The 63,773-nt window shown below is 57.9% G+C and overlaps 3 protein-coding genes across 3 annotated transcripts; 1 reads left to right on the top strand and 2 right to left on the bottom strand.

Annotated features, from left to right (window-relative positions):
* Positions 1-31: 31 nt before the first annotated feature.
* TRIM62 (tripartite motif containing 62) lies at positions 32-2,913 on the bottom strand (the record flags this gene model as incomplete). Its single annotated transcript, XM_065664533.1, is given in 13 exon segments — positions 32-89; positions 92-130; positions 132-156; positions 238-386; positions 389-454; positions 457-504; positions 1,161-1,211; positions 1,214-1,261; positions 2,471-2,572; positions 2,574-2,635; positions 2,638-2,698; positions 2,700-2,858; positions 2,860-2,913. Coding segments are annotated over 13 exon segments (901 nt in total), but the record flags the coding sequence as incomplete, so codon positions are not given.
* A 7,128-nt stretch (positions 2,914-10,041) lies between these two features.
* LOC136006499 (zinc finger protein 362-like) lies at positions 10,042-24,137 on the top strand. Its single transcript, XM_065664532.1, is given in 11 exon segments — positions 10,042-10,087; positions 17,105-17,168; positions 17,283-17,421; positions 17,424-17,528; positions 17,657-17,978; positions 18,089-18,313; positions 20,196-20,233; positions 20,236-20,273; positions 20,498-20,641; positions 20,643-20,657; positions 22,767-24,137. Coding segments are annotated over 10 exon segments (1,206 nt in total). The 5' UTR covers positions 10,042-10,087; position 17,105; the 3' UTR covers positions 22,884-24,137.
* Positions 24,138-26,155: 2,018 nt separating this feature from the next.
* PHC2 (polyhomeotic homolog 2) lies at positions 26,156-37,949 on the bottom strand. The gene is given in 19 exon segments (XM_065664531.1): positions 26,156-26,316; positions 26,318-26,406; positions 28,018-28,231; positions 28,233-28,325; positions 28,412-28,438; positions 28,440-28,554; positions 28,656-28,746; positions 28,749-28,769; positions 28,898-29,027; positions 29,152-29,360; positions 30,463-30,571; positions 31,537-31,856; positions 32,465-32,663; positions 32,737-32,841; positions 33,292-33,447; positions 34,358-34,435; positions 34,511-34,669; positions 34,739-34,926; positions 37,805-37,949. Coding segments are annotated over 18 exon segments (2,325 nt in total). The 5' UTR covers positions 34,883-34,926; positions 37,805-37,949; the 3' UTR covers positions 26,156-26,250.
* Positions 37,950-63,773: the final 25,824 nt, after the last annotated feature.

Raw genomic sequence — 63,773 nt, forward strand, 5'->3', positions numbered from 1 at the left:
TCCCTCATCCATGCCCTCCCCCTGCCCTCACCGGGATGGATATCCTGGAACAGCGATTTCCAGATGGTGCTGTACTGCAGCAGCGGCCCTCCATGTACTTGGAGGTGGGGAAGTCCTCATAGGTCAGGTTGGGTCTCATGGATCTTCCCTTTCAGCCTGCGAAGGAGCGACGCGATGGAGCGTAAGGATGCAGGGGCAGGGGCGGGGGACCGCAGCATCCCCCGCGGTGTCACCCACCTCTCGGAAAGGGACGCGACTCCCGGCCAGGAAGAGGTGTTTGTCGGCCCTCGGCCAGGCGCTCCCTGCAGGATCTGGCTGCCCCTCCTGCACCACCTGCGCAGCTGCTGGCTGCAGCGCTGCATCTTCTGCTCGATGTCGGTGATGGTCCCGCGCCGGTGTCGGCCTCCAGCTCCTCCAGCATCGCCTTCTGCCGCTCCCGCAGCAGCCGGTGCAGCCCGCTCGAAACGCCTCCCCGATGGTCACCCGCAGGCTCTTGGCTGAAGACTTGGGGGGGTGTGAAGGGGTCAGGACCCCCCCTCCATGAGGCTTTGATCCCCCAAAGAGACCCTTTACAGCACCGTTAACTCAACCCCGGGCGCTCCAAGGGCGGGTATTTCACCCCATAGATAAAGCTAAACCACGGCACCGTGTGGGGATGGAGAAGATCAAAGCTCACCAAAAGGCGAGCAAGGAGATGAAGGGTTCAAACAGGGTCAGAGATAAGGCAGAAGCTCTTCCCTGTGAGGGTTGCTGAGGCGCTGGCACAAGGGTGCCCAGAGAAGCTTGTGGGCTGCCCCATCCCTGGCAGTGCTCAAGGCCAGGCTGGACACAGGGGCTTGGAGCAAGCTGCTCCAATGGAAGGGGTCCCTGCCCGTGGCAGGGGTTGGAGCTGGAGGAGCTTTAAGGTCCCTTCACCCCAACCCATTCCATGTTTCCATGATTCTATGAAATATAAACTAAAAACGAATTAAAAAAGACAACTAAAAGCAGCCCTGAAGGGAACATCTTTTGCTCCCTCTTTGGGATCAGCAGCCTGATGGGCTTCCTCGAACTGCGGTGGGTTCTGGGGCAGCGGCCCCATGGAATGGGGGGGTTTGGAGTCTCTGGGGTGCAGGGAAGGGCTGGGGGGTCGGGATGCAGCCCCTGGGTGTGGCTCCTACCTTGGTCTCGGCCAGCTGCCGCCGCAGGACGTGCAGAGCTTCCGTGTGGCTCGCGCTCGCTCTCTCTCCTGCAGCCCCTGGAGCTGCTCCCGCAGCTCCCGCTGAGAACGGACCCAACAAACAGGGATCAAACCGGGATCAAACGGGGATGTGGGGGGGAGAGCGGGGTCCCAGGAGGCAGCTTCCCTGCCCGAGGGGGCGGTGGGGGTGTGTACGCCTGAGGAACCCGTAGCGCCCCAGTGAGGGCACCCAAAGACCACAGGGATCCCCAGTGCGGATGGAGAAGGGGAATGCCAATGGGAGCAGCTGCGGAAGGGCACCTGGATTGATGGACAGAGAGGAGGAAGCTGTGGGGCTGACCCCCACTGGGTGCAGGGACAGATGGACAAAAGCTCAGAGGGGCAGCTCAGGGCAGGGATGATGCTGCATGGGAGGGGGGGAGGAGGGATGGGATGGAGGGAAGGATGGATGGATAGAGGGAGGGAGGGAGGGAGGGATGGAAGGAAGGATGGATGGATGAAGGGAGGGAGGGAGGGAAGGACTGGTGGATGGCTGGAAGGAAGAATGGAAGGGTGGATGGAAGATAGAAGAATGGATGGATGGAAGGATGGATGGATGGAAGGATGGATGGATGGAAGGAAGCAAGGAAGGATGGAAGGATGGATGGATGGAAGGATGGGTGCATGAATGGAAGGATGGATGGATGGAAGGATGGATGCAAGGAAGGAAGAAAAGAAAGATCAATGGATGGATGGATGGAATGGACAGATGGAGGGAAGCAAGGATGGATGGAAGGAAGGAAGAATGGATAGAAGGAAGAAAGGATGGCTGGCTGGATGGATGGAAGAAGGGACGGAATGAACAGATGGAAAGAAGGATGGAAGGGTGGATGGATGGATGGATGGATGGAAGAAAGGATGGATGGAAGGAAGAAAGGAAAGAAGGATGGATGGATGGAAGTAAGAAAGGATGGATGGAAGGAAGGAAGGGAAGAAGGATGGATGGATGGATGTAAGGATGGATGGATGGATGGAAGGAAGAAAGGATGGATGGAAGGAAGGAAGGAAAGAAGGATGGATGTAAGGATGGATGGATGGAAGGAAGAAAGGATGGATGGAAGGAAGGAAAGAAGGATGGATGGATGGATGTAAGGATGGATGTAAGGATGGATTGATGGATAGAAGGAAGAAAGGATGGATGTAAGGGATGGTTGGATGGATGGATGGATGGATGGATGGATGGGTGGATGGGTGGATGGATGGAAGGAGGGAGGGAAAGAAAGGAAGGCTGGGCGGAACGGACAGACGCACCTGCAGCTCCTCGAACGCATCATCCACGTTGGTGACCTGGTGCTGCTCGTGCATGGCGGGCTGGTCGCAGAAGAAGCAGACGACGGCAAGCGCAGGGTCGGTTCAGGCAGAAGAGCTTGACCTTGTCGTGGTCCTTGCAGGGGGAAGGGGCTGCGCTGGGCGCACCAGCAGCGTGTCCAGCGGGAAGGCGCTGTACCGCTCCACGATGTTGGCCAGCTTGAGGCTGGGGGGCCAGGGTGGGCTCGGTGAAGGTGCGGCGGCACTCGGGGGCAGTCGCGCGGGTGCCCTGCGGCTCCTGGCGCACCCAGTGCTCCGTGATGCACCGGCGGCAGAAGTAGTGCTCGCACCCGAAGCTCACCGGGTCCTGGTAGATGCTCAGGCAGATGGAAACAGAGCAGCTCGTCCTTCAGGCTGCAGGCCATGGCGGGGCTGGGAAAGGTGGGAATGGGGTCCTGGAAAGGGAATGAGGGGAGGTGGGTCTGGGGATGCTAACTATGGGGGGGGGTGGGAGGCAATTGGGGGTTGTAATGGGGGTACTGGGGAGCAGGATGCAATGTGGGGGAGGAGGGATGGAATGGGGGGGAACTGGGGGTCAGTTGGCAATTGGGGGCCTGGAGGGATGCGATAGGGGGAACTGGGGGTCAGGATGCAATGAGGGGAGGTGGAGGGGATTGTAATGGGTGGAATTGGGGGGCAGGAAGCAATGGGGGGAATTGGGGTTGCAATGGTGGGGTTGGGGGGGGTGCAATGGGGGGGAATTGGGTTTGCAGTGGGGGGAACTGGGGGTGCAATGGGGGGAATTGGGGATCAGAATGCAATGGGAGCACTGGGAGGAGGGAAAGACTCCCTGCCCCTCGACCAGGGGGAGGACTTAGGGGTCAGGATGCAAACGGGGAGCTGGGGGCACAACAGAGGGACTGCGAGGGTTGTAAGGGGTGGAATTGGGTTCAGGATGCAACGATGGGTTGGGTGGTGGGGGGGGGAGGAGATGGAGCTGGGGGTCAGGCAGCCGCTGGGGGATGCAGTGGGAGGGAAAGGGGGGATCAGGATGCAAGGGGGGGAACCGCGGCGGGTGCAGTGAGGGGGGGATTGAGGGTGCAGGTGACAGGGGGGGAGCCCGAGAGGGGTTTAACAGGGGGGGCACCAGGGATGAAGATGACAATGGGGGACCCGGGGGACGAGCCTGCAACGGGGGCAGGCGGGGGGGGGGGGGGTCTGCAACGGGGCTTGCAACGTGGGGGCCGGGGATGAGGGCTGCACTGGGAAGGGACCCAGGGGAGCGGAGGCCTGCACCGGGAGGGACCCGGGTTCGAGACCCCCCCTCCCCTCAACCCAGCTCCCGGCAGAGGACCCGGGTTCGAGACCCGCCCCACCCCCCCCCTCCCTCCCTCCCGGTGCCCGGTGCCCGCTGCCCTCAGACCCAGCCGGTGCGCCTGCCGGTTGCCCGGGGATGGGGGGAGGGATGGGGGGCGGGGGTGGGGGTCACGGGTCCCACCACCGCCCTCACGGAGCGGCCCCCGCCGCGACGGGGAACGGGGTGTGGGGGGGAGGGGAGGGGAGGTGAGTGAGAGAGACGCGGAGGGGGCGGGGGCCGCGCCGCACTTCCTGCCCGCCCCCCCCCGCTCCCGCCTCCCCGCCCCCTCCGCCACGCAGCCACAGTGGTGCCGCCCGCCCCGCCCCATTGTCCCCCGCGCGCGGCGCGCGGCCCCACCGGAGCGCACACACCGCCCGCGCCGCGGGTGGGGGGGGCTCTTAAAGGGGCGCCGCGGCCCTCGGGGGCTCCGTGGTGCCACCTCCGCGCCAGCTGTGTCGGGACCCCTCCTCCGGCCGGGCAGCGCTGGGGGGGCCTCGGGGCCGGGGGCGATGCTTGGCACCGGGGGCTGCTGCGGAAACGGCCGAGTTTTAGCCCAAATTGAACCGATTTGGCCAAAAATCACTTAAAGAGAAGTTTGGGGGTGATGGGGTGTCAGCGGGGGATCTCCCCTGTCACGGGGGACACTGGGCCACGGGGCGACCCGTGGGACCTATAGGGACATATGGGGGACCTACAGGGGTCTGTGGAGCCTGTGAGGACCTATGGGGACCTGTAGGGACCTACAGGGACAAGTGGAGACCTATGGGACCTGTGGGGAACATATGGGGGACCTATGGGGGTCCTGTGGAACCTATGGGACAAGTGGGCACCTATGGGGACCTGCAGGCACCTATAAGGACTTGTGACAACAAGTGGCGTCCTACGGGGGACCTATGGAATCCTATAGGACCTATGGGGTCCTATGGAAACCTATGGGACAAGTGGGCATCTATGGGGACCCAAGGGGTACCTACAAGGAACTTGTGGCAACCAGTGGCATCCTATGGGGGACCTATGGAATCCTATAGGACCTATGGGGTCCTATGGAACCTATGGGACAAGTGGGGCATCTATGGGGGACCTACGGGGCACCTATAAGGACTTTGTGGCAACCAGTGGCATCCTACAGGGACCCTATGGGAATCCTATAGGACCTACGGGGGTCCTATGGAACCTCTGGGACAAGTGGGGGAACCTATGGTGACCTACAGGCACCTGTAAGGACTTGTGGCAACCAGTGGGGTCCTATGGGGACCTATGGATGTCCTATATAGGATATATGGAGAGACCTCTTGTGGACATATGGGGACCTGCAGGGGACATATGCAACCTGTGGGGACATACGGAAACCTAAAGGACCTGTAAGGATCTATGGGGACCTATGTGACCTATGGGCACCAATGGGCTTTTGCCAGTGCCGGGCTGCCCCATGGCGAGGCTTTACCCTCCCCAAAGACCCCCTGGGGGGTCCCCATTGATCCCGTATTGAGGCAGCGGACCGGGCAGACGGAGGCACAGGGATGGGGATGCAATTCCCTGGGGTGGAGAATGAAGCTGCATATTTCGGAGGGCGGAACGGGAACGCTGGTCCGGAGCCAAAGGGAACAAACTGCTGAGCTCTCGGCTGCCGGCACCCCCCCTTTTTCCTACCCCAACCCGGGCATCCCCCCTTATCCCATCCCCTCCTTTCAGGGAATAACCACCCACTTTGTTCCTTTTCCCGACAGGCCCAAAAAGCTTGGAAAAAGCCCCCCCCCCCCCCATTAAAATAATAAACCCACATGGCTTTGAGTTGGTGGTTTTTTCCTTGCTTGTTTTTCCTGCATTAGGAATTCAGGTCTGGTCTCCCCCGTGGGGACCCACCGGGGACCGGGAATGGCTGAAATGAAACCATCAGACAACAGGGATGGAGCCAGCTCCGATGGAGATAGACCAAAATCCCCCTTTTTCACCCCAAATCCAGGCTCGGGGCTGGGCGGGGGGGGCCCATTCCAGGTCGTTAATGGGTTTATTCATTGATGTGGTTGGGGAATGGGGGTGATGTGAGAGCGTTGTCCCAATGGACCCCCATCGGGAACGCCGCCGACGCATCCCATGAGGTGATGCAGGGAAACCACGGGGGCAAACAGGGAAGTTAATCCCGGTTCATTAATTTTAATTGGCTCCATTACCTCCCAGTAACCCCAGTGTGAGGCCGGGAGCCCCGCCATGCCTTAATTCTCTGGGATTCTAGAGGGATACGCAAGCCCTTCTCCATGCATCCCTCCACGCATCCCTCCATGCATCCATCCCGGCTCCGGCGTGCCGCAGCAGCATGCCAGGCCAGCGCCGCCGGGCATGGAAAACCAGGGCAAACCCGTCCCGTTGCCACGTGCGCCGCGTGTGCCGGCGCTGCCGGAGGGGATCCATGCTGGAATCTTCCCTTCACCGCGGGCCGGGATGGAGCGGCGCTGCCGGCGGGAATGGGCACGCCGGGACGTGCTCCCCGCGGCGTGCGTGCTTCCATGGAATGCCGGCAGCGGCCTTTGCTGGTGGAGACCTCCCTCTTGGAGGGGTTTCATCCCGGTTGGAGCATTCCCTTTCCTTATGGATTCACCGGGAGCACGAAGGCCAGCGCGGGAAGCCGCCCCACGCCGGCGCCTTTCATCTCCTCGTGTGCTTTGCAAACAGTAACTAATTAATTCTAATTAAGTCATTACCTCATTAGAGCCCTCAGCGCCCGCTTCCAGGAGCCGGGAATCTCGTGAACCTCCTGCTTCTCTTTCCCTGCCACCAAACATCCCAGAACTTCCCACCACCGGATCCGGGGTGAAAACCCCACTTTTTTGGGTTCAGGAACCTGGAAAAGTCAGGAATGAGGATTAACCCCCATCCGGCAGCGGGGAATGCCGCATCAGCCGCGGTGGGGGAACCTCCTCTGGTTCCCCACCAGCTTTATATGGAAAACCGAGGGATTTCTCGGGAAGGAAACGGGATGGAGGAGCTGCAGAGAAGCGTTTCCCAAAGGATTTCCTGCCCGCTGACCCGCAGCCGGGGGATGAAGACTTTGGGGATACCAAGGAAAGCCCGGTGGGCCCACGTTTTTGCCATCGGGGACAACCCCTGGTTGCTCTCCATGGACCCAACCCGATGGGTGGTTCCCAAAGCACCATCCGGATCCGGTGATGCCGATGGGAAGGAGCCGTGGTGCCAGGGGGGATCACGCAGGTGCATCAGCCCCAAAGCCTTACCGGAGCCCCACAGCAGTGATTTACAGCACGGGTTTCCCCCCTTGCTCCTGCCTCCCCCTTCCTCCTTATCGCGGTCGCATCTATGCCGGGGGCAACCCCAGCCTTGGATCCGTGGTTTTCGCGCTATTCCCCTCTGGTTTGCATCCCGGGATGGAGCCGGGCGCGGGTTTATCATCATTCCATGATTTCATCCCTTGATCCCTGCATACCAACCACCTCCCCAGGAAAGGGGCCCCATTCCCACACCCAAGACTTAAATCCACCCAGCGCAGAGCTGGAACAAAACCCTGGAGCGCTGCTTATCCCATCCGGGAGACGTTCACCATCCCTTGGAGGAACCCCCCCCATCCGTGTCCCCCGGTGCGGATTTGGGGTTGGAGAACCCCATCTCCCAACAAACGAGCAATCTCCTAGGATGCTTCCGAGATTCCCGACCTCCGCTTGCATCATCGTGGGCACAAAAAGCCCCGGCAGGAAAAGTGAAAGCGCCAATGGGAATAAACCCAGCCAAGGGGGAATGTTGGTGGCATCAGGGATATCGGGGGAAGATCCGGGATGTTCCCGGCTCTCCCAGTGTCCTGGGTTGGGGGGGCGGGGGGGGGGGGTTGGAGCTGCTGGTGGGGGTATCCATAATGAACGGATCCAGGACCTTCCGAGATGGGAAGAGGTTTGGGCAATGGAGGTGATCCAGGGTGTGGCTGGTGGTGCCTTGGGGACATGGCCAGACCGGGGGGGGGCACACTGCAGATGGAGACCTAACCCTAACCCTAACCCTAACCTCTTGGAAGCTCATCCCAAACCGGGAGGATCCTAGGACACGGAAGGAGGGATGTCCACAGTTTGATGGAGACCACCTTCCTACCCAACTCATCCCATCCTCATCCCCACACCTCCATCCCAATCCCAACCTGTTCCATCCCATCCTCTTCCTCACCACATCCCAATCCCAACCTGTTCCATCCCATCCTCTTTCCCACCACATCCCAATCCCAACCTGTTCCATCCCATCCTCTTCCCCACCCCATCCCAATCCCAACCTGTTCCATCCCATCCTCTTCCCCACCACATCCCAATCCCAACCTGTTCCATCCCATCACCCATCCTCTTCTCCCATCCTAATCCTATTTTATCTCATCCTCATCCTCACCTCATCCCATCCCCAACTAATCCATCCCATCCCAACCCATTGTATTCATCGCCCATCCCATCCTTGTCTTCATCCTCACCCATCCCCCATCCATCTCCTCCCAATACATGCCGTATTATCCCTCATCCTCACCATATCCCAATCCATCCCATTCCAACCCATCCCGTCCTCATCCTCACCCCATCACAATTCATCCCATTCCAACTCATCCCATCCTCATCCTCACCCCCATCCCAACCCAACTCATCCCAACCCATCCCATTCATCCAATCCTAACCCATCCCCATTCCTTGTCCTTCTCTATTCCCCACCAATGTTCTCAGAAGCATCACTTGGTGTTGGGTTTTAGGGCATCCCTCTCCTTCCACCCCCTTTTCCTTTGGGAAAAACTTGAAATAAATCCCATTTCCCCCTTTCTTTTACCTATTTTCACATTATAAATTCAGACGCGCCGTCATTCCCTGGAGCACGGGGGGGGACGGCGGGGAACCGGATGGAATTTGCCCCCCCTTTTCCCTCCCCTATGGGCTGGATCCACATCTGGGGTGAGGCGCTGCGATGGGAACGCAGGGATATAAACCAATGGATAAATCCAGTTAAATCCCAACCAAGGGGGCTCCCCAAAGGAGGAGAATGGGAATGGAGGCCTGGGGGGTGCCGGGGGGGGACCCCGAGGTGGGAGAGGTACCAGAGGGTCTATGGGGACCCCCAAAGGGGTTGGAGGGGCCAAAGATGGGGGGGTGACATCCTGAGGGTGGGCTGAGGGGGACAGGAAGAGATTTGGGGGTGCTGAGAGAAGAACCACGGGGGGCCGAGGAGATTGGGTGGGGGACTGAGGATAACTGGGGGGGGGGGGGGGGGGCTGAAGAGACCTGAGAGGTGCTGAGGAGGAGGTTATGGGGGGGCTGAGAGGAACCAGGGGGAGAACCCTGGGGGGCTGAGGGGATCCAGGAGAGGGCTCAGGTTTGGGGGGGTGGAGGGGGAACTGGAACTGCGGGGGGGGGGGTATTCTGATATGGTTATGGGGGTGCTGTGACAGTTATGGGGGGTGTAGAGACAGTTATAGGGGTCCTGATGTGGTTATGGGGGTCCTGATGTGGTTATGGGGGTGCTGAGACAGTTACAGGGGTCCTGATGCAGTTATGGAGGGCTGCTGGGAACATTTATGGGGGGTCCTGATGCAGCTATGGGGGTCCTGATGTGGTTAATAGGCATGCTGAGACAAGTTATGGGGGTGCTGGGACAGTCATAGGGGGACTGACGCAGTTATGGGGGGTGCTGGGACCATTATAGGGGTGCTGATGCAGTTATGGGGGTGCTGAGATTGTTTATGGAGGTGCTGAGACTGTTATGGGGGTGCTGGGACATTATTAGGGGCCCCTGATGCAGTTATGGGGGGTGCTGGGACATTATAGGGGTGCTGATGCAGTTATAGGGTTGCTGAGACTGTTATGGGGGGCCCTGAGATGCAGTTATGGGGGGTGCTGAGACTGTTATGGGGGTGCTGAGACAGTTTATGGGGGTGCTGGGCACATTCTAGGGGCGCTGACGCGGTTATGCGGGTGCTGACGCCGCTATAGGGGTGCCCCGTACACCCCTATACACCCCCCCCCCCATTTCACCCCCAGCCCCGCGGTCCCTATCGGGCGCTGCTCTGCGGCGCTGGGGCGCTCGGGTGCGTGCGTGCGCCGATCTCCCGCACCCGTGCCCCCGCGGCGGGGGGGGGGGGGGGGGGGAGGAAGGCGGTGCCGTTCCCGTCTACGGGTGCGGGGCCGGGGCCGGGGCCGGGGGCCGGGGCCGGTGCGGGGCTGGGCGGGGGCAGGGGCGCCGGCGCCCCATCTTGCCCGGTGCGGCGGAGCGGCGGAACGGCGGCAGCATGGCTGTTGGTATAGGAAGTGTCTCTTTATCCTCACCCCTCCTTCACCTCGGGGGGGGGGGGGGGTCCCCCTCTCTCTCTGTATGCGCTTTCCCGTCCCCCCCCCCCCCCTTTTTTCATTTCACGTCGCATTTTGGGTCGGTTTCGGGTGTTTTGGAGCGGGTTTTCTTGCCTTTTCGTGTGTGTATGTGTTGTTTCTTCCCCCCCCCCACCCCCCCCCGCGGCTCGCGGCGCTGCAGAACATGGCGGCGGCCCCGGCCCCGCTCCTTTTTCTGCCATTTTTGTTTTCCTTTTTGTCTGCGAATTTTAATAAAACCGTCTGAGAATGTGGGGAGAGGCGGCGGTGGGGGGGAGGGGGGAGAGGGGAAAAAACACCGGGGGGGGGGATGGGGATGGGGATCCAGGCCGGGCCAACCCCCCCCCCCCCCTTCCCTTAACCCCCCTCCATCCCCATCCGTTGATGGCTTTAAAAGCACCGAAATGCGAGGAGAAAACGGCTTAAAAAGCCCCCCCCCCCCCCCCCAGCTCCCCTCCCAGGTTGAGGGTTTCAACTTCGCTCGACGGCAAAGTTCGCCTTTTTTGCACCTCTGCTGCTTGAAAAATCGCTGTTATTTCACCCGAATCCCCTCCTTTTACCCCCCCCCATTCGAGGAGGAAGAAGAAGGAAAAGGAGGAGGGAGGAAGGGGGAGGGGGGGGGGGGGGCAACATCCAGGCAAAATAACCCGGTTTTGCTGGATTTTCTCCGGTTTTCGCTCCCTCTGGATGGTCGAATGGAAAAGTTAATTGCGGCTGAACGTACCTATTCTTGTGGATGTTGCATGGGTTTGGGGGGGGCCGGGTGTTGGTTTTTTATGGCTTTTCCGGGGTTTTTAGGGATTTTTAGGGATTTTTATGGGGTTTTTTATGGGATTTTTCGGGACTCACGGCTTTTTCCTTGCAGGGGGTGGCAGCAGGAGCGCGTGGGAGGGGGGGGGGGGGGGGTCGGTTGTTGTGATTGTTAGCGTTCTCAATCTCGATTTTTATGGTTTTAAGCCCGTTTTTCCTCGCTTTCCGCGTTAACCGGTTTTGTCTCGCTGGCTGGAAGGGTTTAACGGGGGAGAAGGAGAAGGGGAAAAGGGAAGGGGGGGGCTGTGTTTTTACATGGCGTTTTGGCAGGAATGCGGCACAGCCCGAAGCCGAGCACCCAAAGCTCGGTGCCCGCCGAGCTCCCCCCCCCATCATCCCCTTTGGATCTTCCCCCGCATCCCATCCCCATCCATGATCTTCCCCAGGCCACACCAGGGGCCCGGGGGGGGGGGGGGGGGTGTGCGCGTGTGTGAAGGTTTTAACCCAGGAATGGGTTCATTTGCTGGCGTTTCGGGTTTTTTCCTCTCTCCTCCAAGGTCGGAGGATGCTCTTTTGGGGGGGGTTCTCCGTGCCCGTTGGTCAGACCCATTGGGTTTGTAACCCCGAGGCCTATGGAGATTATAAAGTGATTGTTGGGGGGGGGGGGGGGGGAGAAAAAGTTTTGGGGCCCCTCCCAGCGTGCGATTTGCCGAGGGGATGGATTTCGATCCCGATTTTCCAGCCAGCTCCGCATCCCTCATCCTCACGAGAAAAAAAAACCCCACCGAAAACACCGCTTTTCATCATCATCATTATTATTATTATTATTATTATTCCCTATTTTTTGGTGTGTTTTTTCCCCCTTTTTTTCCCCCCCCTATTTCCAGGGAAAACCCCCACACGTCCCCACGGGTCGGGTAGGTCGGAGCCGCTTCGCTTTTGTTCCTCCTCCTTCCTCCTCCTCCTCCTCCTCCTCCTCCTCCTCCTCTTCCTCTTCTTCTTCCTCCGCTGCGGGATCTGGCGCGCCGGGGGCTGGCGGTGGGTTCGGGGGTGTGTGAAGTTCTCCCCCCCTTTGTCCTCCCCCCCCATAGAGAAACGCCCCACGTGCGGCACCCCGGTCTCAGCTAGAGCTGGAGATGGACGCGGATAAGGGGCAAGCAACGCCAGTACTCGCAGAGGTGAGGCATGGGGCTATGGGGAGATGCTGGGTGGGGGGGGGGACGGACACGGGGATGGACATGACCCCCCATAGGCACCCATTTACACCCTGAACGGGCACGGATGTGGCTCCGTGCCCCCCCCCACCCCACGGGGGTTAGGTGTGGGTGTGTTGCTGGAGGAGCGGGGGCCGCCCCAAGGGTGGGTTTTGGGGGGGGGCCCCCTCTGTGGGTTCGCAGTGTGAGCGGTTGCGGTTTCTGTTGTGCGAGACGGGGATTGATGGGCCTAAAATCTCCCTTTTCTCCCTCAAATCCCATTCCCCCCCCCCCCCCCCCCCCTTACTGTTTTTTCCCTTAAAACTGTGGATTTGGGGTCGGCGAGTGTGATGTCACGACAAGTGCATGTTGGATTCGGTGTCTCCTCGGGGTGACCCCCCCCCCACCCCGTGCCTCTGTTTCCCCACCCGCCGGCACCCATGGGTGCTCTCCTGGCTGCTATGGGGGGGGCTGGTTGCCCCCCACCCCCGATCTGTCTGGTTTGTGGGGTGCTGGCTTTGCCTTTGCTGGTGTGTTTTAGGGGCTTGGGGGGGGGGGGGGGGCACGTTACCAGCACCGGTGTGTTTTGATGGGGGGGGGGGGATGCCCTGTGTTCAGCGCGAGCATCACCCCACGGGCACCAGGTTTCCCTATGGGGTGTCCCCGTGTGCCTGTGGGTGACGGGACAGGACGGGCACTGATTGAGCCCCATCCTCCAGGAGCATCTCCATGGTCCCCCCCTCTTTGGTGCTCCCCGGCTTCGGCTTTGCTTGGCTCCTCATCCCTGCGCTCCCCCACCTTCCCCATGCGGGGACCCCCATCCCAGGATGGGGTTTTCCTTGGGGCTGGATTTGGCTGGAAAACCGCAGGAGAGCCACCAGCGAGCGGCCCCTTCGGGGGGGCGGAAGCTGGGGGGGGGGGGTGTGTGTTTAATTGGTTCCATCTTGGGTGAATTCTTCTGGCGCGCGCTCTGTGTGTGTCCCCCCCCCTCCCCGAGCGATGGGGTTGGGGGGGGGGGGGGGGTTCGGGGTCTCGCCCGTTGCGTTCTGCGCCCTCTGCTTTGGGGGGTTCGTCCCTTTGGGATGGGTGGCCGCGGCTCTGGGATGGGGGTTTTTGGTCGAGGGGCATTGGCTTTCCCTTTGGAAACCCGCCCGCTCCATGCAAACCCATTGGTGTAATGGGGGAGGCTGTACGAGCGCGTCCTTATGGGGGGACAGAGGGGCTGTGTCCTTATGGATGGTGGGGGGTGGAAACTGAGGCACGGCGCGGAGCAGACCCAGGCTCTGCCCTTACCCGGTGGCGGTGGGGACGTGGGTCTGTCACCATCCCCGCTCTGCCCCACGGCTCTGAGCGTGTGCTTGGGGGGGCAGGCATCGGGGGGCACGCACCCCCGCTTGGCTCTCACCCGCCGCGCTCGCATCGGCTTTCCTGCGCGCGCGCCGCTTGGCACGGGGAGGGGCGACGGGGACAAGACGCTGCGGGCTGTCCGATCACCCCCAACCCCCGTTTCCAAGCACCCCCCCTTTTACACCCCCGTTTGCCGGTGCTCGCTCGCTGCCCTCGGCGTCGCCGTGCCCCGGGAGCGGCCCCGTTTTCCCTCGGCGGTGCCGTGAGAAAAGAAATCTCTTGTTTCTTTTTATTTCAGCGAAGGCGAGGACAGAGAGGGCTGCCAAGGTAGAGGCGTTCCCTAGAGAACTGTAGCTTGACTTAGCGGCAGTTGGGTAGGAAGTTGCTGTAGTGAGCTCGTGCCCACCCGTGCCATCATCTACTCTCCCATCACTCTGGAGCCTCCTCGACGCGTCTCCCCAGGCAGCTGCGGCCACCTGGCTCCTGAGGCCAGCCTGTGTGAGTACCAAAACACCGGCGGCGTCCCCCATCCCCGTTCCCCCCGTGTCCCCCCCCACTCCAAACCTCAGCATCCCCCCCCCCCCCTCTCGCCCCGGCTTCCGCCGTTATCCCGGTCCTCGGATGGGTGCTGCGGGAATCCGGGGTTCAGCCCCTGGCTTTTGCGGCTCTCTGCATCCTCCCGCTTCCTCTTCGGCATCCCCGCGCGCTCGGCGGCTGCTTTGCCTCCTGCATCCCTCGGGGACACCCCTTCGGCATCTCCCTTGCTCTTGCCCAGGAGAATGCTCGGTGCCAATGGAGAGCTGGTACCAAGGGGGGGGGGTTCCCCCTGCTCAGCCAAAAACTGGGGTGCAGGGAGAGCCCCAACACCCCCCACCAGCCCAGCAGAGCCGCGCTGCAGCATTCCCATCCCTCATCATTTCCATTTTAATGGATTTTCTTCCCTTTTTTCCCTCCCTTTGCTGCATGTCAGCTTCCCATTTTTCATAGTTAGCTGAGAACATAGGAGAAGGGGAGGGTTTACGTAGATAGATTTTCATGTTTATCCTACCTGCTTTCCGCTCCCCCCCCAGCCATCCCGGCCCCGGAGGGGGGCAGCCGCTGCGCTCTCTCCAGTGAAACATTCCAGCATCAAATCGCGACAGGAACAGGGAATTTCGCCTTCTTTTGCCGCTGGTTCTGGCACGCCGACCGTTCCTTCCCCCGTTCTTCCGGGCAGGTCCAAGCTTTTCCAAACCCTCCATCATTCATTGACAAGCCCCCCCCAGGAGGAGGGCAGGAGCAGGGACGCACGTGGGATATTTGTGCTTTCCTCCCCAAAAACGCTCTTCGGGCCTTTGCCACCCGCTTCCGGCTCCTGGAGTTGGTCACAGTGATTCCTGCTGCATCCCCGTGGGCACTTTGCATCCTTCTTGGTGCCACTGGTGGCTCCGTTGGAGCCTGGCGCGCTGTTGGGATAGGGAGAGGGATTGGAGGGATGGAGCGATGGATGGATGGAGGGGTGGATGGATGGATGGATGGAGGAATGGATGGAGCAATGAGATGGAGGGATGGATGGGAGCGATGGATGGAGCAATGGATGGAGGGACGGAATGGAGCGATGGAGGGATGGATGGAGGAATGGGATGGATGGATGGAGGGGTGGATGGATGGAGCGATGGATGGAGGAATGGATGGATGGATGGATGATGGATGGATGGGAAGGGACAAGAGGGAGGTCGCATGGTACCTTCTGTGCTGGGGAGCTGCTCCAAAACTCCCTTTTCTAATCATAGCTCCCTCTTCCTGGTTTCCCACACCGTTGGGTGCCGCCGGAGCGGTGGGGTTCGGACCGGGGTGCCTGGAGCCTGTCCCCAGCATTCCCAATGCTCCGCATCCCGAGTGATCTCATGTTATATATAGGTAGACAGTGGGTGGGCAGCGCATGGGTCCGTATATAACTATAGGATAGCTGGCGATGGGCGCGTGGGGAAGCGCATTCCCTATCCCGGAGCAGGACTCCCAGCTCTGCTTCCGCAGGGAGGCTGGGGGATACAGCGGATGGAGGGCAAACAGGCGGAAAACCAACCTCTATTGTGAGCATCCGGGTCTGGTTTTGCTCCAGACCCCCGAAATTCGGTGCATGGGCAGCCGGGAGGTGCCGGGGAGCGGTTTGAGGTGGGAAAGGGGAGGTTTGGTCCTGGCGTTGGGCTCTGCCATGGAAACGGTTCCCGTTCCTCGGTGCTGCCGACAGCTGCGGTTGCGTTGGTTCGGGGCACCCCAAAACGCGCCTGTTCTTGCGCTGCGCCGGATCACCGGGGTCGTGCCCCGAAACTGAGCCTGGAGAGGGCTTCCTCGGGGAGCAGGGATGCTCGGGGATGCAGCGGCACCGTTCGGAGGAGCCCGGGGGCTCTCCCTACCTCGGTTTCCCCGGCTGCTGGTTCCCTGCCACCAATCCCGACACCCGGAAGGCCCTCGGGATGCGCTGTGCCGGAGGCGCCGGGCTGGTTGGTCCCAGGATCCTGGGGGATGCATTGCGCTGGGGGGGACTTGACCCTCAACCGCAGGGCGCGGTGATGCCCGTTCACAGCAGCGTCATCTCCCCGTCCCCTCCCGGCTGTTTCCTGTTATCCAGAGGTGGATTTTGGGTTAATTCCCAGTTAATTCCCAGTTAATGTCCCCAGAATGTTGAAGGGTCTCGATAAACCCCCTGGGCCCGCTGTGCCGGCTCTGCCGTGGTTCTGCCGTGGTTGTGCTACGGTTCTGCTGTGGTTCTCTGTGGTTCTGCCGTGGTTCTCTGTGGTTGTGTTATGGTTCTGCTGTGGTTCTCTATGGTTCTGCTGTGGTTCTCTGTGGTTGTGTTATGGTTCTCTATGGTTCTGCTGTGGTTGTGTTATGGTTCTGCTGTGGTTCTCTGTGGTTCTGCCATGGTTCTCTGTGGTTGTGTTATGGTTCTCTATGGTTCTGCCATGGTTCTCTGTGGTTGTGTTATGGTTCTCTATGGTTCTGCCATGGTTCTCTGTGGTTGTGTTATGGTTCTCATATGGTTCTGCTATGGTCCTCTATGGTTCTGCCATGGTTCTCTGTGGTTGTGTTATGGTCTCTATGGTTCTGCTATGGTTCTCTATGGTTCTGCTATGGTTCTTGTATGGTGCTGTTATGGTTCTGCCATGGTTCTCTATGGTTGTGTTATGGTTCTGCCATGGTTCCCCTCTGGTTCTGCTGTGCTTCCGCTGTGGTTCCGCTCTGGTTCTCTATGGCTCTGCTGAGCTGCCTGTGGCTCTCGCCGGTCCCTTCACTTGCCCGTGGCCCGTTCCGGGTGCGGGGCTCAGCCGGACGCGCCAGGGTTGCTGTGGGTCCCGTGTGCCGCCGTCCGCTCGCCCTCTGCCCTGGCCGTGTTCCCACCCCCCTGCTCCCCCCCGGAGGAGCAGCGGATCCGGGGTTCTCCTCCCAAATTCCACCCCCTCCCTGCCCCCTCGCCGAGCTGCCTCCTCGCTGGCGTTCCGGGGTCTTCCAGGCAGGAATGCCCTGGATGCTGGGGGGGGGGGGGGGTTCCCTGCTCCCCGAGCCCCAGGGCTGTGTCTTTGGGGCTCGGTGCGGTCCAAGCCCGCAGGGGGGGATGCGGGAGATGGGGTCCCTGCGGTGCCCGGTGCTATTCCATGACCATTCCCATCTCTCCCTGCAGGATGGCGGAGCCTCGCTTCAACAACCCCTACTTCTGGCCGCCCCCCCCTACCATGCCCAGCCAGGTAGGACCCCCCCCCCCCCCCCCAGCTCCAACCCGGGGCTGGGATGGATGCACAGGGAAGGGGATGCAGAGGGGAAAGGCTGGGGGTCCCCTGACCCTGCCCGGTGTCTTCCAGCTGGACAACCTGGTCCTGATCAACAAGATCAAGGAGCAGTTGATGGCGGAGAAGATCCGGCCCCCGCACTTGCCCCCCACGTCGGTGGCGTCGCAGCAGCCGCTGCTGGTGCCGCCGTCGCCCGCCGATGGTGGCCAGGCATCATGTCCCTGCCCAAGCTGCAGCAGGTCCCCGGGCTGCACCCTCAGGCCGTGCCCCAGCCCGACGTGGCCCTGCACGCGCGGCCGGCCACCAGCACCGTCACAGGTAAAGCCCCATGCGGGGCAGCCCCTTCTATTGAGGACCCTGCAGTGAGAGAGGAGCAGGGGGGGACCCCCTCATAATGAAACACCCCCCCCCCCAACGTGTTCTCTTTGCCCCCCCCCCCCCCCCAGGGTTGGGGCTGGCATCCCGTGCGCCCGCGGTCAGCACCTCGGAATCCAGCACGGGGACCGGCACCACCACGCCATCGACCCCCACGTCCACCAGCCAGAGCCGCCTCATCGCCTCCTCGCCCACCCTAATCTCAGGAATCACCAGCCCCCCCCTCCTCGACTCCATAAAGACAATCCAGGGCCACGGCTTGCTGGGGGCACCCAAGGCCGAGCGGGGCCGCAAGAAGATCAAGGCGGAAAATCCCTCGGGACCGCCGGTGCTGGTGGTGCCCTATCCCATCCTGGCCTCGGGGGAGACCGCCAAAGAGGGGAAGACGTACAGGTAGGCACCCCCCAACCCGCTCGGGGTGGGGGGGATTGGGGCCGGTGGGGTGCCCCCCCCCCCCCTCAGCCCAGCCGGTCCCTGCGGGGTTCGCTCGCCCCCCCCTCCAGGTGTAAGGTCTGCCCCTTGACGTTCTTCACCAAGTCGGAGATGCAGATCCACTCCAAGTCGCACACCGAGGCCAAGCCCCACAAGTGCCCCCATTGCTCCAAGTCCTTCGCCAACGCTTCCTACCTGGCCCAGCACCTGCGCATCCACCTGGGCGTCAAACCCTACCACTGCTCCTACTGCGAGAAGTCCTTCCGGCAGCTCTCCCACCTCCAGCAGCACACCCGGTGAGGGCACGGTGGGCCCCGCGCGCCGCGGAGCCCGGCTTCCCTTGGTGGGGGGGGCGGTGGGGGTCCGCGCCCCGCGTCTCTCGTGACGCCCTCGTTGTCCTCACTGCGCTCGTTGTCCCCGGCCGGCACCTTCGCCATCCCCTCCGTGCTCGGCCATCCCCACCGCCGTGGTCATCACCTTCATTGAGCCCACCATGGGCATCGGTTGCCACCATGCCACCCGTCCTCACCGCACTCATCCGTTCCCCCCATGCCTGTTGTCCCCATCGCACTCATAATCCCCATAAGGCTCAACTTCTCCACGACCTTCATTAATCCCACCAGGCCAGTCCATCCCCACCACGCTCATCATCCCCATCTGCATCAATCCCACCGTGCTCATCTGTCCCCCCCCACACCAATCCACCTTCACCATGCTCATCATTCCGGTACCTTCATCATCCCTACCACCTTCGTTGTCCCCACCATGCTTATCATCCCCATCACGGTCATCATCTCCACTGTTCTCATCACCCCCATCACCTTCTTCATTCCTGCCATGCTCATCCATCCCCACCACTCTCATTATCCTTACCATGCTCACGTCTCCACCACCTTCATTGACCCCATCACACCAATCCATCCCCACCATGCTTATCATCATTACCATCTTCGTTGACCCCACTGTGCTCATCCATCTCCATCACACCAATCCATCCTCACCACACTCATCATCTCCTGCATCTTCATCATAGAATCACAGAATGGTTTGGGTTGGAAGGGACCTTAAGATCATCCAGTTCCGACCCCCTGCCATGGGCAGGGACACCTCACGCAGCTTTCATGTCTCTACCACCTTCACTGTCCCCACCATGCTGATCATGCCCCCTGCCTTCATCATCCCCACCATGCTCATCACCTCTTCCAGCGCCTTCATCATCCCACCATGCTCCTCCATCTTCAGGGTGCTCATCATCCCTGCCGCATTCTTCATCCCTGCCATGCTCATCCATCCCCACCACGCTCATCATCCCCATCGTCTTCATCAGTCCACCATGGTCATCTGTCCCCATCACACCAATCCGGCTTCACCACCTTCATCATCCCTACCACCTTCATTGTCCCCACCATCCTTATCATCCCCATCACGGTCATCATCTCCGCTCTGCTCGTTGCCCCCAACACCTTCTTCATCCCTGCCATACTTGGCCGTCCCCACCATGCTCACAGTCCCCACCATGTTCATGGTCTTCACCACCTCTGCTAACCCCACCATGGTTGTCTATCCCCACCACACCAGTCCATCTTCATCATGCTCATCATCCCCACCACACTTGTCTATCCCCACCATGCTTACTGACCTCACTACCTTTGTCCTCCCCACCATGCTCATCATCTCCAGCACCTTCATCATCCCCACCATGCTCATCCATCCCTACCACATTATCATCCCCATTGCCTTCATCATCCCCACCATCTTCATTTGCCCCACCACGGCCGTCTGTCCCATCATGCCACTCCATCCTCGCCACACTCATCATCTCCTGCACCTTCATCATCCCCATCACACCCATCTCTTCCCACCACCTTACTGTCCGCGCTGTCTTCATCGTCCCCACTACGCTCATGATCTCCAGCACCTTCCTCATCCCCACCATGCTCATCCGTCTCCACTGTGCTCATTGCCCCCACCGCCTTCTTCATCCCCATCACACTCATCTCTTCCTTTATTGTCCCCATTGACTTCCTCATCCCCACTGCACTCCCCATCTCCAGCACCTTCATCATCCCCACCATGTTCATCCCCTCCAGCCCCACATCTCCCCCATGCCCCTTTGTGCTCTTTGCCCCCTGGTGCCACAGCGGTGGGGCATGACCTGATGTGTCCCCCCCACTGCAGCATCCACACGGGCGACAGACCCTACAAGTGCCCGCACCCGGCTGCGAGAAGGCCTTCACACAGCTCTCCAACCTCCAGGTCAGTGCTGGGGGGTACCCCAGGATGGGGGGGGGTACCCCAGGATGGGGAGGGGGTACCCCAGGATGGGGAGGAGGGTACCCCAGGATGGGGGGGGTACCCCAGGATGGGGAGGGGGGTACCCCAGGATGGGGGGGGTGGTGGATTTGGGGGCACCAGAGCCCCCCAGTGTGGGGCAGGGGGGGGTCGTGGCTGCCATGACCCCCCCCGGTGCCACTCCGCAGTCCCACCAGCGCCAGCACAACAAGGACAAACCCTACAAGTGCCCCAACTGCTACCGGGCGTACACGGACTCGGCCTCGCTGCAGATCCACCTCTCGGCTCACGCCATCAAACACGCCAAGGCCTATTGCTGCAGCATGTGGGGCCCGCGCGTACACCTCGGTGAGAGCCGGCGCCCGGAATGCCCCGAAACCACCCTGAAACACACCAAAACCACCCTGAAACACCCCCAAAACCACCCCAGAACACCCTGAAACACCCCGAAATGCACCAAAACCACCCAGAACACCCTGAAACACCCCCAAAACCACCCCAGAACACCCCAAAACCACCCCTGAACACCCTGAAACGCACCAAAACCACCCCTGAACACCCCAGAACACCCTGAAACACCCCCAAAATACCCTGAAACATCCCGAAACACCCTGAAACACCCCATAATGCCCGCAGAACACCCCAAAACACCCCCGAACACCCCATAACACCCCCAGAACACCCAGAAACACCCCCAAAATGCCCTGAAACATCCTGAAACACCCCATAATGCCTGCAGAACACCCCAAAACACCCCCAAAAACCCCCAGAACACCCTGAAACACCCCCAAAATGCCCCCAGAACACCCCCAAACACCATGTAACACCCCAAGAACACCCTGAAAACACCCCCAAAACACCCTCAAAACGGCCTCAAAACACACTAAACCACCCCCAACCACCCTCAGAACACCCCATAACACCCTGAAACACCCCAAAACACCCTGAAAGACCCCAAAATGCACTGAAACTACCCTTAAACACCCCAGAACACCCTGAAACACCCCATAATGCCCCCAGAACACCCCAAAGCACCCCCAAACACCCCAAAACACCCCCAGAACACCCTGAAACACCCCAAAACACCCCGAAACACTCCCATACCAGCCCAGAACCACTGCTTGAAACACCCTAGAAGACCCTGGAACACCCCCGAACCAGCCCCAGGAACACCCTGGAAGCCGTCTGAACCCCCCCCAAACCACCACCCAAAGAACCCCAGACCACCTCAAAAACACCCCAAAACCACTCCAAAACCTCCACAATGCCCCCCAAACCTCCCAGAACTATTGCACCCCCCAAACACCCCAAAAACATTCCAGAACACCACCGAAACACCCCGAAACACCCAAAACCCACCCAGAACACCCCAGACACCCCACAACCACCCAGAACCCCCTCCAGATGCCCTCAGAACCCCCTCAACCCCATCACTGACCCCCCCAAATGCCATCGACCATCAAGCATGCCAGAACACCCCAAAACCCCCTCAGCCCCCCCGCTATCACTGGCTCCCGCAACCCCATCACCACCCAGACCCCACCAGAACCCCCCAACCCCATCCCTGACTCCCCAAATCCCATCATTGACCATGAAACCCCCCAGAACCCCCCCCAAACCCCATTATAGGACAATGAAACACCCCCCAAAACCCCATTATTGACCATGAAACCCCCCGAAAACCCCATTATTGACCATAAAAACCCCCAAAACCCCATTATTGACCAGAAACCCCCAGAACCCCCCCAAAACCCTATTATTGACCATGAACCCCCTCAGAACCCCCACAAAACCCCATTGTTGACCATGAACCCCCCCCGAAAACCCCATTATTGACCAGAACCCTCCCAAAACCCCATCATTCACATGAAACCCCCCCAGAACCCCCCCAAATCCCATCATTGACCATGAAACCCTCCCCTGAACCACCCCAAAACTCCATTATTGACCATAAAACCACCCCCGAAAACCCCATTATTGACCATGAAACCCCCCAAACCCTATCATTGACCATGAAACCCCCCAGAACCCCCCCCAAATCCCATCATTGACCATGAACCCCCCCCGAACCCCTCCAAAACCCCATTATTGACCATGAAACCCCCTCGGAACCCCCTCAAAACCCCATTATTGACCATGAACCCCCCCCAAAACCCCATTATTGACCATGAACCCCCCTAAAACCCCATTATTGACCATGAAACCCCCCAAAAACCCATTATTGACCATGAACCCCCCCAGAACCCCATTATTGTCCATGAAACCCCCCCAGAACCCCCCAAAACCCCATTATTGACCATGAACCCCCCCCAAAACCCCATTATTGACCATGAAACCCCCCTAAAACCCCATTATTGACCATGAAACCCCCCCAGAACCCCCCCAAAAACCCCATTATTGCCCATGAACCCCCCCAAAACCCCATCAATGACCGTTCCTCTCCCCCCCCCCAAACAGGAGACCTACCTGATGAAGCACATGTCCAAGCACACGGTGGTGGAGCACCTCGTCAGCCAGCACTCGCCGCAGAGGACGGAGTCTCCCGGCATTCCCGTACGGATCTCCCTCATCTAGCAGGGCTTGGAGCAAAGGAGGGGGGGGGGGGAAAAGGCACGGACAGGATCATCCCCCCCCCACACCCCCAACATTGAGGAGGAAGAGGAGGAGGAAGCAGCCCCCCCCCCCCCCCCCCCCCGCAGCACCGCAGCCCGGGGCCGTGTCCCCGCAGGTTTGGTGATGCCCAAAGACGGATTCGGAGCACTTTGAACCTCTGCGGTTTGGTTTGGGTTTGGGGGGGGAGGGGGCAAAAGGGGGGGGGGCAAAGGGGGGGTCCCCCCCTTGTCCTGCCGTTCCCCCCCCCCCCCCCCCCCGGTTTGGATACAAATATATATATATATTTATTGGCCAAGAACTTGGTGCTGCTACAAACCAGGAATGAGCCCCCCCCCGGGTGGCAAAACACCCCAGATGGGGGGGGCAGGGGGGGTCTCATCGCTGCCCCTGCCCCCCCCCAGGACTGAGAGCAGGGCCCCCGCTTTGGTTTGAAACGTTTTGGGGGGGTTGGTTTGGGGTTTTAATGCGGTTTTAGTTCGGGGGGGGGCCCTTCAAGGGCAGAAGCAGCCGCTGGGCCCCCCCTTTTCCCTTCACCCCCCCCACCCCCCAGATCCCTTGTTACTGGAGGGGGGGGGGGGAACACACACTCGCTTTGCCTTGTGCCTGCCGGCCCCGGGCGCCTGTACATAGACCCATGGGGGGGCCAACCCCCCTGTGCCCCCCCGTGTTATTTTTTATACACTTTTTACGCCTTAAACTCACCCTTTCTTTGGGATTTTTATTGGTTTTTTTCCCATGGGGGTGTTTTATTTCCCTCCTTTATTAAGTTTTACCCCCCCCCTTTATTTTTTATCCCTCCCCCCCCCGTTATTTTATACCCCCCCCTCGATGTTGTACTCCCCATAGTGTAACCTCATTGTCCGCATGTTAATACCTGTAAATACGCCTCTTCTACAGTAAACCCCCCCTGTCCCCCCTGTCCCCAATTTGGGGGCTTTTTTTTATGTTCCTGATGGAATCCTGCCCCCCCCCGCCCCCCCTAGAGTTAGACCCAACCTTGTTAAAAAAGGGAAAATGAGGAAAAAAAGGCAAAAAAATGTGAAGAAAAGGAAAAAAAAGAGGAGAAAAAGAAGAAAAAGGCAAAAAAGCCCCCCCCCCCCCCGTGTTGTGGGTGATGGAGCAGGCGGGGGGGGGGGGGGAATGGGAGAGGAGCGTCCCCCCCCCTCCCCCCCCAGCACCCGCAACAGAATAAACCAGAGCAAAAATTAATAAAAATCGGGTTTTTTTGTGGGTTTTGTGGAAAATTGATGGGGATGGGGGGGTCGGGGGGGGTGGGAGGGGGTGGCCCCGTGTGCCCCCTACGAGGCCTGGGGGTGATACGGTGGGAACAGTGCGGGGCGGGGGGGAGAATCCATCACCATTGGGGACATCTCATTGTGGGTACCAGCTCTGGGGATGCAGCATCACTGTGGGTACCAGTGCCAAGGAGGTGCCACCGCCCTGTGGTGGCCACCAGCAATGGGGACACAGCACCGTGGTGGCCACCAGCAATGGGTACAGGGCACCATAGTGGCCACCAGCAATGGGGATATAGCAACCCTGTGGCCATCAGCAATGGGGACATAGCAGCCCTGTGGCCACCAGCAATGGGGACACAGCACCGTGGTGGCCACTAGCAACGAGGATGCAGCACTGTGGTTGCCACTAGCAATGAGAACATGGCACCATGGTGGCCACCAGCAATGGGGACATAGCAGCCCTGTGGCCACCAGCAATGGGGACACATCACCGTGGTGACCACCAGCAATGGGGACACAGCACCGTGGTGGCCACCACCAATGCAGACATGGCACCATGGTGGCCACCAGCAATGAGGACACGGCACCGTGGTGGCCACTAGCAATGAGGACACAGCACTGTGGTTGCCACTAGCAATGAGAACATGGCACCATGGTGGCCACCAGCAATGGGGACATAGCAGCCCTGTGGCCACCAGCAATGGGGACACAGCACCGTGGTGGCCACCAGCAATGGGGACACAGCACCGTGGTGGCCACCACCAATGCAGGCATGGCACCGTGGTGGCCACCAGCAATGAGGACATGGCACCATGGTGGCCACCAGCAATGGGGACGTAGCAACCCTGTGGCCACCAGCAATGGGGACACAGCACCATGGTGGCCACCAGCAATGAGGACACGGCACAGTGGTAGCCACCAGCAATGAGGACACAGCACCGTGGTGGCCACCAGCAATGGGGACATGGCAGCCCTGTGGCCACCAACAATGGGGGACTGCAGCTCTGGACCTGTCACCATCAGAGCCACCACCCCCAGTAGCCACTGCATCAGGGGACCTGGGCCACAGCGGGTACCAGCCCCCAGGGACACCCATCCCTATGGGTACCAGGCTTCAAGGATGCGGCTCCTCCCCATGGCCCCCATGGGGATCAGAGCCGGGTCCATCACCCCCCATAGATGTCCCCTCCTGTGTCCCCCCCCCACCTTTGCATCCCCACTTCAGTCCCCATCTCACATTGGGACTCATGGGGGGGGGGGAACCACAAAACACACACAAACCTCAGCCCCCCCCCAACTTGGGGGGCAGCCAGGGTCCCCCCCCACCCCATGGTGGCACTCAGAGGGGGGGGGCCCCCGCGTTGTTCCCTTTTAAATGTGGATTTTTTTCCGTGTTTATTAAAAACAAAAAAAATCAGGGAAAAAAAGGGGGGGGTGGGGGGATTTTCCTTAATTTTTTTTTTTCTTTCTTTTCTTTTCTTAAAAAGCCCGGGGGGGGGGGAGGGGCACTGGGGGGGTCCTGACCTGGGGGGGGGAGGGTCCCACCCCCCCTACTCCCTTCATGAGGTGTCCCCAACACAGCCCCATACCAGAGGGGTGACGCCGACTCTGTAACCCCCCCCTTCACACCCCCCCCCCTCACCAGCACCACCCCCGGGGGGGGGGGGGGGGGGGGGAAGCCCCAAAATCCAACACCCCCCCCCCCCCCCCACCATGACCAGGAGCCCAAATCCAGCCGGGGGAGGGGGCCCACGTTAAGGCAACCGTCCTGCTTCGCCCCTGCCGCTGCGGGGGGGGGGAATGGGGGGGGGGGGCACACGGGGGGATGTGGGGACCCCCCCTCCCTGCCTGGGTATGGGTGGGGGGGACACCCCCCCGGGTGGGGGGGGGGTTGCTATAGCTACGGGCTATTTACACACCCCGGGGGCACCCAGGGCTGGGTTGTGCTCAGCAGTGACCCCCCCCCCGCCTCCCTGGCCCCCCCCTTGAGGCCAGGCAGGGGTTTGGTGGGGGGGTGTGGGGGGGGGACGGGATGGGATGTGGGGGGTGTGAGAGGGGGTGTCCCATGGGTGCCCCCACCACCACCGGCTCTAGGAGTCCTTGAGCATGCTGATGCGGGCGTAGATCTTGAGGGCCGGCCCCAGTTTGATGTTCATAGGTGCTCATGAGGTGATCCTCCTTGAGCAGCAGCAGCGCCTGCCCGTCGATCTCCTGCGCCCGGAACTCCTCCGCGATCTCCTGGCAGCCTGGGGGGGGGGGGGCCGGGGTTAGAGACACCCCAAAATGGGCTCAGAGACCTCCAAACAGGCTCAGAGATACCCCAATAATGGACTGAGAGATGCCAAAATGGGCTCAGAGACCCCAAAATGGGCTCAGAGACACCCCAAAAGACGGTAAGAGACCCCAGAATGGGATCAGAGACCCCAAAACAGGCTCAGAGACACCAAAATGGGCTCAGAGACCCCCAAAACAGGGTAAGAGACCCAGAATGGGATCAGAGACCCCAAAACAGGCTCAGAGACCACAAAATGGGCTCAGAGACACCCCAAAACGGGGTAAGAGACCCCAAAACAGGGTCAGAGACACCCCAAAATGGAGTCAGAGACCCCAAAATGGGCTCAGAAACACCCCAAAACAGGGTAAGAGACCCCAAAACAGGGTCAGAGACCCCTCAAAATGGAGTCAGAGACCCCAAAATGGGCTCAGAGACCCCCAAACAGGCTCAGAGATACCCCAAAATGGACTGAGAGACCCCAAAATAGGCTCAGAGACACCCCAAAACAGGGTCAGATACCCTAAAATGGCCTCAGATACCCCAAACCCCATCTTGCATCCCAAGGTTTTGGGGTGCCCTTCACTGCGCCTCACCGCCCGCTCAGAAACACCCCCAAACCCATCTCCTACTACCCTATGTGGGGTGCCCCTCAGAGACACCCAAAACCAACCCCGCAACCCATGGGTATGGGGTGCCCCTCACTTGGAATACCCCTGGGCTTGCAGACACCCCAAAAGCCATCTCCTGCACCATGGTATCGGGGTGCTCTCACTGCTCTTCTCCCTCCACTCAACCCCATGGTTCTGGGGTGCCCCTCACCCTCTGCTCAGAAGCATCCCCAAACCACCCCCCTCCACCCCCACCCTGCCGTTATGGGGGCGTCCCTAAGGAACACCCCAAAAACCACTTCCCCCCTGCCCTGTGCCTGCTCCTCATCCCTGGGCTCAGAAACATCGCCCCCAAACCCTGCACCCCATGCTTATGGGGTGCCCCTTTGCTGCTCCACACCCTTCGTTCAGAAACACCCCAAACCCACCCCTCACTCCATGGTTATAGGGTTACCCCTCTCTGCTCCTCACCCCAAAACCCACCCTGAACACCATGGTTATGGGGTGCTCATCACTCTCTGCTCCTCACCCCCAAACTCACCCCTTGCTCCATGGTTATGGGGTTACCCCTCTCTGCTCCTCACCCCAAACCCACCCCTCACTCCATGGTTATGGGTTACCTATCTCTGCTCCTCACCCCAAACTCACCCCTCACTCCATGGTTATGGGGTTACCTCTCTCTGCTCCTCACCCCAAAACCCACCCTGAACACCATGGTTATGGGGTGCTCATCACTCTATGCTCCTCACCCCAAACCCACCCCTCACTCCATGGTTATGGGGTTACCTATCTCTGCTCCTCACCCCAAACCCACCCCTCACTCCATGGTTATGGGGTGCTCATCACTCTCTGCTCCTCACCCCAAAACCCACCCTTGAACACCATGGTTATGGGGTGCCCATCACCCTCTGCTCAGGAACACCCCTTCCAACCCCACCCCCCTAGGGTTTCGGGTGCCCATCTCCGCTCCGCACCCGGCAGCGAGCGGATGAACTCGTAGACATCCTCCACGTTCCACTTGCTGGGCTCGCTGGGCAGGAAGCGGTGGCCGATGCCGGGCAGGTCTCGGACGTGCACGTCGGGCAGCTCCATGTCCCGCAGCTCCAGGTCGCGCTCGCCCTGGCGCCGGCGGGAGGTGGAGGAGCTGGCGGAGATGGGCGACAGCGGCTCCTCGTAGCTGGAGTTATCCCGAGCAGCGGCTCGAGTCCTCCTGGCTGTGGTTGAGCTGCAACGACGCCGTCACGGAAAGAGGCACCGAACCCGGCGGCAGAGACACCGGTGGCTGCGGGACGGAGCAGCGCCGGCCTCATGTGGGTGCGTGCCCCCCCCCCCCAGGACTGTGTTCCAAGGGGTGAATCCCACCCTCACCTGCTTCTTGGTGTCTTTGCTGAGCGTGTGGCAGCGTCCCCTTGCAGGCGCGGCGCCGGCCGTGGGGGGGGCCGCCGGGTTTCTGCAGTTTGCTGCGGTCGGGGTGGAACAAACCCACCCGCTTTGTGCAGCCCACGTTGTACCTATGGGGTTGGAGGGGGGGAACACACACACAACACACAGGGGGTCAGGGCCCCACCGCGCCATGGGGCGCACTGGTTACGCTTCGGGGGTGTTTTCGTACCTCTTGGCACAAGCCATGGAGCAAAAGCGCTTGGAGCGCTTGAACTTGTAGGCGAAGTCGACGCGGCCGCAGAGCTCGCACTTCAGTTTGGGGGGTTCCCCTCCTCTTTGGATTCTGGGGGGCGCGGAGGGACGCCCAGAGAGAGAAACACAACCAGCTCAGCCTTAAGGACACACAGAGACAACCCACCCCCCCCCATCCCATCCCATCGCACCCCCACGGCTTGGGGGGCCGGGCGCTACCTTGGAGATAGGGCTCCTCCATCTCGGAGTCGGTGGTGGTGGTGTTGTCCTGCGGCGGGAGCTTCTCAGCCAGCAGCTCCTGCGCATACTTCTTCTTCAGGTTCCCCACCAGCAACGAGGAGCGTCCCACCTGCGGCGGGACAACACCAATGGGTGCCCCCTAACCCCCCCCTCTCCCCAAACCACACACACAATCCAGGCTCAACGGAGCCAGAAAGGGAAGCAACCAAGGATCCGTGAGGAAATAACGTTACCGGGAACGGTTCTGCCCCTTCCTGGATGACGAAGCCCTCGATAACGTGGGTGAGGATCTGCGGTTTCACGATGGCCTGAGGCGGTTTGTTCTCACCATTATGGGGGGCAGCGCCGGCGACGGTGGAGGCAGAGCTGCCGGTGCCCGAGGTCATGCCGGGAACGCTGGCGAGGGCCGGCGGCTGGGCATGAAGGCGCTCTGCGGGCGGCTCTGCCGGGGGGGCACACACACACACACACACACACGGTGGTTACGGGGGACGCGCTGACGCCGGCGCTGACGCCGGGATTACCATACAGCTGGGCGGCGGGGGGGCGGCGGAGCAGCTGCTGCCGCTCCCGTGCGGGCCCGGCAGCACCGGTACAGCCCCCCCAGGGCGCTGCGGTACAACGGGGTGGGGGGGGGGGGGGGAGGCGACCTCCGAACCCCCCTCGGTGGGGCACACAGAGCCCCGAGCACCCCGGTACGGCCCGGAGAGCCCTGGGGCGGCCCCCGAGGGACCCAGAGCCCCTCAGCAGCGCCCGAACCACGCCGGTGGCACCCGGGGTCCCCACGGAACGGCCGCTGTGTCCCCGTAAGGCCCGCTCCGCCCCACTGGGACCCGTTACACCCCGCTAAGGCCCCGTTCCCCCCCGCACGGCCCGGTGCGGCCCCGGCAGGCCTCGCTAGGCCCCGGTAGGCCGCGGCACCTTTGTCCGGCGGCGGCTCCCGCTCCCCCCGGCCCCTACCTGCGCCCAGGCCGGGGCTGCGGAGCCGGGACCGGCAGCGGGGGGTGGCGGCGGCGGCGGGGAGGGGGGGGGGGGGCGGATGCGGAAGTGAGGTCAGCGCCCGCCCGCTACCGCCGCCGCCCCGCCGGGCCGAGCCGGGCCGGGCCAGGCCGAGGCGCACCGAGGCGGGCCGGGGCCGGGCCGGGCCGCACTCACCGGCGGCGCTCAGCGGCTCGGCGGCCCCATGGCGCGGACAAAGGCGGCGCAGGGCGGGCGGCGGCGGCGCAGCGCGGACAAAGGCGGCGGCAGCGGCGGGGCCGGGCCGGGGCGGCGGCGGCGGCGGCTGCTGCTGCGCGGGGAAGGGCGGGGCCCGGCGGAGGGCACGCCCCCTTCGCGCTCCTATTGGCAGCCGCCGAGCGAGCGCCCACGCCGCCGGAGGGGCGTGGCCTCGGAGGGGAGTGGCTTTGCGTGGGGGCGTGGTTACAGCGCCGGTGTCCGCGAGTAGCGGGAGCCCTCCGCGCCCGTTCGGAGCCGCCGGTCACCGGGGACGCGCACGGGGGTGACTGGGGGGGGGGGGGGCGGGCAGCGCCGCCCTTGGGTCTTACCGTGCGCCGGGGGCCGCTCGCCGTCGGGGGGGCCCGGAGGGGCGGCGGGGGGGCTGTCGGCGCTGGTCGGGGCCGGCGGCGGGTCCCGGCGGGAGCCCTCCGGTGGGGGCTGCGGGGACGGGGGACACGGACACACACACACACACGGGTGTGCGGTCAGGGGGGGCCTGCACAGACGTGTGGGGCAAGCAGGCACATGTGTGCACACACGTGTCTGTACTCACATACGTGTCCACGCATGTTAATGTGCATGTTGGCATGTGAGTGACCTGGCACACGTGTGCTCACAGTTACGTGGTGGGTCTGTCACAAGTGCGCACACACAGGTGCATGGCTCACACCCACAGACACATATGTATCATGCACACACACATATCATGCACACACACATGTGTGCGTGGACCCAGCTGACCCATGCGCACACGTGTGCAAGGATCCACCACACATGGAGCTGGCACACACAGCTCATGCACAGAGCAGGTGCATGCACACCACCACCCCCCCACGTGCACAGCCCCCATGCATGCACATGTGCAAGGACATGCCTGCACATGGGTGTGCACAGAGCAGGCACACACATGCAGGGGTGTGACAAACCTTCACACACGTGTGCATGGATCTGGTACACATGGATTAAGCACACCTGCACACACATGCAAGGATCAGGAGCACACGTGCGCATATATGTGCATAGGTCAGGCCAATGGGCTCACACACGGTGTGCATGGACCAGGTACATGTTGCACATGCATACACATGGAGCAGTGACCCATGGATCAAGCACACATGGACACAGATGTGCATGAATTACACACATGTGCACACAGATGTGCACAGCTTACACACATGCACAGATCAGGTGCATATGCGCACACACATGTGCACCAGATGCACACACACGTGTGCAGGGACCACTTGTACGCACACACACATGCAGGGCTCTGGACTGTGTGCACGCACATACGTGGGGCTCACACACACACGTGTGGGGCTCGGGCACACCTGCACCCCCCGTGTTGCACACACGTGTGCAGGGGTCATGCTCCATGGGGGGGGGTCCGGGGTGCCCCTCACCGTGGCGCCAGGCGGCTGCAGCTGCAGGATGACGGCCGAGGTGTGCTGGAACTTGCGGGGGGCTGCGTGGCCATTGGGGGGGCCACCCTCACAGCCTGGCCCCAAGGGGACCCCAGCCTTGGGCTGTGGGGCTGGGCCGGGGCTGGCGGGGGGCAGCGGATGCAGTTGGGGGGCAGCAGGGGGGGCCGGGGGGTGCTGCCCACGGGGGGGCAGTGGCTGCTGCTGCTGGATCACAAACTGCTGCGGCTGCTGCTGCTGCTGCGGCTGCATTGGCTTCGGTGGCTGCTGCACGAACTGGGGGGGCTGCAGCGGGGCGTAGGCTGCGAAGACAGGGACCCCCCATTGGCACCAGCACCTCAGCCCCAAAGGACCCCAACCCCAGGATTCCCCCCCACCCCATAAGGCTGCTCCTCTCTCAGGCATCTGTTCACTCTGGTGCCTATTGACAACCAGCTCCTGCTGTGCCTGCGGGAACAGGAACAGGTGCCCCCCCCAAGTGTCCCCTTGATTTTGTGGGCCACACCAGCACAGCACCCCCAGGTTCTGTCACCCCATGGAGTCCCCAGGCCCACACCTCACTGCTCCAACCCCCTGAACCCCACTGCAGAGGCTCACCCCAGGGACCCCCTGTAGGTGCTGTGGGCGCCAAGACCCTCCCAGGCACCCTCAGAGAGGGTGGGTGGACCTAAGAGTATGCAAATACAAGCAGGAGGCCAATGTATAGGCAGCACCAGTACAGACCATCATTAGGTTTCAGGGTGAACACCCCACACAGTCTGCTCTGCTGAGGGTTGAGCCTCCCCTGCCCTGACTTTGAGCTGCTGAGGTGGTGATGAAACCCCCCAGGAGTGGGTTTTTGGGCTGCCACCCCACACAGGGCACACAGCCCCTCATTAGGTTCCAGAGTGAACACGGCCGCAGCACTTACCAGTGGCAGTGGCGGGGGCCGCGACACGGGCCAGGGTATGGGCGCGGGCATCGGGGGGCTCAGCCTTCTTGAGGTGCTCAGTAGGGGGGTCTGGGGGGGGTCCTCGGGGGGGAACAGCGCGGGGGGGTGCCCCGCCGGGGGGCTTCATGGCCAGGGCAGGGAGGTGGGGGCCAGCAGGGCGCAGGGCCAGGCTGTGCACCTGCAACGGCAGCAGGTCAGGGGTGGGGGGTGCAGATTGTTGGGGGGCTGAGGGCAGGGTTTGGGGGGCTCACCTGGGGAGCAGCAGGTGGCGGGGCGGGTGGTGGGGCTGGCGGTGGGGCTGGAGCAGGGCTCTCAGGTCGCACGGCGCTGACGGGGCCCGTAGGTGTGAAGATGAGCTGGGGGGGACAGAGAGGCCGTGTGGGACCTCGATGTGGGGAGGACACCTCATTTGTGTCCCATTCTCTCCCTTCCATGTCCCTATGGACAGTGGGCCCACAAACCCTGGCCACTCTGCTGTGGGACAACGCGTCCCAGGCAACCCACATGCATGGGTACCAATGGGTCAGGGACCCTCTAGGGTACTGGCCACTCTACAATGGGACCATGGGGACCCCATGAGTCCTGGTCACCGCGCAGTGGGATGATAAACACCCAATAGGTCCTGGGCAACCCATAACTAGATGATGGGCACCCTAATGGTCTGGACCACCCCACTGCTGGATGATGTCCACCCTGCAGGGTCAAGAATCCTCTAGGTGTGCTGCCCACCCTGCAATGGAACCATGGGCACCCATACAAATGAAAGAGCACCCAGTAGGTGCTGGCCACCCTCGGTGCCCCCTTACCATCTGTGCCCGCAGGTACATCTGAGCCTGGCTGGCGGTGAGGGCGGGTGAGGCGGCATTGCCCAGCAGCACAGCCTGTTGTGCCATGCCGGCTGCACCGGGGGCCACGCTCTGCGCCCGCGTCAGCAACTGCGCTGGTGATGGGGACAGGTTCATCTGCACCGAGACCGGGCCGGTTGTGCCATGTCGGGGTATGGGGAGGGGTGGGATAGAATCACAGAATGAGCCAGGCTGGAAAGCACCTTTAGGATCATCCAGTCCAACCGCTCCCAGCACTGCCAAGGCCACCACTAACCCGTGGCACTGAGGCCTCGTCTCCACGGTGTGTGAACACTCCCAGAGACAGTGCCTGCAGCCCTGCCCTGGGCAGCCTGTTCCAATGCCTGAGCACCCTCTGGGGCAGGAATTGTTCCTCAGCTCCATCTAAACCTGCCCTGGTGCAGCTTGAGGCCGGTTCCTCTTGTCCCACCCCTTGTTCCTTGGGAGCAGAGCCCAGCCCCTCCTGGCTCCATCCTCCTGTCAGGCACTTGTAGGGAGCCATCAGGTCCTCCCTGAGCCTTCTCTTCTCCATCTGAGCCCCCCAGGTCCCTCAGCCGTTCCCCATCACACTTGGGCTCCAGGCCCTGCATCAGCTCCGTTCCCTTCTCTGGCCCCGCTCCAGCCCCTCAATGTCTCTCCTGTAGTGAGGGGCCCAGAGCTGAACACAGGATTTGAGGAGCGGCCTCACCAGTGCCCAATGCAGGGGCACAGTCACTGCCCTGGCCCTGCTGCTGCACTGATGCTGATACAGCCCAGGATGCTGGGGGCTTCCTGGCTGCCTGGGCACAAGCTGCTCATGTTCAGCTCCATCAATCAGCACCTCCAGGTCCTTTTCCATGAGGAGCTTCCAGCCACTCTTCCCCAAGCCTGGAGCATTGCAGGGGGCTGTTGTGACCCAAGTGCAAGACCCAGCACTGAGCTTTGTTGAAGCTGATCCCACCACTCCAGCCCATCCAGATCCCTCTGCGGAGCTTTCTACCCTCCAGGGTGGGATGGGAGGGATGGGACGGAAGGACTGGGCACTCACCGTGGGCTGCTGTGCCGGTGCTGGTTGGGTGCCGTTACCCCCCGAGGAGCTGCTCTGCCTGTTGGCCGCCAGACTGGCCTGTGAACAGCACCGAGCGTCACCCTCCTGCTGCCCACAGCACCCATGGGTGCCACCGGTGTCACGAGCCCTTACCTGCTGCACAGCGGCCAGGCTCTGGAGCTGGGCACTGGTGAGGTGCTGCTGCTGCAGCGCTGCTGTCTGCAGCATGAGGTGCTGCTGCTGCGCTGCGTACATCTGCTGCAGGTACTGCGCCGCCGTGTTGGGCTGCCGGTGCAGCGCCTGCTGGATCACCTGCAGTGGGGGGTGATGTGGGTCCTGGGCTACACCCCCAAACCCCAACCCCGGACCCACGTCCCTCACCTGCACCGTCTGCCGGTCAGGGATGCCGCTGTACACGGAGATCTGGGGCGCTGCCGGGCGCGCAGTGCCGGTGCTGTTGGGTGTCGTGGCGGTGCCGCCGGCGCTGCTGGAGGCCGGAGCTGCCGGGAGCTGCTCGTTGTCCATGGCGCGGAGCCGGGCGCCGTGGGGCTGCAGGGGTCAGGCTGGAGCTGCGGGAAGATGGGGCAGAGCTATGGTGGTGCAGCACATGTGGGGGACACATGGTGTGGTATCACTGGGGGTAATGGCCCTGCCCTGGGGGCTGAGGGATGGAGGAAAGGGCTGGCTGGAGAGAGGGGGAGATGAAGGCATGGCTGCAGGAGGGACAGAGGAAGGATGGGAGGAGAAGGGGGATGGATGGACAGAAAGATAGAGGGAAGAAAGGAAGGGACAAAGGACAGGAGGAAAGGACAGAAGGAGGCCAGGAAAGAAGGAAGTAGGAAAGGGATGGAAGAGAACAAAGACCAAGGGGAGGAGGGAAGGAAGGAGGGAGGGAAGGAAGGAGTGGACAGGCTGAGAAAGTTGGGGCTGTTCAGCCTGGAGAAGAGAAACTGCGTGGAGACCTCAGAGCAGCTTCCAGTGTCTGAAGGAGGCTACAAGGATGCTGGAGACGGACTCTTTATTAGGGACTGTAGTGACAGGACAAGGGGGTGATGGGTTCAAACTGAAACAGGGGAAGGTCAGGTTGGAGATGAGGCAGAAGCTCTTCCCTGTGAGGGGGCTGAGGCGCTGGCACAGGGTGCCCAGAGAAGCTGTGGCTGCCCCATCCCTGGCAGTGCTCAAGGCCAGGTTGGACACAGGGGCTTGGAGCAAGCTGCTCCAGTGGAAGGGGTCCCTGCCTGTGGCAGGGGTTGGAACTGAATGAGCTTTAAGGTCCCTTCCAACCCAAACCCTGCTGGGGTTCTGTGACAGAATGAAGGATGGATTGATGTAGAAAAGGGATGAATGGAAGGAGAGACAGAAACAGAGGAGGAGGACAGGGATAGAGAGTAGGATGGATGGACCATCAGAGGAAAGGATGGGCAGAAGAAAAGAGGACAGGGATGGAAGGACAGAGTAAGTACAGATGGAAGGAGAGGAGGGACCAATGGATGGACAGAAGGGCAGACAGATGGAATGAAGGCCGGATGGAAGTAGGAGAGGGACAGAGGGATGGAAGGAAGGATGGACAGTGGGAACGGACAAAGGGGAGGAAAGATGGAAGAAAGGACAGACAGACATAGGAGAGGGATGAATGGATGGAAGGAAGGGATGGAAGGACAGGAATACAACAGGAACAGAGGGCAGTGCCATCATCGCCACAGCCACCATGGTTGCCATGAGGCTTCATGGTCACCAACAGCCACCCATGGCCACCACACTCACCAAGAAATCTCTGCTACCTGCCAGTGGCACCCAGGACAGGCAGCCAGGTCATGGGTGCCACCAGGATGGGTGCCACCACCATGGCAGCAGGCACAGCAGTGCAGGGCGCTGCAGACCATGGACAGCAGCCACGGTGGTGGTTTGGTGGCCACGGCCCCCCACAGCAGCCATCCCCCACCCCCAGCACGGCACCCACACATGGCAGTGACGTCCCTGCCTTGGTGGCCTGTGGGGCTGTGTCCCCTGAGGGTGTCACTGTCCCCAAGCCTGGGGTAGGACGGATGCGTGCCCGGGGTGGTGTCCCCACCGCTGCCTCAATCCATGTCCCTGCACACGGCCCCAGCCTCAGGCCTGTCCCTGCCTTGTGTCCGCCACGACCAGGAGGAAGTTTGGGAAGCGTTTCCATTTGGGAAGCCATGGACACATTTCCCCACTGGTGGCACTGGGTGACATGGTGACTGACAAAGGGGGACCATGCTGGGACAATCCAGAGCCAATCCCAGCAGGGAGAGCCCCCATCACTTGTGTCATGGGTCTAAGCCCCCATCCTCACCCACAGCAACCCTCTGTGGGGGAAGCCCACTTCTGACCCCCCCAAACCCATGAAACCCACCCAAAATTAACAAAACCAGGAGGAATTCCTGTACTGCTGGGGGGGGCGGGCACAGAGCTGGAAAACTCTCAAGCTGAGCCCATAATGGGGGTGGCGAAAGGATGGGGGCAATTATAGCGGGCAGTGTGCTTAGGTGGAGGATGGGCTGGGATAGAGGGGGAAAATGGGAAAGAGGAGGATGGGCTACTGGGGAATAGGATAGAGGGGGGATGGGATAGCGGGGGGCATGATGGGACAGTGGAAGAAAGGATAGGGATCGCGGAAAGCGAATAAGATGGGGGGAACGGGACACTGGGGGGGAGAACGAGATAGAGGGCAATGAGATACTAAGGGGTGTGGATGGGACAGAAGGTGTGGGATACGGGGGGGTGGGTGCTGTGATATAGGGGGTAGGATATTGGGAGGCAGGATGCGCTATAGAGGGGGGTGGATGGGTAAGAACACACAGGAAATGACACTGCAGGGGTAATAAGGTGGAATAGCGAGCGCTGGAATAGGAATGGGGGACAAAACCAGGGGAGGGGGTGCAGGGTAGTGGGGTATAATGGGGGGGGTACAATAGGGGAGGGTTATAACCAGGGAGTATAATGGGGGAGGATATAATAAGGGGTGGGCTATAAGTGGGGGGTATAGGAGGGGTAACTACAATAGGGGGTGGGCTATAACCAGGGGGTATAACGGTGGGGACTATAATAGAGGGAGGGCTATAAGTAGGGGGAATAATGGGGGGGAAGGCTATAAAGGGGAGGGGGGCTGAAACAGGGGGTTGTAACAGGGAGAGCTATAAAGGGGGGGTTATAACGGGGGGAAGAGGGCCATAACTGGGAGTTATAATGGGGGGGGCTATAAAGGGAGGGCACAATGGGGGTACAGCGGGGGGGGGGTACAACAGCGGCTCCAGTGCTGCCCAGGCCCGCGGTGGGTAAACTGAGGCACGGCGCAGGGCGCATGCGCGGCCCCCCCTCACCTCCCTCACACAAATCCCCCCCCCCCCTCCCCTTCACGGGCCCCGGCCCCGGCCCGGCCCAGACAAAGCGGCCGGGGCCCGGTAGCGGCGGCGAGCTCGGTACCTGCGGCCCGGTCGGAGCGGGCCCCGCCGGGCGCGGCCATGTCGCGGCGGGCAGCGGGGGGTGTCCGGTTGTGCCGGGGTCCCGGGGCCGCTCCCTCCTCCCTCAGGCGGCGGCGCGGCGGCCCCGACGCCAGAGCTCATTTGCATTCCTCCGCCAGTCACGTGGCACCGCCCCGGCCAATCACGGGCACGCCCGCCACGGCGGACACGCCCACCGAGCCCCGCGCCCGCCGCGCGACGGCGGCCGCCGCTCGCGCCTCGCCATGGCAACGTGGGGAGGGGAGGGGAGGGGGGGGGCGGTCGCCATGGCAACAGTGGGGGGGGTGGGGGGGGGGAGACCCGGGGCGGGGACACCGGTACCGGTGATGGCCGGGGTCATCCGGGGTCACGGGTGCAGAGGAGGAGGGGGGGGGGGAAAAGGGGGGGGAGGTGGTACCTGGGGTCATCCAGGGTCACCCGGGGGCACCCCCGGGGATGGCCGGTGCCGGTACCGGAGGTTGCTGCACCGTGAGGATGCTGGCACCGGTCCGGTGCTGCCCGGGGTCATTCAAGGTCAGGCTGGGTTAATACCGGCGCCGTGCCACGGTGGCACCGGTCCCTGTGTCCCTTGGGGTTATCCAGGGTCACCCCAGGGGTGCTCGCAGCCGAATGCTGCACCGGAGGGGTGGTGGCACCGGTCCCCGGTATTGACCGGGGTCATTCAGGGTCACCCCGGGGGTGCCCGTTGTCGGTACCGGTACCGGTAGGATGCTGCACCGGAGGGGTGGTGGCACCGGTCCCCGCTGTCCCTTGGTGTTGCCTGGGGTCACCTGGGGTCACCCCGGTCCTTGCTTATGGGTCACCCAGGGGTGCTCCCGGGGGTGCGCAGGGCCGGTACCGGCAGGATACCGGTGTCCCCGGTGCTGCCTGGGGTCACTCCGGGGGTACCCAGGGCCCGGTATCTCCCGGTTGGTGGCACCGGTTCCGGTGCTGCCTGAGGTCACCCCGGTTCTACCTGGGGTTCACCGGAGTGCCCGGCACGGGGCCCGGTGGCGTTGGTGGCACTTGGGGCCCATCCACCCGCAGCGGGTCCGGGGATGGATCCGGGACGGGTCCATAGTGCCCGAGGCGGGGGGGGGGCACCCGCTCCGGCCGGGCTCGGGGTGCAAAAGGACCCGAGGGTTTGCAGTGGGGGGGCACTGGGAGGAACTGGGGGGAGCGGAGGGGTTGGGGGGGCACTGGGGGGGTGCAGGGGAGGCTGCGGGGGCTACGGGGGGACCCCATGGAAGCGAAATGGGGGCGCGGGGCCCCGGGTTGGGCTTCACGCTGCTGCCACCTGAGGGCGCTGCCGCCCGCGCCGGGCCTGGGCCCCCTATGGCGAGGCGGAGCCGCCCCATTGCTCCATCGCTCCGACGGTTCCTTGCTCCATCGCTCCCATGCTCCCGTTCTTTTCCCCTTTCCCCCCCCTTTTTTTTATTTTTCTCCCCTTTTTTTCTCTTTTCCCTTTATTATTTCCTTTATTTTTTTAAATTTTCTCATTTCCCCCCTTTTCTCCCCTTTTTCACTTTGCGCTCTTTTCTTTTTTGCACCTTTTTTCCCCTCTTCCCCCTTTTTTCCTCCTTTTTTTTTTTTGCTTTTCCCTTTTTCATCTTTTCCTTTTTCCTCTTTTCCCAGTTTCCTCCTTTCACTCTTTTCTTACTTTTTTTCTTTTCCTTTTCTATTCTTTGCCCCCTTTTTTCCCTTTTCCCCTTTTCCTTTCTTTTCCCTTTTTCCCTTTCCCCCCTTTTTCCCTTTTCCCCTTCCCTCTCCTCCCTTTCTCCTTTTCCCCCCTTTTTTCCTTCTTTTCACCCCTTTTCCCCATTCCTTCCCCCCTTTTCCCCTTCTTTTCCCCCTTCTTTTCCTTCTTTCCCCCCTTCTTTTCCTTTTCACCCCTTTTCCCCATTCCTTCCCCCTTTTCCCCTTCTTTTCCCCCTTCCCTCCCTTTTTCCCTCCCTTCACCCCCTTACCCTTCTTCCCCCTTCTCCCTCCTTTTCCTCCCCTTTCCTCCCTTTCCCCCCCCCCATTTTTCCCACCTTCCCTTCCTTTCTATCCCCATCCTCCCCCCCTCCTTTTCCCTCAGGACCTCCCGGGGGTTCAGGACACCCCGTGCCCTGTGTATGGCCCAAACCGAGCCCATTTCAGCCCAAACCCGCCTGCCCGGTGATGACATCCCGCAGCTCTCCCATTGGGTACCACCCAGTGGTACCCAACGATGCCCACCGGGCAAAGCTCCATCAACCTCGGAGCGCTGCTTCACTTCGGGGTCCCCATCCCGCATCCTTCACCCCATCCCCACATCACACCCCCCCCCCCCCCAAAGACGCAGGAGCCCCGATGCTCCCCGCTCATCCCGCCGGCCCCGTGCCCCGAGGATGCCGGTGGGATGCAATTCCCGATCGCTCCGGGGAACCGGGCAGGAAAAGCTTTTAACCAAAACTGCGCATTGTGTCCGCGCAGCGGGGCCCCCATTGAGCTCCCAACACGCCCAGGGCTGGGTTTCCAGCCGGAAATTTCCCTCCGAAGGTACAAAAAAGCCAATTTCTGCCCCCCCCCCCCCCGAAATAAAGTTGGGGGGGGGGGGGGAGGGGAAATTCCGGTGCGTTCGGGCTCGGCAAATATTTGTGTGGTTCAAAAAGGTCCCGAGGGAACAAAGCGCGGACGCGGCGCGGCCCGAACAATGGGGCCGGATATTTGTGATGGGAGCGGAGCCGCAGCCGGAGCCGGTTCATATCCGCAACCTGCGGGCTCCGGCGGCGAGTGCGCCGGGCCCCGCGGAACGGGGGCTAAGGGGGGGAAAACGGGGGTTTGGGGGGAAAAAGGGCTTTTTAAGTAAAAATAAAGGTTTGTTTTGGGGAAAAGGGATGTTTTGGGGGAAAAGGTGGGGGGTTTTTTGAGAAAAAAGGGGTTTTGTTGGAAAAAAGGCCTTGTGGGGAAAAATAAAGAGCATTTTGGAAAAGGAACTTTTCAAAAAAAAAAAAAAGAAAAAGAAAAAAAAAGGACTTTTTTTTTGGGGGAAAAAAATAGAGGTATTTTGGGAAAAAAGGATTCTTGAAAAAAAAAAGCGGTTGGGGAAAAAAGGGCCTTTTTGAGGGGAAAAAATAGGGGTTTTTTGAGAAAAGGTTTCTTTGGGGAAGACTTTTCTGGGAGATAAAAGTGGGGTTTGGAGAAAAAAATGGCCTTTTTTTAAAAAAGAAAATGTTAAAAAAAGGTGTTTTATTGAGGAAAAAAAGCTTTTTGGAGATTTTTTTAAAGTGTTTTTTTTTTCCAAAAGAAAAGTCACTTTTTCTTTGGGAAATATATAAGGGATTTTGGAAAAAGAGGTGGTTTGGGGGGAAGTAATCAAGTTTTTATAAAAAGTGGGCCTTTTTCCCGGGGAAAAGAGATTTTTGTGAAAAATAAAAGGAATTTGGGGGGGGAAAGTGCTTTTTTGGAGAAAAAAAGAAAAGTTTTTCTGAAAAAAGGGGGGAAAAAGCTTTATTGGAGGAAAAAAGGGGAGAAGGCTTTACTGGAGAAAAAAAAAAGGCTTTTTAGAGGAAAAATGGACTTTTTTTAAAGGAGACTTTTTTTGAGGGGAAAAAAAGGCTTTTTGGATAAAAAAAAAAAAAAGAGGCTTTTTGGATAAAAAGGCTTTTTTGGTGAGGAAAAGAGGCTTTTTGGTGACGGAGCTCGGGCTCTGCGCAGCGCCGGGGGTCGCACCGCGGTGCCGGTGCCATCCGGTGTTACCGTCCTGCCGCCGCCGGGGTGGTTTAACGGGGCTGGGGTCTCATCCCCCCCCTTCCCCCCCCCCCCCCCCGGGGTTCCCCCTGCTCCCTGCTCGGACCCCCCAGCTCCAGCGCCCCCATCCCGGCAGGGGGGTGCGGAGCGCGGCTGACCCGGGTCACGGGGATGTTTCCAGGCGCCTCTGGAGGGTTTTTCGTTTATTCCCGATGGATTCGGGTATTTTTCCAAAGGAAATCGCTGACGTGGTTCCCCTCCCCCGCTGCTTCTGGATGCTCCAGTGTAGACCTTTTTGGGCACAGTTTTGGCCGGTTGCAGGGTGCTTTGGTTGGGTTTCTTATCCACAATCCCTCGTTTTTTACCCCAAATCCTCCGGGTTTGGCTTATGGAGCAGAAATAGCGATTTCCATCCACTTGGTGTCAGCTCCAGCCCCACCATCCATCCATCCCAAACCACCCCAAGTCCATCAGTGTTGCCTTATTCGAGGAATGCATTCGTCTCCTTGCAATGAACACTTCAATTCACCAGCGTGAATGGTTTGGTCAGGAATATCATAGAATCATGGAATGATTTGGATTGGAAGGGACCTTAGAACTCACCCAGTTCCAACCCCTGCCACAGGCAGGAACACCTTACACTAGAGCAGGCTGTTCCAAGCCCCATCCAACCTGGCCTTTATATATAATACATAGGATATGTAAGGATCCACAATGATCCAGCCCTATTTTTCAGCTAGAAATCCCACTGGGTGCCAAATCAGCACCATTATCCACTTGCCTTCAACCTGCTTGTGTCTCCTGTTCATCATCTCCATCAGGTTAATCAAATCACCCCAATTAGTTTGGAAACTGCATTAAACATCAGAGCACCCAGAGCATTGAGTGTTGGTACATTTGGTGTTGGTGCATTGGGTGCTGGTGCATCAAGTGTTGGTGCATTGGGTGCTGGTGCATTGGATGTCGGTGTGTTTACCACTGGCCAAGTTCTCAGTCATGAGGGATTGGGGATTCTGGTACCCAGAGCCCAAAGGAACACCCAGTGCTGGGTTTCCTCACCCTGCACCCTGTGGTCCCAGCACCCATGGAGGGACGAGGCTCCGGATGGGATTGCGGCAGGCTCCAATTCCTAAAGAGGAAATAAACTGTCCCCAGTGGAGCTTGAGATGGGACACATGTGGGATACATGCAGGACCCATGTGGGACACACATGGGACACATGTGGGACACATGTAGGACATATGCAGGACATATGTGGGACACGCAGGGGACACATGCAGGACCCATGTGGGACACACATGGGACATATGCAGGACACGTGGGACACATGCGGGCACTGTTCTGAAAGCAGCTGAACAAGAGCCTTCCATGAATCTCAGCACTGGGGAGAGGGATGCAGTGCTGGGTAGGGGGATGCAGTGATGAGAAAGAGGATGCAGTGATGGGAAGGGGGATGCAGTGCTGGGTAGGGGGATGCAGTGATGAGAAGGAGGATGCAGTGATGGGAAGGAGGATGCAGTGCTGGGTAGGAGGATGAAGTGATGGGCAGGGGGATGCAGTGCTGGGTAGGGGGATGCAGTGATGGGAAGGGGGATGCAGTGATGGGAAGGAGGATGCAGTGCTGGGTAGGGGGATGTGGTGATGAGGAGGAAGATGCAGTGCTGGGTAGGGGATGCAGTGATGGGAAGGGGGATGCAGTGCTGGGTAGGGGGACGCAGTGATGGGAAGGGGGATGCAGTGATGGGAAGGAGGATGCAGTGATGGGAAGGGGGATGCAGTGATGGGAAGGGGGATGCAGTGATGGGATGGAGGATGCAGTGCTGGGAAGGAGGATGCAGTGCTGGGAAGGAGGATGCAGCGCTTGGAAGGAGGATGCAGTGATGGGAAGGGGGATGCAGTGCTGGGAAGGAGGATGCAGCGCTTGGAAGGAGGATGCAGCGCTGGACGCCGCACAGCTGCCCACAGGGCCGTGGGATCTCCACCACCACCTGCTTTTCCCTGTCTGGGAATGCTCAGGACAGGGCTGCTCCAGCACCATCCCTCCTCCTCCTCCTCCTGCCCTGCTCCATCCCTGCGCTGTCGGGCTCCGGCTCCGCTGCAGGACACGCAGCAGCTCCAGCAGAGAGCAGTGGTTCCCCACCAGCATCCGCTGCCTCCCCCTGGCCCATCCCAGCCTTTCCAGTAAATTTTGCCTTCCCTGGAAAGAGAAAAGTGGAATTTGACCAAAATTTTGAGCTTAACTTAAAAAAAAAAAAAAAAACAAAAACCCACAAAAATCCCCGCTCCGTTTCCCCGGGGGATGGGAACAGACGGAGCTGCCAGCGGAGATTTACGGGATGAATCCAGACTGGCCCTGGCAAAGAAAACAACCCCGGTAACAGCAGCCCCCCTTGTGCAAATAAATGATAAGCTTCTCTATTAAATTATTCCGCCCCGCTGGAGCTGGACACCGGACTCCTTTGATCCTCCCGGGGCCGTCCCGTTCCCAGCCCGCGGGCCGGGGCGGAGGCACCGGGATGTTAATGGGCAGCGACAGCTTGGAAAAGCGAGACGGGAGCTTCCTTAATGAGCCCTAATGAGGCCTCGGGGCCCGGGGCTGGGGGGGGAGAGGTTGGGGGGCAGCGCTGGGGTGAGGCCCAGGGGGGAGGTTTGGGGTTTCTGCGCCCTTTGGTGTCTCCCTCGTTTTTCCAATGGGAAAGATGGGAAGATCGGGATCGGGGAGGTGGGGGCTTGGTTGCGACAGAGAGCTGAGAGCTTGCGATGGGCTTGTGACAAGCTTGCCGTAGGTTTGAGATGCATTTGCACAAGGAGGTGGGAATGGGCTTGAAGGGGGGTTCAATGGGCTGGCAATGGGCTCGAGAGGACCATGCCATGGGTTTGCAAGGGGTTTCCAATGGGCTTCCAATGAGTCTGCAATAAGCTTGTATTAGGCTCGAAAGGGGCTTGCAATGGATTTGCAATGGGTGTGCAATGGGCTTGAAAGAGGCTTGTAACAGGTTTGCAAAGGGTTTACAATGGGTTTGCAATGGGCGTGCAGTGGGCTTGCAGTGGGCTTGAAAGGGGCTTGCAGCAGGTTTCCAGTGGGTTTACAATAGGCTTCCAAAGGGTTTGTATTTGGCTTGCAAGGGATTTGCTATGGGCCTTCAATGGGCTTCCAAGGTTTGCAATGGGCTTGAAACAGGCTTGCAATGGGCTTGCAAGAGGCTCACAATGGAGCTGCAAGGGGTTTACAATGAGCTTGCGATGGGTTTGCAATCCCTTCAGGCCACCCAGGCAGGCCAGTCTCAGCCCACCTCAGGAAGCCAAATCCCAGCTCCCACTTCTTGCTCCCCATCCCCAAAACCCGGCTGGGGGATTCGCATGGAGGTTTCCCAAAGCCCTTGTGGTGCTTCCAGCGTTCCCAGGGCTGCCTCCTGTGTCAGACCATCCCAGAGAGGTTTCCCTGCCCTTTGCTTTGCTTTCCAGGATTTAAGGAAAAGCAGCTGCAAAAGTGGGAGATGAATCAGAGAATCTCAGGATCCCGGCCTGGTTTGGGCTGAAGGGAGCTTAAAGCTCCTCCAGCTCCAACCCCTGCCACGGGCAGGGACCCCTTCCACTGGAGCAGCTTGCTCCAAGCCCCTGTGTCCAACCTGGCCTTGAGCACTGCCAGGGATGGGGCAGCCACAGCTTCTCTGGGCACCCTGTGCCAGCGCCTCAGCACCCTCACAGGGAAGAGCTTCTGCCTTAGATCCAACCTGAGCTTCCCCTGTTTCAGTCTGAACCCATCACCCCTTGTCCTATCCCTACAGTCCCTGATGAAGAGCCCCTCTCCAGCATCCTTGCAGATGACATCCAACAGCTCCATGTCCTCGTGTTGAAGACCCCAGCACTGCACACAGTGCTGCAAGTGGGGTCTTATGAGAGCGCAGCAGAGGGGCAGGATCCCCTCCCTGAGCTGCTGCTCACGCTCTGGGGGTGCAGCCCAGCACAGGGGGGTTCTGGGCTCAAGCGCTCACTGAAGCCGGGTCATGGGGAGCTTCTCATTGACCAGCACCCCCAGGTCCTCTCCTCAGGCTGCTCTGAATCCCTGCTTGAAGGAGGGGCCAGAGCCCAGGGGAGGGTGGAAAACCCCCGTGGCTCTGTGGAAGGGACCGCTCCATGGTGGGATGCGATGGGATCGCGAGGGGCTTGCAATGGACTTGCAAGGGCTTGCAATGGGCTCGTTATAGGATTACAGGGGGCTTGCAATGGGCTTGTAAGACGCTTGCCACAGGCATGCATCGGGCTTGCAAGGAGTTAGCAATAGGTTTACGATAAACTTGCAATGAGCCAGCAACAGTCCTGCAGTGAATTTACAATATGCTTGCCATGGGCTTGCAAGTGGCCTATAGCAGTCTTGCACTGGGGTTGAAAGGAGCTTGCAGCGGGTATTGCAACGAACTTGCAAGGGGCTTACAACGGGCTTGCTACAGGCTTGTAATAGGCTTGTGTGGGCTTGCAACAGGCATGTGACAGGCTTGCAACAGGGTGGTAATAGGCTTACAATGGGCTTGCAACAGGTTTACACGTGGCTGCTCCTCCTGCACCAGAGTAGCCCCACTCCTGCCATGGTTCCCCCCTTCCCACCTTGCCCCATCTCCCATTTAAGCCAAATTCCTGGATGTGTAACCAGCAGCTCCCGACATTCCTGCTTGCCAAGGGACCTTCGAGGGGAGCAGAAATCACAGAGCGTCGCTCCATGAGAGCCCATAAACCAAACCGAGGGTGGAAAACACTTGGATTTCTCCTGGAAGAACACAAGCGGAGGGTCCACATGCTGCTGCTGAATGGGAATGTTGTGAAGACAAGGAAGAGGAAGGCCCGGAATGGGTGTAGGGATCGATGAGAGGCACCAGTGAGCCCCAGCTCCACCTCTGCTTCCCCCACAGCACCACCCAAGGCTGGGATTTTTTGGGAATGGCTGGAAAATGATGCTGTTGTCCTGGTTGGGCCACCCTGAGCTTGGTCTCACCTGCCTCTGGGCATCACTTTGCTTCAATCCCTCTTGTTTTTAACCAGGAAAAGGTACCCATTAAATTAGGAAGATGATAATTATCCTTAAAAATGATTAGGAATTCAAAATTGTTATACCTATCAGTTTTAATTTTGAAGGAAGACCCAAGTACACCGTAAATCCAGGGAATTATTTGCTTTGTTACCATTTTGGAAGGAATTTAACCCTTCTCCCAGCCTCTGTTACAGACTTGTGATGCAGACAGAGGAAACCAGCCCCTCTGATTGCAAGAATTGCTTCACTCCTGGCATTTACTCCATGCAAAAGCCAATAAAATCCCACCTCAGCCTTGGTTTGATGAAGCCAAACACCATGGATTTGGGTGGGAAAGCTCCGAAGCAGCCCTGAGCATCCCCTCCTTGGCCTTAGCCATTGACCCAACCTAAATCCAAGCGTTCTCTTCCTAGGGTTTTCCCTTGGGAAAAAATAATCCGTTTTCTCTCAAATAAGGAATTATTGCCTCATTCCTGACCCTAATTATGGCTTTTCCACCACTGAGTTGGGTACCAGTTTGGGTACCACCAACCTGCTCGTGATGCTGAACCTCCATTCACCATCATTTTGCTGCAGATTGAGGACAAAATGCCACAAAACCATTCTATAAATGAGGTTTTATCTCTATATGATAGATTTCTGGGCTTTTTTTCCCTCTTATTTGGGTTCCTCCCTATCTATGGTGAGATTTCACCTCCCTTTTGAGCTTTTCCTTATTTCCAGTGGGATCGGATGGTGCTTTCAGTCCCCGCTTTGCACTGTGGGGGATGTTCAGCATCATCCCGCATAAGGATGACATACCTGAAGGTCTCAATTGCAGCAGATTTGGGGTGGAAATGCTTTTGGGGGGACTTTTCCCCTGCTGTCCTATTTGCAATCCCAAATCCCGACTTGCCGGAGCGAGATGCTGAGATGAAAGCACCAAGGAGGGATCATTTTGGGATGGGGCTGGGGAAGACATGGCACAACTGGTCTGAGAAGTTTCCAGCCCATCCCAAGCGCTTGTTTTTCATCCCTGCCATCCAAAATAAAGGCAGAGGAGCCCGGGTCGAAGGGTTTTCACCCACGTTGAGTGCGGTGATTCACCAGCCCCATAACCGGTTGCGTGGGTCCAGTCACCCATGGGTGTTTGGGAACCTCCCGCGTGGATTTTCACCCTTGGAGAAGCTCCCGGAGGACCTGCTCCCGGTATTTTGACTTTTCTTAGGAGGAGCAATGATGTTATCGCCGCTGAATCCTGGGGAACTCGGCCAGGTTTGCCAGGAACACCCCTCAAAGCAAAGCGAATGCTCCTGGATTTATTTATCACACCAGGAAAACGCAGCGCTGATGCTGAACCTGCATCCCGATGGGGATGGAAAGCTGAGGTCCCCCCATTGCTTAGCGGAGTGTGGGGGGGGTTTGGTGGAACAAATGGAGCTGGGTGGTTTTTTCCTGCAGGTACAGGGTGTTGATCCCTTGATGCGTGCGGTGAGCAGCAATCTGATGTCCTCCCCTTGATGGAGATGAGCGGGGATGCCCTGCGGATGCTCCACAGCCCCTCACCCAGCTCCTGGGCCCCATCCAGGGAGATGTTTTGCTGGAGAAACCACGCAAATTTGCCCAAAAAGCCATTTTCTAGAGCAGGGGTGAAGTGCTGCTAAGAACTGGGGCACATTTCGGAGCACACCATGCCTTTGCTTGGCCATCCCACTGTCAGATGGCACTGGGGAGATGCAAAACCCCTTCCTCCAAGAGCATCCATCCTTAAGTAGGGGGGCGATCACTTCCAGAGTCTTTGCACACCAGGAGCTTGGTTCTGATAAAGATGCTACAAGCCCAATGTAGTTGCTCATCGCCAGGAAGGTCCCACCACCCATCGGGAATGATCCGCTTGGATCTTGGGAATGCCGGCAAGGAAAAATAAACAGAGCAAGCTCTTCCCAGGTTATTTAATGTGGCAGCGAGCCAGGCGCAGCATCACCTGCGCTGGTGGGAGCGGTTCCAGATCCAGGCTCTTATCTCCAATTGCAGGAGGTAAACAGTGGATTTAGGATGTAAACTGGGCTTAGGTGGGATGGGCCTGGCCGTTAAGACCGGTACCGGGATGCTGAGGATGTAATTCCATGGAATTAGGTCTCTGGTCTGTCTATTAGGTCTCTTCTAGGTTTGTCTATGAGCGTCTATGAGCTGCACCCAGCCTGATTTCACATTGCTTTTGGGGCATGTAGTGCAATTTTAGGGCAAAATAAGCGTGGTGTCACCTCCAGCTGCTTTACTCAGACACACCATACACATCTGACCCCAAAGCAAGTCAAGGTTTAAGCTCCCCCCTCCAAGACCTTTATGGGTGGATGCTATGGGTGATGCTCTTCCCATGTGATGGAGCTGGGACATGGCTGGAGCCGTGCATCTCCATCAATCCCTGCTCAGCTCCTCCCCAGCCAATTGGTTTTGAGCCGCTTTGGGGTCATTGACACAAAGTCTTTCCCCATTCCAAGTCCTTCTCGTTGCTCTATTAAGAGATTTGGGGACCAAAAGCTGCCTTGGCAACCTCTGGGAGCAATGGGGAGCACTTGGGCATGCAACGCTTCTCACTTTGCCCACTGCTGACCCATTGCTGGTTGATTTTCTCCTCCAGCTTCAGTTTCTGGCTGACATTAAGACCACGAAGGCCAAAGCCTCATTGCACTGCTCTGAGCTGCGTGTGAATGAGAGCCAGGAGCATGCAAACTTGAGGAGCTCCCTATGCAAAGCTTCTGGTGGCTTTGCATGCGACTTGGTCCACCCAAAGCAATTGGCATCTCCAAGCTGTGCTTATCTCCAGTGTTGGCTCCAGCTCCTCCTTTTCCTGCTCTGGTTCTCCAGCTCAGCCTTGCTGCATCTTTTACCCATGTCAAGACCTTCATCCCTTGCTCCAACCAAAACCTGCATCTCTTGTTCACACCAAGAACACCATGGGTTGGATGCAGGGTCCCAGGTGAGATTCAACCCCATTCCCATCGTTTCCATGCGGTCGCATCCTCCTGCTTTGCTCTCCTGGGCTGTGATTATTTATCTACCACTCGGCTTCTTCCTTTTCCTACCCTTTGAAACAGGGACTTTGCTTCCGTTCGAGTCAGCCTGGAGTTCCTGCTCTCCCAACAAGGATGCGAATAGCATCGGGTTGGATGAGCCACGCTGCTCCGGGGAGAAGGACAAGGGGGAAGAGGCTGAGATATCAACCAGGCTTTCTCCTCCGATCAGAAGCCACAGCCCCATGGGCAAGGGAAGGTGATGGCTCTTTTCTTGAGGAGCAAATTGGTATTTCCAGCATTCTGGGCCAGTCAAGACCTTTGCCCCTTGGGTTGGTGCCACCTTCTTGGGATGATGTGTCCAGGTTGGACCCTCCCAGGTCAAGCAAACAGAGGAAGGACCAATGGGTCACCAAGATTGCCAGGTCAATGCACATTGGGAGGTACGGGGGATGCTGATGAAGAGGAGGGTAAAAGGAAGATGCAGCCACAACCACAGCGATGTGAAGGGTGCTCCCAAAGAGGACGGCACCAAACCTGCCTGAAAACCCGAATTTACCTTAAACCAGCCTCAATTCCACCACAGTGCTCCCATGACTTAGGGCAACGGAAGCCCTGGAAGTGCAGGAACCCCTCTGGGTTCAGCCTCCTTCCCCTCTCGGTTGCATTTTCTACCTCAGCAGCAGCAATAAACCCGCCTCGAGACTGGGATAACCTCGAACAAAAACCCTGCCAATTATTGCGGCTCAGCAGGCCGGGGCCGGGGCCAACGGAGCCGCCGGAGCCGCCGGAGCCGTCGCTTTCTATTTTCCAGCCCCATGCACCAGCGGGAGCAACTTAATGTCAATAAAACCCCGGGTCCACCCTGCCCGGCCCCATTGAGCTGCCGCAACCAGCACGTCCCACCGCAGCCCCTCACCCGCCTGCAGAGCCGATGGAGCCTATGAAATGCGCTGATTTAATGGGTTTTACACCCGCCCCCCCAAATAAATCCTTCCTGGCAGAGTTTTCCGGGATTAGCATCCCGGTGTCCCATGCAGCAGCAGGGACACGTGGAAGAGGAAGATGCCCAATGCAGTGGGTCCATTCCGGTGTTTAAAGGGGAGAAAAAAGGGGATTTGAGTTGCATTTATGATTCTTGCAGCACTGGGGGGAGCTTTGAAATCCCCCAGTCTGAGTTATATGATAGATACATATAGCATAATCTATATGCTATAATCTATATTTACACATGCATCACATATATATATATAGTTATATATAAAATACAAAGGTGTACATTGATAACCCCTTTTCCCTGCAAAGGGACCAGCATAGGAAGGGAGAACCCAGCCTCAAGCGTAGCTGCCTCCACCTTAATCCGCCACCAGCTCCTAAGGAAGAACAGACCCGTTATTCATCAAACTGAAACCAAGCTATAGATGCTCGAAAGTATTTCCTGCTGGGCCACGTGCTCCCAAATCCCACGTCTGGGTCTGCTGCTTGGCATGGGTTTGTTGGGAACTCGACCCATAGCGCTGCCCTCAAGCACCCTCCTGCAGCTTTTAGGCTTGGTTTTAGAAGTACATAATAATAATAATAATAATAATAATAATAATAATAATAATAACCAATGACAATAATAATAAATTATATTATTAATATACATAATTTTACATTTATTTGTTTTATATATATATTCAATTTATTTAATATATATAATTATATATATATTAAGGGATTTTTTCCTGCTTGGGAATGGGAAATCATGCCCAGGAATGGAAGTGGATGATGGAAATCCAGCAAAACTCTAATTCTTCAAGCTACGTAAGAGCTCCTAAAGACAAGCGATGAGAAGGCCCAGCCTTTCTATTCTTAAGCAATGCATTATGCATAAACTGACCCCTGGTTTTTGCCCTTAAGATGACCCAAAATCCCCTTTCTTTTATGGCTAGGAAGGCGAAGGAGGTGCAAACATCCCTCTCTGGGGTTGGATACGATCCTCATGGGGGAGATATTTGATGCTGAAGCTGGTGAGATGTCCCATTGAACGTGGGGATGTGGAAGCAAGAAACATTGCGGCCCCCTTGCCTTTCCCAGGGGAATCACGATGCCTTGCCAAATGATGCTCGGTCGATGGGAGAGGGGAAACAGAGCATCAGGACGGCCAAAAAGGGCTCCACGCATGCAAAAAGCCCTCCAGGGTTGCAAAAAGGGGTCCCAGTGCTGTAAAAAGGCACCCAGGGTGAAGAAAAGGCACCTTAGATTTATCACACGGGGGCCCAATGCGAAGGGAAGAGCCCTGATTTACACAGCCTTGTTATAAGGCACCCCAGGACTGCAAAGTGGGGTTCCAGGTTGGCACCAAGGCTCCCAGGGATTTCCCAGCCCGTTCCAAGTGGGAAGTGCCCTTGAGCCCCCAAAGAAGGATTAAAGCTGCAAAAGCCTGGTTTGGGGAAATGGTGTCACGGGCAGCACCCCCCTCGGTTTGGGGCTTCTTATCCCCGTGGGATTTTTCCTGCTAATTCCCTGATCCCCGAGCTGTGCCCTCAGCAAACACAGCCTGAAAAATGCACCCAAAACCCGCCCGTTTTAGGGCAAAAAAGTCCTTGCCAGGGCCGGCTGCGCCCTGAAACCTGCATGATCCCCGACACTGGAGCAAGCCTCCCAGTCCCTGCTGTAGGTGGCTTTGGGTCCCCCCCACCAGACCTGGCTTTGCAGCATGGGGTCTCCAACAAGATTCATTTCAGCCCCCCAAGAAAACCCATTCTTTGCATTCTTGGGGTCCCCCGAACCCCTCATTTTTCCTGTGTGGTCTCCCAATAATAAACCTATTTTTGCAGGGTTAGAATCCCCCCCCCCCCCCCCCCCGAGCTCGGTTTTTGGAGGATGTGGTTCCTCAAGGGGCCATTTCTTCTGCATTGGGATTCCCCCAAAAAACCCAGTTCTGCAGCACTGGAATCCCCCAATAAACCTATTTTTGATGTAGGGGATCCCTCAAACCCCTTTATGCAGGATTGGGGTCCCCCAATGAACCCATTCCTGCAGTGCTGGGGTCTTCAAGAGCCCCCCTTTTCCAGCCCATCAGACCCATTTCTTTTGCAGTGCAGGGTCTCCCATTAAACCTCATTTTCCCAGCCTGATATCCCCCAATAAAGCCCTTTTTTGCAGTATGGGACCCCAAAAAGACCCCTTTCAGCAGTGCCAGGTCCCCCCAGTAAGCTGATTTTTCCACCCCAGGACACCCATTATGCACTGGGGTGGGGGGGAGACCAAGAAGCATCATTTCCATCCCCAAAGCTACTCTTTACATCAACGGCCCCCACCCCCAAAGGGGGTACTTATGCAGTCAGAGCCAGCTTAAAGCCATAAACCTAAAGACAAGCCCAGATTAGAGCATGCAGCCCCTTCGCAGTCCCCTAAACCCCCTTTTCCTCCTCTACCCATCACCCAGAACCCCATCCACCCTCTGCAGTAACAATGATGATAGGTTTCATTCTAATTCTTGTGTTTCAGAAAGGAAATATTCCATTTAAATGGTATTGAAATAGGGTTTTGAATGGATTTAGCCCTGGGTCTTGGCAGACACGGGACATGACAAATGGAAGGCTGGGGGTGAGCTGGGGTGGATGCGCTGGGCAGCCAGAAGATGCACTGGAAAGGCTGGATATGGGGGAAAAGGTTGGAAAATGGGCAAAATGGATCGGTTTATTTGAAGAATAAAGCAAAAGGAAAAGCATAAATACTGCGAAAGTGAACGAATTGAATGGAAAACGAGGGAAAAGTCAAATAGTGCCAAATAAGTGAAGGCAGAAATGGAAATAACGGAATGAATAACGCAGAAGTGAGGCGCAGAGCGGCCGTTTGGGAGGAAAAAGAAGAGGAAAAAGGAAAAGAGAAGGTAAAGAGGAGGGGAATGAACTGGTGGGGGGATAAAAATGAATAATAAAATAGATGTCAAATGAAATAATGATGAAGAAATAATAAAATAAACTAAAAGAAATAGTGAAGAATACGTGAAAATCCGAATAAAGCCAGGCAAGAAGGAAGCAAATGGGAAACTAAACATGATCGGGGTGATGGAAGAGCTAAGCTATCGCAACAGCAACAGCAACTGAGTGTGGAAGTGATTGATGGGGAATGAACGAATGCAGGAGGAAAGCTGCAGGGCTAAGAGTGGTGAAGGAGGCACGGCTTTAAAGGAAGGAGATGTCAAAGGATGTGGGAATAGACAAGGGCGAAAGTAAAGGAGTGGGAAAAGAAAGGAAAAAAGAAAGGGTAAAAGGAGAAAAATGTAAAAGGATAAAATAGAAAAGGAGGAGAAAGTAAAGAAGGGAAAAAAGGATAAAAATTGGAATAAAGCAGAAATAAAGGACTAAACAAAAAGTAAAAAGGGATAGAAATTCCGAGGATAAAAAGTAAAGGAATAAGAATAAAAAGAGAGGAATGAAAAAATAAAAGGATACAAATACGAAAGGATAAAAAAGAGACGAAGATAAAGATAGAAATGTGCTAAAAAATAAAGGAATAGCAAGAAAAGAAGGAAAACCAAAATAAGGCAAAAGGAAATGAATAAAAATGAAAAACAGTAATTAAAAAGAACACAAATATAAAAGAATAGGAAAAGAAAACTAATGACATGTATTATTTTACTGGTGTCCCCCCCCCGTGTTTCCCTTGACCGCTCCTTCGGGAATATCGGCTCCAGGGTGGGAATGGCTTTGTGCTGGAGCAGATGAGGAGCGCTCGCACCGCGGCCTCCTCCTCCTCCTCCTCCTCCTCTTCTTCATCTTCCTCCTCCTCCTCCTCGCGCCCTCCCCACAGGGGGTTCCCACTGCTTTGTTCCCCCCTCGCCCGGCGCGGGCCCCACTCGGCACAATGCACATCCCGCCTTCAATAGCGCCGGGAGGGCTTTCATTTGGGTTTTCCTGAGCTAAATAAACACGGTGGGGTTTTTTTCCACCTTTCTGGAATTTTCCTGACCCCGCGACCGCCCCCGCCCGGGGTTTGGTTTATTCCTTTCTTGGGGTTTTCGGTTTGTTCTCCGGTTGTTCCGGGAAGAGGAAAACAAAACCAGGCATCAACCCCCCCCAAAACGCCTCAGACGTCAGGTGACGGAGGAGAACAGCATCCCAGAAATGTTAATGCCTGGAAAAAATAAGGATTAAGGCTCATTAAGGCCTTTCCCGGTGAGCGCTGGGATGCGGGAGGATGCTGCGGATCCCGTATCCCGGCCCGCAGCGCCCCGGATGAGGCTGGTCCCCACCGCAAGCGGGATGCTGAGAGGTGTCCCCCATCCCAAACCAAGCTTCGATCCATGGATGGAGCTCTCCTAAGTCTTGGAATATCCTCCCTAATTAAATTAAGTGGGATTTAAATGAGGCCTCAAGGGCTTATGGCCGGTGCCATGAGTGTCATGAGTCTGCATGGCCTCATCCCAGCTTTCCCTTCGATAAAAGGACTGGAAAATGGGAGGTTTAGTAGGAAAATCCTTTAGGAAGGATTTGAAAGATGAAAATGTATTGTTAGTACAATTAATAATTCTATTTAATCTAGTAATAGTTACATCATATTCGATCATATTGATATAGAAATCAATAATTATTGTATCATATTATATTATACCATACTATATGATACTACATTACATTATAATGCTTTATATACTTCATTATATGTTGCTATTGCATATTATACTACACCACATCATATTATCCCATATTAGTAGAATATATAACTATATGTTTATTATATACCGTATTATAGTCTATATAATGTGAATACATTCTCTTTCTATAATCTATCAAGTGCTTCTATACAGAAGTGTGCAGCTTTCCACTGCAAAGAAGACCTCAAAACCCCATGCATATATTTACATGCATCAAATCTTGCAGGTTCCCAGTGTGAAAAATGACCTCCAACGCCCCCATATAGGGAGTTTTACCCCTAATTTTGTGGCTTCCTGCTCAAAAAGAGACCCCAAACATCCATAGAGATGTTTCAATATGGAATTTGGCAGAGGTTTAATGCAAAATAGACCCCAGCCACTCCATATATATATATGTGTGTGTGTATATATGTATGTATACATCTAATACAGTGTCTGAGCCTCTCTACCCAGCTCATCTCACATCCCAGCACCCCAGCTGGGTACCAGCCCTCAGCTCATCCCAAATCGGTTCCTCAGGGTTTTCCTCCATAAGGAAAACGCCACACAAGTACTTATATCCATGTCCCAGGGGTAAAACCCTTCCAGACGTTTCCTAGCATCCCAGATCCAGCCGTTAATCCATTTTCACTGGATGAAACCCCACAATTTTCCTCAAATCTCTGGGGAAAAAAACCGGCGTTTTCAGCAAAATCTTCCCCGCAGAATCCTAGTTATTGTCACTATTCCATTTTCTTCGCTCTCCCGGATTTATTTTCACACCTTCCCAACCTTCTCTGGAAAACAAACGCAGGGATTTGGGGGGGAGCTCAAGGAGCTTTTCGTGCCGGTAGGACTCGTGGGGATGATGTGGGGGTTTCGGTGGGACATGGATTTTTCGGCACGGGCGCGCGGGAATTTACGGCCCTCGATGGAAAATTACCGTCGGGCGAACAAAGAAATCCGGGATTTGGGAGCGGGAAAGGGAACAAACAGGCGGGCCAGGAAGCTGGGAGGAAACCTTGGGCAGGGGAAGGGATTGAAAAGGTCCCGCGGCGGGGGGCAGCGAAAATACCCCCCCGAGAGGGGCTGGGCCGTGGGAAAGGGGCGAGCGGCTCCTGCGGCCTCCGATCCCACCGGAATCCGATGGGATCGTGATGGGACAAAGCGTTCCCTGTGCCCATGGGGGTCGCTTCTTCGCTGTCACCATTGGGGCGATCCCAGATTGTGGGTGCTGGATTTTAGGGGGCAATGGGGTGATTTGTCCCTTCCCTGGGTTTCTTCAGGATCAGATCCCTATGGAAGCAGTGAGTGTGCAAGGGGAGCAAGCGTGCAAAGGGGGGTGAGCTGCAGAGGGAGCGAGCATGGAAGGGGAGCAAGCTCGCAAGGGGAGTGAGCGTGCAAAGGGATGAGTGTGCAAGGGCCGTGAGGCACAAAGGGAGCAGCCGCTCTCCGTGCTTTTGGGGCTATGGAGGGGGGGGAATGGCTCCATCCAGCTGCGGAGCATCCCAAAGAGCGGGGATGAGGAGATCAGGAGAGGCAGGGAGGAGCAGCCGCCTGCTCCCGGGCAAGACGGTGCCCATCACCGCAGCGTCAGGCCGCTACACGCCCGGCCCCGCTGCCCTCCGCCTTGAGCAAGAACTTGGTATGAGGAAGCAGCTCCTCCTCCTCCTCCTCCTCCTTCTCCTCCTGCTCCCCACGTCCTGCACGGGTGCTGGGGCCTGGCTGGGTGTCACCACCCAATCCGCCCCATAGAGACCTGTACCCGGTCCCTCTCTGTGGTGCTCCCTGCACATCTTCTGGTGGTCACCCCATGGATGTTATTCCCCCCCTTTCCCCCATGGATGTCCCTGATTCCATCCATGGATTACGCTTCACCCCATGGATGTTCCTTCACTCCATAGAACATTCTTGCCCCCATGGATACTCTTCACTCCGTAGAATGTTCTTCACCCCACATGCTCCTCATCCCACGCGTGGTCCTCCCCTCATGGATGCCTTTCCCTCTATGGAATGTTCTTCACTCCATGGATGTTCTTCACCCCACGAACGCCCTTCACCCCATAGATATCCCTCACTCCATGGATGTTTTTCCCCCATTGACGCTCTTTCCCGCATGGATACTTTTCCTTCACCCCATGGATACCCCTCATCCCCCCACAGACCCCACCAAGCCCACTGGGAAAAGGCACCTATGGATGTCACGAGCTTCCCCGGGCTCAGCCTCCATTGGCAGCCGACGTGCCGGAGCAAAGCTCCGCCGCCCTCCCAGCTCCCATCCAGCAACAGGCCCCAGTGATTGCAACAGGAGGCAACAAGCCTTGGCCTGGCCCCACATCCCAAAGTGTTGGGGTTCCGTGGACAGGTCCCTGCAGCTCCGGGATGGAGCAGTTTGGGAAGGGGGGGGGGGCTTTGGGAAGAGGGATTCATTTGCTCCCATCGCAGAAGCCAAGCATCGTTTTTGGGGGGTCCCTGGGGTCGGGGGTCCCTAAACCATTGCCCCCCCCCCCCCTTCCCCAAGGATCCAGGGAATGAGTCAAGGAGGTAAAAATAAACCCCGCATCCAGGGCAGGGAATAATCCCGAAAGCCGCAAGAATTTGGGAGGCTGAAACCGAGGGAGGGATGAAAGCGGCTGCGTGGGACCGGCATCCGAGGGTGACCTCGTTGTGACACCCCCAAAATGTGGCTCCGTCCAACCGGGATCGCTCCCCATCCCGATGACTCCCAGCCCGGATCCCAAAATCTGGAGCACCTGAAGGACCGCGGGGGGTGCTCTTTGGAGCATCCCCCAAGCGCACCGGTGCGCTTGCAGCCGGGCCGGTTTTCCGGCATGCCGGGACGTGCCGGGAAGCACTCGCTTTTCCAGCGTTTTCCTATCTCCCTCTTCTCTTTATGCAAAGAATTCGGTGCTCGAAATCCAGCGCCGGGGGGTTCGCTCCGGCTCTATCCCACCCTCCCTGCGGGATGCAGCGGTGATGCTGCCCGTGGGGTCCGGCCTTTGGGATTGCATGGGATTTGCATGGGGTTGCATGGGACGATTGCATGGGGTTGTGTTGGGTTGCATGGGGTTGTTTGGGACTGCAGGGAGTGTTTGCAATGGAGCTGTGTCAGATGGCATGGCGTTGCAAGGAATGATTGCATGGATCGCTTGGAATTGCATGGATTGCATGGGAAGCAAAGCCTGAGACCAAAGGAAAAGATGTATGAAAGTGCATGGCGTTGCATGGAATGATTGCATGGGGTTGTTTGGGATTGCTTGGGATTGCATGGGATGGTTGGAGATCGTATTTTGTCAGGTTGCATGCAGTTGCATGGAATTGCATGGGATTGCGTTGGGGTTGCTTGGGATTGCATGGGATGATCGCAGTGGGGTTGTGTCAGATTGCATGGAGTTGCATGGAATGATTGCATGGGATTGCATTGGGGTTGGTTGGGATTGCATGGGATGATCGCAGTGGGGTTGTGTCAGATTGCATGGGGTTGCATGGAATGACTGCATGGATTGCATGGGATTGCATCAGATTGCATAGAGTTGCATGGAATGATTGTATGGAATTGCATGGATTGCATGGGAGGCAAAGCCTGGAAACAAGGGAAGAGCCGCTTCTGCGGGGGCACAAAGACTCTGGGGGATGTGGGATGAGGATGAAGCGGGATACCTTGCTCCTGCGCGCTCGGGGAGGGCCTCGGGCCCCGTTTGCCCTTCAGCACATACCTGGGGCTGTGAACCGGCCCCATTGCATTTACAGCCCCGGGGAATGGGCAAGGAGAATCCAACCTGGAAGACACCGGAGCCGGTTTCGCCGTCGGGGATTTAAGGCTCCGTTAGAACTGGATTTAAAGGCCTTAAACCTTGCGAACAGCCCAGATAAGGCCTCTTGGCATCTCCTCCGGCCACATCCAGCCGGGAACACCTCCCGAGGCTGGGGATTCAACAGCGAACGGCATCGATTCCCCTTCCCTGCAAGACCCTATAGGGTCACCCCCTATATTTGGGGGGTCCGAGCCCCCCTCTGCTGCCTCCGCTCCCTCTAATGAGCAGAACTTCCCTTTCCCTTGGCTTTTGTGTTTAATCAGCCGTTCGTTAAGACCTTGGGCTTTAATTACTCCAACGGGGGCCGCGTTTCCAATTTCCTCCCTTTAATTCTTATAATTGGGAGAAGCTTCTCAGCACCGCAAGGAAACCAATGGGGGGATGGATTTGGGGTGCTGTTTTCCATCGATTTTACCCAATGGCTTTGCATCCTCCACCCCCCCCCCAAAATAAAACCAGGGAGAAGATCCCCAAATCCATGAGGGAAAAGGTTGGGAGCTCGGCTTTATCTCGCCCATCACGCTCAGGGCGTGCATCTGCTGACTCGTCACCTCTCCCCGCCTGACGCAGCGCTTAATAACCATCCTAATACAGATAATTTCTCTCCGACCTTTTTTATTCCTCATTTCTGAAGCCGAAATGGGAATTGGGATAAATCCCGCGGCTGACGGGGAGGTTCGGGGAGGTTTTTCTTGGAGGCGAGCCGGCGGCGCGGCTTTTTCTTCTCCTCCAACTTGGAAGGGAACGGGTCAAGTCAGGAGTTTTGCAACCTGGCTCCTGGATATCCAGGAGATGCTGAGTCATGAGTTTGGGGAATGGGGTTATGGAGAGGGCGGATGAGTCCCTGAGGGATGGAGGGTGGATGGGAGCATCCCCCAGGAGATCAAGCGGCATCTGGCTGCCATGGTGAGGGGCCCTGAAAACTCAATGTGCAGCATCCTGAGGGGATGATGATCCCCCAAAAGTCAAGTTGCAGCTTCCCATAAGGATGAGGGTCTATCCCCCCCCCCCCCAAATCAAACTACATTATCCTGGAAGCACGATGACCCCCGAAAAGTCAAATTGCATCTTCCTGGGATGATGAAGGCCCTTCCGAAGTCAAACTGCATTATCCTGGAAGTAGGGTGACCCCCCCGATCATCAACTTGAATCATCCTGGGAGGACGATGACCCCCCAAAATCCAGTTGTATCTTCCTATGAGGATGAGAATGCCCCCAAAATCAAGCCGTATTACCCTGGAAGTACGATGACCCCCCAAAACCAATCATCCTGGCAAGAAGAGGGCCCCCCCAAAAGTCAAATTGCATCACTACAGGAGGATGGTGACCCCTCTAAATCCATTTGCATCCTCTTGGAAGGCTGATGACCTCGAAAGAAGTCCAATTGCATCTTTTTGGGATTAAAAGGGCCCCCCCAAATCAATTTGCATCCTCTTGGAAGGATGAGCCCCCCCCCCAAACCAAACTACATCATCCTGGAGGACGAGGACCCCAAACCCCAGTGCCTGCACTGAGGCCTGAGGCCGGGGTGATGGTCGCTGCCCCGGGGTGAGGGGGATGAATGACTCCTGTTTTAGCTCCTGAGTTAGCAGCAAGGCCTTTGATGTGCGGGACCGGCTTCAGAACATGCCCCTGCAAAGGAGGTTTTACGGCTGAAGAGCAAAGAAATACCTGACTAATTATTATTCAGAGCGTTAATTAGGTAATGGGCACTAATCCCTCTTCCTGCGGGGAGGTAATTGCCGACGCGAGCCTGCTCCGACCTATTCCCAGTGCACAAACTGGGCTCTTCCCAGTCCAGCAAAGGGATGGAGGGGGCAAAGCCCAACTTGCCCGTGGCTGGAGGGATTTTTAACGCAAGAATTGAGGATTTAAGAGCTTTTCCTTTCACTTTCTGGTCTTTCACAGCTTGGGAAGGCAACGCTGCATGTGCCCGGTACCCGACATGCTCCCTGTGGGTGCGGGGAGGGGGGAAAACTCACCTGGCTATGGATTGTGCGGAGAGGGGAATATTGCTGATGACATCCATGAACTAAAACGGGAATGGTGTCCCATGCAGCATCCCAAAAGCTCTTTAGATCTCCCTGCTTCACCTGCAGCAGGATACGAGGAGCATCTCGCCCTGCATCCCCCCGGGAGATGCTCAGCTGCCCCCAGCCCCCCATTGCCTTCAATAGTCCAACAATGACGATGCTCCCAGCCTCTAAAACCGTATTTGTGCACCCCCTGTCCTGCAAATCCATGGAATTCAGCCCAAAAATCCTCCTTCAGCCTCTTTGCAGGCCCCCCATGAATCACAGAAAGCCTGTTTGCCGGGCAGAAGGATATTCCCTCGCTTGCAGGCTGCCAGGATGCCTTAAATCAGTCAGATTGGGCTATTTTGGGTGAAAACCCAGTACATTTGGCTTTGCCAAACCCAGCAGGGAACATGGCATGGATAGGCCAAAATCTGCCTCCAAAGAAAACCATCACTCTGGGTGGAAACCCATGATTTCTCTAGATTCCCCCTCAAAAAAACGTGGAGAATTCCTAAATCCTGCAGGTTTGGGTGGATTCCTGCTGGGATGGCGATGCCGGGAGGGGAGGATGCTCGGTGTGAGGTGACAAAGGACTCCTTCCCTTGTGACTCTTGCTCCCGCATCCCTTATCACAACGACCTTGGAGGCCTCGGGGCAGTAACCAAGCCAAGTGTCCTTTTTCCACCCTTTTTCCACCCTTTTTCCATCCAAGCAGAGAAGATTCCAGTGGCTGAACCCCCCCCCCAAAAACAACCCTGCAACCCCCATCCCGACTCCCCCATAGCAGCATCCACATGGTGGGAATGGGGAGAAAAACAAGGGAATCAATCAAAAATTAACCAAAAAAGGAGCATCCCTGAAAATTAGAAGGGGGGAGCAGCCTTTACCCGCTTAATATCATTACTGATGAATTGTGATGGCGAACAGCCTCTCCCCTTTGGCTCCAGAAACAGCTCCTGAAGGGGACAAAACTCCGGCAGATGGGAATTATTTCATCTCAATATTATGGGAAACGGGGGGAATCCCCTTTTCCTGTGATTTTGGCCGTGTGGGAAGTCCATGGAGTGTTTCTGTGCAGGGAAAAGCAGCGTTATAGACATATATATGTGTGATAGACATATATATGTGCGTGGATATAGATATATGTATTTATATGTCCCCCTTTTTCTTCCTGCTTGGAGGAAGAAGAAGAATCCACTCGCAGGAACGTGCGAAGCCAAAGGGAAAATGGATTTTCCCCCCTCCCCTTCCCATGTTTTTCGGCTCCAGCTCCGTCGGCACGCCATTCCCAGCGCCATGCCGTGACTCACCGGTGTATTTTTAGCCCCGGCCTCTTTTCTCCCCGTGTTTCCATGCAACCCTAAAACTGCAAAATAAGGGCTGAAAGGCAAAATCCACCTCGGCAAGAGCCAGGAGCAGGGGATCATTTATCCTTTTTAATGGCTAAAGCAGAAATCACCTTCGTTTTCCAATCTTTTCCATTGTTAAAGGGTGAAAAGCCACACAAACCAGCACAGTTTAGCACTAGAAAACACTGCCCAGCCTGGAAAACTCATTGCTTACTAATTGGGATCAATTAATTGGCAGCAATCACTTGTATTGGGTTCAGTGTCCTCACTTCCTTGGACACAGAGTGTCTGACTCCCTCCCCGCTCCAAGGACTGGTTTAAAGTGCTGTAATCCCGGTCTATGATGGAGACGGGTTCAACCAGTCCTGGATTAAAGACAAAAAGGCAAATCCAGGAGGATCCAGCTGTTCAATCCGAACCTGGTGCATGTTAAAGAGCTTTGGTGTCTCCAGGGTTGGGGCGATGGGGATGATGCTCCACTGCATCCCTCAAGCTGGACCCGGGATGCTGCTGGGATGGAGCCAAAAGCCCTCCAGAAGCAACACGAAATCCCAATGGAAAAGCCAAGCCGAGATATTTTAGGCCTGAAATCCCTGGGGAAGGTTGTGCTGGCATTGCCCAACCCGATTTTATTACAAATCCCAATTTCCTTATGGACTTTGCCCTGGATTTCATCACCTGGGCTGATGTTTTCCAGCTTTAGCCGCTTCCTGACCTGATCCCTTCTGAGCCCGCAGCTTCCAAGATCCTGGAACCGCCACGGGATGACCTGGTTTGTAACAGGGTCACTGGGTACAGCCCTGGCCAGATGTTGGCAGCTGCTTCCAGCAGTTTGGGGCAGGGAATTCCACCAGGAATGCCAAGCTCTGGTGGGTTTATTTCTTATTCTGTGATTTCCGGGGGCACGGGGAAAGATTGGGATGGTGGATCTCCGGAAAATCCCATTTTGGGGAATTTTTGCCTGGATTTAAAAGAGGGGGGCAAAAAAAAATCCTTTTTTGGTTCAGGGACTTATCCTAAAGCCCCTCTAAGCTCAAACGCTAAATTCCCAATTGAAGCGGATTAACCTTATCCCAAGGATGCTCAGCATCAGAGGTCAAGTGCTAAGGGTTTCCCTAAATTTTTTAGGGATAACCTAGGATTTTGGGCAGTGTGTGTGTGTGTGATCCACACCGGTGAGTCAGAGCCCACATGCGGGTGAGCAAGGAGAGGCTGAGCCCATCCCCGTGGCCTCTGGCCCTGCCACAACTCCAGTTCCTGAGCCCATCCCCATGGTCTCTGGCTTCCAGCACAGCTGGAATCCCTTTGGAGAGGCCGAGCCCATCCCCGTGGCCTCTGGCCTTGACACAATTCCAGCTCCTGAGCCCATCGCCATGGCCTTGGTCTTCCCCCATTCCAATCCCCGAGCCCA

This window comes from Lathamus discolor, unplaced genomic scaffold, assembly GCF_037157495.1.
Source record: "Lathamus discolor isolate bLatDis1 unplaced genomic scaffold, bLatDis1.hap1 Scaffold_253, whole genome shotgun sequence".
NCBI lineage: Eukaryota > Metazoa > Chordata > Aves > Psittaciformes > Psittacidae > Lathamus > Lathamus discolor.